This window comes from Neolamprologus multifasciatus, chromosome 6, assembly GCF_963576455.1.
Source record: "Neolamprologus multifasciatus chromosome 6, fNeoMul1.2, whole genome shotgun sequence".
In the NCBI taxonomy this organism is placed as follows: domain Eukaryota; kingdom Metazoa; phylum Chordata; class Actinopteri; order Cichliformes; family Cichlidae; genus Neolamprologus; species Neolamprologus multifasciatus.
In genome coordinates, this window is record NC_140444.1 from 16,374,212 (window position 1) to 16,435,159 (window position 60,948).

At 39.8% G+C, this 60,948-nt stretch overlaps 3 protein-coding genes across 5 annotated transcripts in view; 1 reads left to right on the forward strand and 2 right to left on the reverse strand.

Annotated features, from left to right (window-relative positions):
- utp6 (UTP6 small subunit processome component) overlaps nucleotides 1–21,728 on the forward strand; it is a 75,514-nt gene extending 53,786 nt beyond the window's left edge. For both annotated transcript variants that reach the window (XR_014874559.1, XR_014874562.1), the window contains one exon: nucleotides 1,024–21,728. The gene's annotated coding sequence lies outside the window, so the exon portion shown is untranslated. The remainder of the gene's footprint in view (nucleotides 1–1,023) is intronic.
- Nucleotides 21,729–24,245: 2,517 nt separating this feature from the next.
- On the reverse strand, nucleotides 24,246–29,798 carry LOC146516727 (uncharacterized). The gene is made up of 4 exons (XM_085162915.1): nucleotides 29,705–29,798; nucleotides 27,846–28,308; nucleotides 26,158–26,288; nucleotides 24,246–25,657 (listed from the first exon to the last, which is right to left on the reverse strand). The coding sequence occupies exons 2-4, from the start codon at nucleotides 28,298–28,300 to the stop codon at nucleotides 25,485–25,487; spliced, it is 759 nt and encodes a 252-aa protein (XP_085019041.1). The 5' UTR covers nucleotides 28,301–28,308; nucleotides 29,705–29,798; the 3' UTR covers nucleotides 24,246–25,484.
- Nucleotides 29,799–31,990: 2,192 nt separating this feature from the next.
- On the reverse strand, nucleotides 31,991–60,265 carry rab11fip4b (RAB11 family interacting protein 4 (class II) b). 2 transcript variants are annotated; one of them, XM_085162874.1, is made up of 14 exons: nucleotides 59,774–60,265; nucleotides 47,010–47,260; nucleotides 46,321–46,506; nucleotides 43,875–44,009; nucleotides 40,962–40,997; nucleotides 39,955–40,054; nucleotides 39,421–39,524; nucleotides 38,842–38,982; nucleotides 38,419–38,500; nucleotides 37,516–37,653; nucleotides 37,171–37,329; nucleotides 35,578–35,658; nucleotides 34,985–35,128; nucleotides 31,991–34,314 (listed from the first exon to the last, which is right to left on the reverse strand). In XM_085162874.1, the coding sequence occupies exons 1-14, from the start codon at nucleotides 59,849–59,851 to the stop codon at nucleotides 34,198–34,200; spliced, it is 1,752 nt and encodes a 583-aa protein (XP_085019000.1). In that variant the 5' UTR covers nucleotides 59,852–60,265; the 3' UTR covers nucleotides 31,991–34,197. The 2 variants fall into 2 exon arrangements, with proteins under 2 accessions (XP_085019000.1, XP_085019001.1); XM_085162875.1 differs by lacking the exon at nucleotides 35,578–35,658 and having other exon boundaries at nucleotides 59,774–60,261.
- Between the last annotated feature and the right edge of the window lie 683 nt (nucleotides 60,266–60,948).

Sequence of the window (60,948 nt, forward strand, 5' to 3'; positions counted from 1 at the left end):
AAGCAAGGATGAGTCAGTGTCATCAGCCAGACTGTATCTCAATATAAAGGGCAGGGGTGACAACCTGTCTTCCCCACACCCAAGCCCACTCTCCATCCCTCTCATCCACCCCTCCCGCCTTGCCCAGAAATCTAATACCAACTAAGGAGACCAGAGGGTGGTATTTTACCAAACCAATTTATAATAAACCGACACCAACTCGGTGTGAGTCACAAAGGAATTTCCCTGACACATATTTTAACCAAAGACAGTCTTTCTTACTTTCAACATCCTGTTTGAGATCTATGGCATCAAGTAAACTAGGTCATATGCACCAAGGCCTTCAGTTCAGACACACCTCAAACATTAGCAATCGTCTAAATATGCATGAGTCTGTTTTTACTTGTGTTTGTTTAATTATAGGATGTTTATTCAGGCAATTATTGCATTTTATTTTTACTTTGTCTAGACTAACTACTTAATGGTAGTTCTTTGGTCTTATTATACTAAATGTTTTAATCTACAGTGAGGGGAATAATTATTTAATCCCCTGCTGAGTTAAGTTTTTTTTTAACACATTACATTAAAAGTTATAAATTGAAGTACTTGATCCGCAAGCAAAACATGACTTAGTACTTGGTGGAGAAACTCTAGCTGGCAAGCACAGCGGTAAGAAGTTTCTTGTAGTTGGATACCAGGTTTGCACACATCTCAGGCGCCATTTTGGTGATTTTTTATAGGATTGAGGTCTGTAGCTTAATGTGCTTCAAGCCACTCCTTTGTTGCCTTGATTACATGTTTTGGGTCATTGTGATACTGAAAGACCCACCCCCCACCCAGAAAGGAAGTTCTTTTCCAAGATTTTATGGTCCATTGGCTCAATGTGGTGACGTTGTCCTGTACAATCTTAAATGGATCTCCAGATTGAGGGTGATTGATGGTTGTTTTATATTTCTTCCATTTCCAAATAATCGCACCAATGGCTGTCACCATCTGGCCAAGCTGCTTTCTGATGATCTTGTATCCCATTCAAACCTTGTGCAGGTCTACGGTTTTGTCCCTGACGTCCTTTGGCCACTCTTTGGCCTTGCCCATGGTGGTGGAGAAGTTGGACGGGAAGAAACTGAATCTGATCCAGAGTCTTTGTTGGTTTGTAGGAGATCAAATATATTTTCACACAATAAAATGCACATCAATTTCTAACTTTTATGTAACTGTGTGCTTCTTTGTTGATATTCTGTCTCTCTCCATTAAAATGCAAATACCTTACAAATTAGAGACTGTTCATTCTTTCTAATTGAGCAAACTTACAAATGATCAAATAATTATTGCCCAACATTGTACAACAGATTACATCAGATAACTGACAAACCACCCTCTCTCTGTGTGTGTGTGTGTGTGTGTCTCCTTTGTTGAACAGATGCATCAGACAGATGAACTGACTGCTGTGAAGAGAGAGTAAAATACCTGCAGAAGGAGTGTCGGATCTTTTTTGTTGTTGTTATTTTTATTCTTGTATTTAAAAGATCCCAGTCTAGCTCTCAGGGACGTAAAAGGGAGTCTGAGCTGTAACAGGAGTGTGTGTGTGTGTACACATGTGTGAGTTTGAGCACACTGTGTGTATGTGTGTGAGATTAGAGAAGGGCAAAGAGTTGAGGTGGTGTTTGATGCTAGTCTCAGTGGCAGGCTTCAAAAAAACCAAAAACCTGTCACTCAGCTTCTCTCCATGTAATGCATACACACACAAACACACATGTGACCACCCGCATACACTACACTCACACAATCTGGCTCTCCAGCACAGCCGTAGACTTCTAGCAGCAACACCTCTGACCATGTAAAACCTCTCTCCCTGTGCAGGCACACACATACATTAATACTTGCACACACATGCACACATACAGAACAGTTCTAAGCATACAAATAACAAATAAACCAAGTCAATTCAGCGTATAATCGGTGTATCGTAAAGGATCGATTCCTGCAGAACACCCACATGTACTGGAGTACACATTCACAGACATACAGACTTACTGTATGGATGCTGTACTCTTGTGTGTAATCGTAAAGTAAATAGGGTGCTAAGTAAACACCTAACTCAGCAACTTATTCTCTTTGTCACGTACACACATTTATCCAGCACCCTAGCTGGGAGATCTCGCTCTTTCCTTTACAGTAGGCCATTTCTTTCAACAGATTTATCACCGGTGTTGCACAACCTATTCGATAATCTGTGTCTGTGTGCCCTTCGTGAGAGAGTGACCAACTGAGCTTCTGTGATAGTGTCTCTGCGGGTGTTTGTGTGTATCAGAGGGCCGCAGGCTCAAGCTATTAAGATCAGTATAGTGGTGAGATATGTGATCTGAGGGATGCTACTTCAGAGAAGTGAACAAAGCAGATGCTGTTCCAGAGAAGAAACTGCACAAGGCCAACATACAAACCCTGGGGGACCCCTCTACAGTGCTAGCTTTGGAGCAACTATTGTATTTGGCCGAATGTATGAGCGCCAACAGTTTAATCTAACACAGTATAAAGGACTGCCAAGAAAATCTGATGTGTTATTATTGTCACGTTTAACCATCTGCCTTGGGGTTTTGGTCCAAATTTCTTATTCACAAAGTTGAATAATATCAGGCCCTCCCAACAGGGATGTTTGTGACAACGCATTGATATTCCTGACAGGAACTGTCAGGGGACTTTGGATGTGTTGTGTGAGATCTCTTCCTCACAGAGGTGAGTGACAAATAAAGAAAGAAATATTAACTATAAAGAAAAACAGACTTAAAGATAAAGAAGGACAAAGACAGCCAAAACAGAAATAATCTACAAATTACTTTTGTGAAAGGCAAATGTGTGCTGAATTTTCAAATGGAGAATAACAGCGGAGAAATTTAAGAAGGTAGGAGGAAAATAATAGAGGTCAGTGACAAATACTTCTGCAAAAAGTAAATAAAAATTAAACAAATCGAGAAAAAAGCTACGGACAGCCAAGTGTTCAATATATATACCTTCACACTAGTTTCAGCACACTGTTGTTGAGCTCCATTGGCATGGAAAGATAAATCTGGAAGGCCGACTGGACAGAAATCGCAAAGCTGCCATTTTAAGGATGCAGAACTGCAGATTAGCCATGGCATGTAAAACTTCAGTGAAGAAGCAAAGTGGTCGGACAAGAAACAACAAGAATAAAAAGTCATCCGGAAAACTATTTGTGAGTCATTCGCTGGAAAAAAAGTCTTCAAATTATTTGTTTAAATACTTACCAGCCCGACAGACACTTTTTTCTTTAACTATTATGATTTTAAATATGAATATTCTTCCTACATAATAGTCTAAGAACATACATTTATTATCTGTAGTTGTTTGTAAAAATCTTACAATATAATATACGTAATATATTTAAAACAAACACATTATTTGTTGTAAAATAGGCAGCTTAGATAAGCTAAGATTTCACATTGACGAGAACTGATGAGAAAGGGTCTGCTTTACATATGTATAAATACAATTTTTTAAATATATTAAAAAGTTGAGACTGATAATCAGCATTCTAGCTGTTACTATACATTTTATTTGTAATATAAATAATATAATAATTTTGTACAAACACACAAAAAGGAATAAGTAATAATAAATAAGTTATATTGCTAATGTGAGAATTTGATGTTGTTAGTTATGAACCTGTGATGTGAACATGTGTCAGATCAGGTTTATAAAAAACACTTTAATAATATATAAATGTATTTTACAGGAGAAAAGAAGACCCATAAAAACGTCCCTGAAATGATTTAAATGTTATTTTGCTGTCATTTTAAAATGTAATTTTACAGTAGACCTTAATATATTACAAAATGAACACAAATTTCTATTTCTATTTCAAAATCATTCCCCGAATACCAGACCGTTAATTTAACCAGTCTAAACAATCCTGCTTACAATTTTTTAGTCAGCAATTAATTTTTTTAAGAGAATAAAATGTGTGAGGGAAATTCTGCACTCTGTTATTTGGTTTCTGCAACCTTTTAATAGCTTCAAAAGAATCCTGGCTTTTAAACACACACACACACACACACACACACACACAAAGGGTGACTGTTTGAAACAGCCTTCTTCCACGTGTCCTGCAAACCACTCAAACGATAAAACTGGAAATCAAAATGATTTAAAATAAGGATAAAGTCAAGAAAGCGTACAGAAAAATAAGATAACAGCTCTTTTAAAAAATACCACCTATTTTAGTAACACTTACTATCCTATAGTCAATCATAATTGATCTGAAATCACTTTCCTCAGTGTGTTTTTTCAAGCCAAAGGTCCTTTTACAAAAGGAAAAGGAAACAGATATTTTAAAAACACCAGTGTCAGAAAGGATTTCAGTTTCGGTCTGTTACAGTAAAAACTGACAGGATACATTAGCCTGACTTAAATTATATCAGTATTTTTTTTGTCTCCTGGAGAACTCACAGGATTAAAAGTGCTATGATTTTTCTAACTGTGCTTGGCAGCAACTGGATGCCTGCAGCCGCTTCCAGCACAACAGCACAGCACACAAACATGTATGAATAAGTTATGAAACATGAATCCATTTGGTCTGCGTTCAACAGATCTTTCTCCTTTTATTGCACTTATCGAACTCGATACATCTGACAAAGCTTAAGGCCGCAGTGCAGCCAAATTCTTGTAAAGGAATCCTCTGTCGATTTCACTCCGTTTTCATCGAACCTTGGTTTGCACTCTGGCAACAGGAGCAAAGCCAAGCACATTTCTCTGAGTCATCACAGAGGGGGAGAAAGGGAGGGGAAACAGGAGGAGGAGGAGAAGAAGAAGAAGAAGGAGACGAAGAAGAAGAAGGGGGAGGAGGAGAAGCAGGAGGTGGCAAGTCTGGAGTTTCCCTCTTGCTCTTGCAGTCGAAGGCCTACACCGAGCAGCAACAAGCTGAGAAAACCGTGCTCTATTGTTTCAGGCCTGCTGGCAAAGTGAGCCTTCCTGAAACTCAGCAAACAACTATCACACAAATGGGAGACGAGCCAAAACTCTGCTCACTGAGAGACCTGCCAAAGTGGTAGAAAGCTGTTGTGTGGGAAGTTTAGAAGGACTTTTGTAGAAATTGTTGTTTTCTTTGCCTGGCAGTAAGACAAAAATACTTTCAATGTAACCTTAAAAGCGATGAGAAAACGTGGAATAAAACCCTTCATCTATGGGAAAAAAAGAGAGGTTATAATCAAGTTGCTTCAGTCTTGCAGTGAGAGGAGAGGTGATTGGGTGTGTGACAACCATTAATTATCAGTCCCTAAAATATATAGTTTTGTGTTGCGGTTATGACAGTTGTCTTTTTAAAATGCTGGACAATGTTGGTAAAGTACGTCATTTAAGTGCCGTAAATGTATTTACTGCATGCTACTTACAGCTATTGTGGGTCAGGAGTGCAGCTATTTGTAAGAAAGGAAGAGGAAATCGACAAAACTGCCACATGATTGATGGATTCTATGAAGCAAAAAGCCACGCCTCTCCTTCTAGGAATCCTTACATGCTTCATTAAAAGAAAAAAAAAAAAAACAGTTTACAACATGAGGAGTTACACTCAGCAAATGGAAATGTTGAAAAATAACGAAACCATCAGAGAGTTTTGCATCTCCGGACCAGCTGCGAGTGGAAGCTTGTCAGAGTGGCAAGCTTATTGTTATTTTTCTGGCGACAAGCAACAAGTTGAAGAAATGATAAATGAATGAAAACAGCGAGAGAAGGTCAACCGCGAGAAATGCAGCGGCGCTTCAAAAGTGTAACCCTTTATTTCTCGTCTTGGGCTCTGTTAAAATAACCGGCAGGTTCGCATGTCCCCTTGGACCTTTCAGGCAGCTCTACTGTTTGTTTTCCACTCCAACGTGGGGACAGATTTGGACAAGGGCGACTGCAGAGTCTATTTTCTCCACCTGGAAGCTTGGAACGGTGGGGAGGGAAACTCAAGACTGGTTTTACCCGCTTCCTGGAAACGGTAAAGCAAGCGGGAGGCCCCGCTGTCAGGGAAAGGGGTAGCGAAAGAGAGGGAGAGAGAGAGACTCTGTGACAGTGTGCACAGAGAGAGCGACTAAAGCCTCTGTCCAGCAGATAAGAAATATGTGTGAATGCATGAGTGGGCGTGTTTATTTGCCTGCCTGCCTTGTATGTGTTTGTGTGTATGTGAAATAGAAAATTACAGAATGGTAAAGAGCACACGCTCCAGCCAGCGGATTTGCTGATGCCCACGAAGATCTGTTTACAGTAAGTGACCCTGATGACCCCCCCAGAGGATACAGGGCTCAGTTCCAGCACACATACATATACGCACACATCATCCCAGCCTCGCATCTCACCAGACTCTGATACAAAGTGTCGAAGGCCACCTGTTAGAAACATCCGGAAGTCTCAATTCCAGACAAAGCATGCACACCTATCGTGGCACTAAAAACACAGCCTGGAGTGAGGTGTTGTGTGGATGTGTGATAGAGGGGAAAAGTCCTTGTATCCAGCAGGCGACTAAAGCCCTGCACAGACCAATTTGCAGCTGAATGAAAATGGGAAGCCGTGCATGAGGAGAGAAAACACGCAAAACACATTTAAACGGTATTGGAGGCCGTTGAGGAGTACGGGGAATTTTAAAAAGCTTATTCTAGAGACTGAAGGAACAAACACTGGAGAAAACGGTGGAAAAGGGGAATGGACGGAAGAGACACATACCTTAGCAAAGGCACAAAGACAGACAACTAAGGATTCAAATGTTAAATGAAGAAAGAATCTGGGCGGTTGGGGGGGGGGGGGGGTGTAAAGAACTCAACGCAAAAACAAAAAAACATTGTGAACAACTGCTGCTCTGTTTAAGGAAAAACTTGGGCAGATATACCAATTTGCTTTACTGCCATGGAATAAATGGTAGCTTTGATGCTACTGACGTCTTTAAACCCAATAAGAAGCTTCAACCATGAGATGATGATCACTTAGATCTAGTCTCATTTTTACAGTGAGGTTTCAGGGAAACTGGTGAAATTTAACTGCACCACAGCCGAGAATATGTTACTTTCGGACAAGTTGTTTCAGGTCTTTAAAGGGGACCTACTATGCTTCAGCACCATATTCATATTCTTGGACTCTTCTAGAAACAAGACATTTTAGCTCCACTCCCCCTTCCCCTCTAAGTCAGCATTCTTATCATTGGCTGCCCCTCGGAAACACAAGGTTGAACTGCAGGTGAATGGAGCTCTGTACACAGTAAGAGGTGTGTTCCTGATATATTAAGTTTATCCCATCCCACTCAAAAAAACTGTTCAAAAAGGAGTGTTTAGAGCAGTCTGAAGCCTAAGCTTTTGGCTCACGGCAATTACCTGTACATACTCTAACCTCAATATTTAAAACTTTGGCCATATTTAATAAGAGCACCACCATTATAACAATATATACAGAGGTGTAGCTGAGCTAATAGGCTGCAACCTGTTTCTTTATATTTACCCTACAGGTGTAGCTGTAGGGGCCAATTAGCATATCTCCTAAACTATTACTTTAAATCTCCATCTCCCACCTCCACTTCCTCTCTGCTCTAGACTTCTCAGCCCCGCTGTGCTTTCAGGTTTGCATATGACGGCCAGGTTTTAAGCCTGTCTGTTACATTTCAGTGGCAGATCCATTTGACACACACGGACGTGTGTGCATGCCCGCTGACTCACTAACCTGCTCGTCTGTCAAAGCGATTGTCAAATGATCAATGCTGTGTGCCAACCACGGCTGCGCTAATGCACAATAATATGGCTTTTATAAAAGCTGCAGTTGGCTGCATTGAATGCAGTGGCACACATAAAGAGAAAGTAACAGATTAACTTAACATAAGCTCTAAATTATAGGGCGTCGCTTCGATGCTATGCAATGAACACGGTCAAGGTCCAGTGTGTTTATATGTGGTGTGGCAGACACACCAAAGTACAACGAGCATGAACGCTGTATGTGTGAATGCCTTGAAAAGTGTGTATGGGAGAATACTCCGTTGTAGTGTGTAAATATGTAAGTGTATGGGAATAAAGAGTGTGTCTGTGTGACAACAGGGACAGAGATGGTGAGAGAAAGAGAGAGTGTGAGAGAGGGGAGGGTGAAAGTGGGACAGACAGCAGCAATACAAAATCTTAGCTCCCTCCTCTCCTCTCCTGCTTCATCCTCCCCTCATTCTCCTGTCTTCTGCCACTAAGGGGAAGCGAAGGAGGTCACCTACGCCTACAAGCACTCAATCAACCTGGCGGCGACCTTGCTTGTCCTGGATACAGTGCCCGCTCCCTCTGTTTGTCTGCCTGCTACACTGCCATCCTGCTGCCATCTCTCTGCAGCTGGTGCCAGGTTACAATGCCACAGGCACAGAGGTGTTGTTCCACAAGATGCCCACTTTTCTGCTCACGCTGTGCCAAAAATTCCGAGGCAGACAGCTCTGTTTTCCATCAGTGTTAAGAGAGATCTTTGACAGGGGTTTATGTCAAACCATATCCACATTAATTACTATGTGGGGGATCCTATTCCTCTTTGTATACTCTGCTGACAGACGGCTACAAAGTGATTTATACAGCACATAATGAAAGAATGGTTTTGATTAACCAAAGTGAGCCTTTAGAGAGTTGTGCATGTATGTTAACCCTTTAAGACCTGGTACTTTTAGAGCCGGATATAATGCAAGCACTTTTTAATGTGCCTCAGAACTGGAAAATGATGACATCATGCATCTGGAGCTAAAGGAAGAAACATGGAAACTTTGGGGCTTGTCTTAAGGAGATATATAAACGTCATACATAAGCCTCACTTGACAACGTTAATGGACACCAAGCCGAAACTACAAGTAATTTCTTGAGAGCGCACAATAATATATGTTGCTAAAATGACATATGAATCCATATTAGGACTTTAACTTCAAAATTACTTTCCTGATTGCTTCATAAAGAGACATAAGTGACAGACTTGATAAACCATAAAACCGCGATCACATCTTTACACTCCTATGTGTATGATCCTGAAAGAAGTGACCAAGTCAGACTTAAAACTTGCATGCATGGCGTGCCAACAGCCACTGTTTTAATTCAAAGTAGTAGCAAAAGTAGCAAGCGCTATACATCTGTCCACCCATTTTTCTACTGCTTATCCAGAGCTGGGTCACAAGGGCAGCAGCCTAAGCAGAGAAGCCCACTCCTCCCTTCCCCGGCCACCTCCTCCACCTCCCCAGGCAGGCCGAGAGAGAGACGTGCTCAGAACACTTCGCCCAGGAGGCATCCTAATCAGATGCCCAGACCACCTCAACAACCGGCTGCTTTCAATATGTGCTATATACTTTTTTCAAAAATTAAATCTAATCATTTAAAGACTAAAACTAAGAACAACTATTACTTTACAACAGACAAACAATTTCAGACCTAATGCATTGTCTTTTAGCTCTGTCACAGGGAAAGTCTTACATGTTCTAAGGCAGGAAACATTGCCTTGAAAAGTGTGTGAAGGATGCCCGTTGACTTGTGCAGACTTCTCATTTGCAGAACCCCCAATACTTCAGTCCTCAGTGTAGCAGTCAGTGAAAAGCCCACGTTCTTTTGGCACATCTTGGAAGTTGTCTCGAGCTGTTCCTGGTATATTACATCTTGGAGTCATGTGCCATTAGGTTTGTATTTCCCATTCTTGCAAGCTTCCTTTGCTCTCTTTTGTTTATGACAGTGTACATAACATGCTATGTGAAATCAAATGTAACCCAAAATCCATAAAGTAACATATACTATTTAAGACGATTGATTCGCTTCAGTTGGGCCACTAAAGACAAAAAACATGATTAATTTGCAGATATTTGAGGAGTCTCTCACACCTTTCCATATTTTCATGTGGATACATGGATTGGCAGAGGCAGAGAGCACAGCAGCAAGACCCCAGCAAAGAATTCAGATAGCAAATCATCCGATAGCAAAGAGAGGAGGAGCTGGGGTGGAGGTGGGCCTCAAAGCAGCTTGCAGATGGAGAGCAATTGCCGGCAGGCTGAAGCATGTTAAATAGTGTGCACTGCATAATATTTGCCAAATGGGTGTATAAAAGGGCATCAGCTGATCCATCACCTGGCACTAAGATAGTTGATTTTAAGGGACTGAGACTGACTTTACAGCCTGCCTGCACTAAAGTTATACTCAATTTTAGTTTTGTTTTTTCTAAAGAAATAAACTTTAATACTTCTTAAAACTTCAAAGGGATCCATGGGAATCCTGTAGCTCCTGCACAAATGAAGGATGTGGCCTCTCATATCAATATAAAAGCATTTTCGTAGCCATCATGACACTGCCACACAGTATTTGACTTTAGCCCAAGAGTAAAGAAATATATTACACTGTAGCTCATGGGGAGGGATCAATGTGAGAACCTCCACAGTATACCAAGCTTGTATTGAAAGACTACCTGAAATCTAATAAAGTCGCAAACAGCTGAAATTCACCACCAGCCACTGCAACACACAAGGCCACAGATAACTCTATCAGCTGTGACAGTGAGGTCACATTCCTTTGTTATGTGCTGTCTGATGGGCCTTCCCCTTCGGAAAGTTGGTTATGACTGTGGATACAGCTGCAAAGATGGCTCCAATAACCACAGCTACAAAAGGCATGGAAAGAGAACACATGGCCTGAGACAGACGAGGGAGTAAGATGGGTGAAACTAAAAAAAAAGGGGTTATTTTTCTGAATGGATGGCAGAAAAGTTGAAGAACCTTGGCCCTGATCATGTATTAGCCTGTTCCTGTGAGTGTGTGCATTAGAAGAAGGGAGAGGCAGAAACAGGAAAGTGCATGTAATTCATCTTTAAAAGGGCAGATTCCTGTGTGATGTATGATGCACAGAGTCTGTGTATTGTAGAAATGGGTGTGGGAGGTGCAAGCTAGCTAGTTGCAACTCCTCTTACTGCTTCACAGAGCAATGTAGAAAATGAAGACTTTGGGTTCTTCCCTGATGATCAAAGACACGTAGACGGTGATACAAAATCCCCCTGCTGCTCCCCTCCTTTCCAGTTCTCTCATCGATGCACGCACACACACACATAAAATTACAAGCTCAGCAAATAGCATGTAGGCTAAGACTTTGAGTGATCACTCCACTGAAAGGCAGAGGGAGTTCAGTTTAAATATCTGTGAGAAATTTCAATGAAAAACACCACCTGTTTTTGTACATACATCTACTGTACACTCAGAAATAAAAGACTCTGATTTTTAAATTAATTAGGCAAATTCACTGGCATAACATGCTAAATAAAATAACATAATTTAACATCATGAAATTACTAGCTTAGGGCCCAGTCCCACAGGTCTAGACATCAGCTGGTGACCACCAAGCAACAGTCAGCAACTCATGAGAAATGAGTAATCCCTGACTAGTAGAGGAAAATTGCTGGCAGTCATTGTGCAACTGATCCGAAAGACCGGTCAGTGACCCGCAGCTAACCTCTTTTCCTTAGTCATAAGCAAAACCTGACCGATATAGAATTTTAAAGGCCAACACCGATATTTGGTGAAGTAAAAAGCTTCTGTATCAGTGGATCTGTATTTTTCAAATCACAAAAGATAAAAACATATGCCACACATTTTTTGTGTGCTCTGAAAGTCTAAAAATAATAATTTTTCTGTTGTCGTGCATTACTCGTTTATTTTCTGGCAAAATCTGTTTTGGACCACGTTTTCATGTTTGGGGCATTCCAAATACGCTGCCAACACAAAAGTTGTAGAGTGCTTTCTAGTGGACAAAGTATTTAACATTAACACTCATAAGATGGTTGAAGGGTGTTTCCTCACAAATGAAATTTAATTTTTAAGAGTTTCAGTCAGGTTTCAGAGCTCATCACAGCACAGACGCAGCTTTAGTGAAGGTTACAAATGATCTTCTTATGGCCTCTGACAGTGGACTCATCTCTGTGCTTGCCCTGATAGACCTCAGTGCAGCGTTTGATACTGACTGTTGACCATAATATTCTATTAGAATGATTAGAGCATGCTGTGTGCATTACAGGTACTGTGCTGCAGTGGTTTGTATCATATCCATCTAATAGAGTCCAATTTGTCCAGTTTGTAAATGGAGAGTCTTCTTCACATGCTGAAGTTAATTATGGAGTTCCACAGGGTTCCGTGCTTGGACCAATTTGGTTTACATTATACATGCTTCCCTTAGGCAGTATCATCAGAAGACATAGTATACATTTTCACTGCTATGCAGATGACACCCAACTCTATCCATGAAACCAGATAACACACACCAAATAGTTAAACTGCAGGAATGTCTTAAAACCATAAATACCTGGATGACCTCTAACCTTGTGCTTCTAAATTCAGATAAAAATGAGGTTATTGTACTTGGCCCAGAAAATCTTAGAAATATGGTATCTAACCAGACTCTTACTCTGGATGGCTTTACCTTTGCCTCCGGTAACACTGTGAGGAACCTTGGAGTCATTTTTGACCTGGATGTGTCCTTCAATGCACATATTAAGCAAATATGTAGAACTGCCACTGCGAAATCTCTCTAAAATTAGAAGCATCCTGCCCCAGAGTGATGCTGAAATACTAGTTGATGTATTATTTATTACTTCTAGGCTGGACTACTGTAATTCATTATTATCAGGATGTCCTAAAACCTCCCTGAAAAGCCTTCAGTTAATCCAAAATGCTACAGCAAGAGTACTGACAGGGACTAGAAAGAGAGAGCATATTTCTCCTATATTGGCTTCTCTTCATCAGCTCCCTGTTAAATCCAGAATTGGGTTGCATCCAAAATCCTGCTCCTCCTACTCGTTTTATCCTATCTTCCTTCACCCCAACCGGTCGCAGCAGATGGCTGCCCTTCCCTGAGCCTGGTTCTGCCTGAGGTTTCTTCCTGTTAAAAGGGAGTTTTTCTTTCCCACTTTCGCCAAAGTGCTTGCACATAGGGGGTCATGTGATTGTTGGGTTTTTCTCTGTATGTACTATTGTAGGATCTATTGTACAGTACAAAGCACCTTGAGGCGACAGTTGTTGTGATTTGGCGCTGTATAAATAAAATTGAATTGAATTGTCTCTTCTCTACTTTATTTTTTAAATAGTAATTTATAGAATAGAATAGAATAGAATTCACTTTATTGTCATTGCACATGTCACAGTATCAAGGCAACAAAATGCAGTTTGCATTTCCATCCAGAAGTACTTTAGCCATGATATAGCTATATTACAAATATATCTATATGTTATGAATATGAATAAGCTATAACTATGAGTATGTACAGGCTGTAGTGAGTACAAGCTATGTACAGGATATAAATATGAAAAACTATACAGAATATGAAATAAAAAAAACTATACAGAAATCTGAGATATACAGCTATACAGAAATGTGAACTTTGCAGGTTATAAACAGCTGTAGATTTAAAAATTATCGTATTGTACAGAATGATTATTTACACAGAATTATACAGTAGTGCAGTTAAGATAAGTGAGATATGTGGATAATTTCTACAGAGGCTATATAAAGTACTAGTGGTTGTGAGTGGTGGTTCAGTCCGTGTTATTATTGTGTGTATGAGGGTACAGTTGTCCATTGTGTGTGTAGGTGGCTGTGGGTTTGTGTGGGTCAGATGTCAGGAGGCAGAGTTCAGGAGTCTGACAGCTGTGGGGAAGAAGCTGTTCCGGTACCTGGTGGTCTTAGTCCGCAGGCTCCTGCAGCGCCTCCCAGAGGGCAGGAGGGTGAAGAGTCCATGTGATGGGTGACTAGGGTCTTTGATGATTTTCCCAGCCCTTTTCAGACACTGCTTCCTGTAGATGTCCTTTATGGCAGGAAGTGGTGCTCTGGCGATGCGTTGGGCAGTTTTCACAACCCTCTGCAACGCCTTCTGGTCCGAGGCAGAGCAGTTCCCGTACCAGACTGTTATAGAGTTGGTCAGGATGCTCTCGATGGTGCAGCAATAGAAGTTCACCAGGATGTCTGAGGACAGGTGGTTCTTCCTCAGTCCTCAAGAACAAGAGGCGCTGGTGAGCCTTCTTGACCAGCTTGGAGCAGTTGGTCGTCCAGATGAGATCCCTGGAGATGTGAACTTCCAGGAACTTGAAGCTGCTCACACGCTCCACAGCCGTCCCCTTAATGTAGATGGGTGGATGTGGGTCAGCATTCCTCCTGTAGTCCACAATGAGCTACTTGGTCTTCTCGGTGTTAAGCAGCAGGCTGTTTGTGTCGCACCACTCAGCCAGATGATCCACCTCCTCTCTGTAGGCAGCCTCATCGTTGTCACTGATGAGGCCATTCACCGTGGTGTAATCTGCAAACGTAATGATGGTGTTAGAACCACCAGCAGGTCTGCAGTCGTGGGTGAAGAGGGAGTAGAGGAAAGGGCTCATCACACAGCCTTGTGGTACACCAGTGTTCATTGTGATTGTAGATGAGCAGTGGTTATCCAGCCGGACATGTTGGGGGCAGTTGGTCAGGAAGTCCAGTAACCATTTGCATATGAGGGAACTGATGCACAGGTCTGTCTGTTTCCTGATGAGTTGTGAGGGGTTGATTGTATTGAATGCTGAACTGAAGTCTATAAACAGCATTCTGACGTAGGTGTTGTTGTTGTCCAGGTGTGAGAGGACAGAGTACAGTGCGATGGAGACTGCATCCTCTGTGCTCCTGTTCTGGCGGTATGCGAATTGGTGGGGGTCCAGGGTGGGGGGGGAGACAGGATTTGAAGTGTGCTAGGACCAGCTGCTCTAAGTACTTTGTGATGATGGGGGTGAGTGCTACTGGGCGGTAGTCATTTATCTGCCAAAAAACAAAATAACCAAAAAAAGGTGTTTTTTTTTTTTTTTTATAAACAACCAGAATGTCAATGAAGCAGTAGCGCATCTGGGTCAAGACTTAACGCAATTTGCAGGTTATTGTAAGACAGGGGGGTCGAACATAAGACAAAGTTGACAGAATAGGCCCAGCAAGGCTCTAATCTGCCCCACTGTTGGAGTTTTAGCTGTAAGTTTTTCAACTTTTTCTACTGATAAAGACTTCCCCCATGGCCATTGAGACTACACCAAAGTAATTAAGTAATCGGTAAACAATTAAATGGAGAAAAAGAGGAACCTATCAACTAGAGAGATGTCTGTTTTTTTTTTTAAAGGGGATGTTCAGTGAATTAATTTTTTTTTAAACTACAGGACAGTGTGGGCTTCTTTACATTGACAGACAAGGAAAATTTCACTGGTCCAACGCACTTAAGATTAAGGACAAGCAATTCTTGTAAACTGTATAGGAACAGATGGATGGAGGAATGGACAATGGACACCCTGCTATTGCATAAGCTCACTGGTCCTTTGGCCAGATGGTCTGAAGTAAATGAAACCTCAGTAAACAAAAACTGAGGACCTTCATTGAAGACGGTCCAAAAATTCCTCTATAAAAGGTATATTTCTATAAAATGTAGGAAAGCAGAATATTTTGATTATTTTTGCTTGTTGAATACATTTTCTTGACAGAAAAAATGTTATTGATTAATTGAATCCTACACAGATGATGCCCTGTATCCCTGTTTATTTGTTCAGAGGTTTTAAGCAGGGCATTTGACCACAGCATTATATAGAAAGACAATCCCATCAAGACACCCTGGGCCTAACTACAGTCAAAGTTATGTATACAAATGAGTCTCTGACTACAGCACTTTACATTAGATGGTCTCATCTGTAATTCAGATGCAAGCCTCATCACAACGCCTGTGTGCAGAGGCACAGGAGTCTGACACTAGATAACTGCCTGTGTGGGTGTGCATGTGTAAAAGAGAGTGTGAGAGAAAATGTGAGAGACATGGAGTGCTAGGATGTGTGTTTTTGTGCATGTAAAATCCCCATAGAGTCACAGTTCTGCTCTTCAGACTAACAGTACATCTCGCACACTAATTCAATAACAGAACTGCCGTGGTGTGTAAGCCTCTTAATAAGCAGCATGCCTTGTCTGTCTTTCTCCCGATCCCTCGACTCACTACTGCTTTCACTCACTGCGCTCTGCTTTCCCACCTTCCATCTGCTTCACCCTGCCTTCGTCATCTACCTCTGTTCCTCCTTAACGCTTGTCTATCTTCATGTGCTCACTCATTCTCTGCCTCTCAGGATTGCTCTCCACACTCTCTTTAACTCTATGTGCTCCCTCCCGACTCATCTCCTCCTTTTTCTCCATTTATCTCTCCTTTCATCTGTCACAGCCACCTCCTACCCCTTCTCTTTCTCTCACCCTCCCTCCACGCCTCTGTTCTAGTGAGTGGTCGGTCTGCAGGGTGCTTGTTATCCAGCACCTTTCCAGACATCCCTCGGTTGGGAAGCCAGACAACCAGACAGGCGGCAGGGCAGATAGACAGACAAAAGAAGAGCAGCAAGGAGGAAAGAGTGACAGCCGGGCAGCCTCTGCAGCAATACTGACAGGCAGGAGGAAAGGCAAAAAAATTGCAACTGGACGGCAGACGTCCATGGAGACAGCTAAGAGAGTAGTCTGTCAAAAAGACAAGACGGGCTGTCAGTAAGAGGTTACCAAACCGGTAAGAAGACAGATAACGGCAGACAAGTAGGAGAGAAACAGGTAGGCAGAGTAGCCAGACAGGTCGCCACAGGCCGGTGTGTAGCAGCCAGCCAAACTACGAGCCCAGCATCCCAACATGCCAGAGGGCCAGTGGGTGCACGGCTGACAAACACTGCCGCTGTCTGGGCCTGGCACGGTACTGCAGGCGATCACTGATGCCCGCATAGTGATGAATAACAGTCTAATTACAGGCTGTTCAGTTACCTCATCCTAAAACCGGTAGTAAGGGTCAGAGGAATGGAGTGAACATTAAGGTCAGCGTCATTTGGCGTTTAAATAAAACTTCAGCTTTCCAGCACCTTGAAAGCAAAGCTCCACTAGCTGCTGAAGAGATAATTAACGTGCACGTTTTCATCCACAGTTTGCGTAGACTGTTACTCAAACAACAGTATTCACTTATTTTTACAGTTTTAGTATTGGTGACTATTGAAGCAACAGCTACACTGCGGTGAATTTAAGATTAAATACTGCTATGTAGCAGAGCAGGCCATGACAAGAATACGAATAGTGTATTATAAGCAGAGACCATTTCAAAGCACAAAGCTAATATTGTTTGTAAATGGCACTGACAAATTTTCCTTTTGTCCTACGAATTCTTTGTGGAAAAGTGTTGCCGTGTGATGTTAAACAGACTTTTTTGATAACGCTGAAGCAAACTGGACCTCATCATAACCATCAAATGCTGCCTTAATTCATGTCAGGAGGGATTAATGTTAAAACATACGTATTTCCTCAACTGTACTCCAATAAAAGTCATCATGTTACCACAAGAATGGACTACAAAAGCATTACTTTCACACTCAGGAAGTGATTTTACCAGACGCAGGCTTGCAGCACTTGTGCAGTGCTCCAGTTTCACCATATGGTGAAGATTTCAGTCCAGGCAAATTCCAATCACTCTGACTCAGCAAAATCCATTAGCCTTTCCTCTGCTCACCAGATGTGGCAATGGCTCCTTTCAGAGCAATCCACCAAAAAAATAAACATTAACATGCTAAGACTTTAATTGCAGAGCCCGTGTTCTGAAATATAAACATCAATAACCTGGCTCAGAGTTAAAGCTTTGAAATTATTTAGTGTGTAATAAGCTCACCTAGTTGGAAGGACTGCCTGGAGCATTGCAGAACCTTTTTATTTCATCACAAAGTTAAGAAACAGAGTGCTTTGTCATCAGGCTATTGCAACCTTTACAGTCATTACTGCCAGCTATTTCCACAGGCTGTGTGTGGGGTTTTTTCTTGATGGTCTGTCACCCAGATCTCTGCACTCTGGCTGTCTTCCTACTGGGTCAAGTCACAATGACAGGAAATTATGAGCCTTCTTCTTTGGGAGCGATACAAGTGGCTTTGCAGAAACTAACAACAGGGAAACTCAACAGTCTTCTCATCCTCACAGTCAAAAACAAGCCATAAAAGCCATCCACCATTTCCTTAAAGTTGAGGTTTAAAAATGCCAACAAGTCATTATATTTAATCCTGCCAAAATAATAAAAATCCCAAATTAAATTCAACTGGCACAGATCACAAGTAACTGAGGATATTTTTCCAACAGGTCTTGAAATTTCCATCTTTAAGCAATTTTAACTAGTTGACTGCTGGTAACTGTTCAAATTTACTGGAATTTCTGCACCCCGAATACTGCCGATTTATGTTTTTGTAGTGGTTAGTTCTGGCGGTACTACATCGTTCTTTACTTGCCAACACATCATTACAAGATCAGTCAAGAGAAGGCACAGAAAATGACCGGACACACTGAAGCGAGATGAAAAAGCAATGACTGGAGGTGAGTCACAAAGGAAGAATACAGCCTTAGATGCCTTTCTGAACTGGCTGTACAATTTATCATGCATGGTGGGAGGTCATTTAGAGGTAGAGGAAGGCGGGTCTGCATCCTATTGATAGAACAAATAGTACAGATTGTTTATATGGAAGCATATATACGGGAACAGAATAATTTGTGCCAGCTGGTGGAACAACAGTATTTGGATTAGGAAGAAAGATGTGCAAGCTGAAAAACGTATTCTAATGTTGTTATAAAATGCTGCACATTTAATATTTGGTTCCATTTCTTAGTTAAAAGTGCCTCCGTCTAGGAATAAAACTTTTCAGTGAAATTTCTTTCTATTCTGTAGACTAATGTTTAAAAAAGTTTTAAGGGTCAAGCTCATTTGTGGTGATACAATGTTTTCCATCACTTTGATTCAACTATAAAAAATTCAGGGTTAACAAACAAATTTTAACTTACCTCACAAATACAATGCAATATACTGTAAAATATTGATACTCCATTTTCATCCTGCAGAAAAAGCCTAAATTAACAAACATTAGTACATCCATGACTATTTTTGACTGGCAGATTTGTTGCTTAAATTGATTCGATATGCTCTTCCTTATTTTCTGTCATTTACAGATGTTGCTAATGTGCTGGATGCTTGCATTAACATGGACAATAATTGAGTACAATTAGGTTAGATGATGTGCAAATAAATAATGTCCGTTAGCCAAAATCAGCATGTTTCAGACACACACATGAAAATGTTACTTACAAACAGGAATACATCTGTATTTGTTAGTGACTATTTAAAAAAAACAAAAAAACAAAAAAATCAACTTACTTATTCAAACACTCTTTAGATAAGTGAGCTCTACACAATAATGTGTGCAAGGTTTTGTACTAGAAAATGTGTACACATGTATTTGATGAAATCTGAATGCTCCTTTGTATTCAGCTGAAATTCTAGTTTAAGACATTTAACTGTGAACATCAGTTAAAGAGGCAGATTATATCTGATTATTGGTATATAAAAAAAAAAGACAGCATATAAAACTTTTATGAGATGGAAGAAGGAATAAATGTACTTTTGAGAATTTTTAATCAAATTATTATATATTATTATGATGATATGTCTATAGCCATCTTATGATATAATTAAAAAAAATATTTATGAAAATATTATTATTTTATTTCTTTGATTGATTATAATTACATTGGGAAGACCATATAGTAAATAACTGAAAAATATAAATACACAAGGTTATCAAAGTCAGACCCCTGACTTAGTATTATGGTCAGTACTGTGACAAACATCCATCCACTACCGCAGTGTGTTTGCTTTAGTTAGCTGCAGGGGATTGAACTGACCACATTCTTGCTTCCTGTCTCCTCCTGGGTCTCTTCATGTGCCAGCCTAACAAACCATTATGTTGCCAGATCAATAAAGACGATGAATGCTAAATTACTGGTCACACCGGATCCAGATGAAATAACTGGGGGGTGATTCACATCTGAGAAATGTAGCTGTTAAGACCTCAGGCTGATTTCCCAGAGTCATGTCAGCATGAGAACATTTTTACAACAATTAGAGGATATCTGGCAAGAATTCATCATTATCCCATATCGTGAGCTGGCTAGTGAACTGCGAGTGCAGTGTTTGAACGTCAATCTAATTTGTTTCAATTGAAAGATGAACTCTAGGAAGGAAAACAATGAAAACAGATGAATTATGAACAACAATGAGGACGTAGGAGGGCAAGCAGGGCAGGGCTATTTCTTTGTATCTACTTATTTGTCCAAATACAGGATGTGGTAAAGGGTCCACTGGGACATATAGAAGTATTAAACCCTCATAGAGATTACAACATGTTATCAGACATGCCATTTCTTAACATTAGAGCTCCCATCGCCACCCCCTCAAAATGGTAATGCAAAACTATTACAGCTTACTTCAGCATTCAGGGAAATCCCTTGAAAGCCAAATGGTGGTTACAAATGTGAAGCAGCACCTCAGAGCTAAAAGTGAGCACCACGACTATGAGTAACAGATGTCTTAGGGTACAGACCCAGCACGTTTAGGGTGACTTTGAATGTAGAAACACATTTTTAGAAAAGAAGATCATATGTAAAGTCAGTGAAAGTGACATATTTCTTGTCAAAAGGAGCATCTTGTCAAAGTGACACCAAGTTCGTTTTGGGATTTTTGGATTCTTTTCGCAGAAGGCAGCTATTCGTGACCACAAGTGTTTATCAACTGTCTATGATCAAACAAATAACATATGTGAATTCTGCTTCGCAGGGGATTTTCACTGTAGGGTTAGCCAAGTTTACAAAGAGTGATGATCGCTACAGTAAATTAAAAATGACTTTCATAATGGGTCAGCTTCCTGGAAACGAATGCTTCAAACAGATGGAGACGAGCACAGATTAAAATGAACAATCAGGAAATCATCCATCCAGTTTCTATCGCTTAATCCTGTTCAGGTGTGTGCAGGCTACAAGCTATTTGAGCAGTTTGTAGGGCTATTATGAGGCCATCATAGGGACGCGGTGACAAAAACATCTGCATTAGCTCACAGATTTACAAAATAAAATAAAAAATATATCTATAATAAAAACTAAAAAAACCTAAAACTAAAAATATCTATGATAAAACTAAATAATTTAAAGTAAATAATCTAACCTATGCCACAAACCCTGGGTAGCAAACAAACAGTCCCCAGTAGACCTACACAGACACGGAGACAACATGCAAATTTTTCCATTCTGTTGGGACATGGAACACAATAACCTTTGAAACAGTGACACATCCAGACTGAATCCTCTCTATATTTTTGAAGAACTTAAGGCCACCTTTCTCCCATTTTCGACACTGTCTGAAACTTTTATGACCATTTCATTGGTATTTAGGTTGTGCTCAATGACTGGTCAGTCTCCGTCAGCAATAAAATGCTGTAAAGTATTGAAATGTTTGGGCAGAACTTGGCATGATGTTACTGAACTACGGACTTTGAGATTTAATTCAAGGGGTTAAAAAAGATTATATTATTATATTTCTTTAATATTTACTTTATTAGTGTTCTATTTTAAGTGGTCAAATGTAAATGGACTATTTATTCAAAAGCTGTTTATGAACAGGCAAGGAGATTTTTGTTGTATTTTTTAATCAATTAGGCAGGTAAAAGGCAAGTGGAATAGCCATCCTCAGAATGTAAAAAAATTAAAAGAAAAACAAAAGAACTCAAAACCACCAAAAAGATAATGGAGAAAATGTGGAGAAACAACATAAATAATTCAGGTACAAAAATTAAGAGCTCACATGAGCTTCGCAACATAATAAAGTCTGATTGTTTATGGAAGACAACAATGAGGATGATCGCAGGATCCTTTCCATGGGAATTTTTTTTTTACAAGTTTCATCCTCTGCTGAACAACATGTTCAAGAATGTAAACATAACACACACAAAGAGATAAAGGGAAGGCTTCAAACACTACAAGATTTAAACCACTCCTCAGGTTTTTGAACAGCAATGCTAGATCTGCAATTTTGCAGAACAAACAACCAAAAAATGAAAAGCGATTTATCCAACAATATCTGTAAGAGAGGAAGCTAAGATCTGCCCGTACCAGAGTAAAGTATGGAGTATGCTTTTAACACCTCATGATCTGACACATACTCTGTAACACACACTAGAGGCAGTGTGATGCATGGTCATGTATGCCTTTCACTGGGTCACTAAAACACAGAAGACACAAGATGAATTCTGTGTTTAGGGATATAACTGCTGGTAAAATTCAGACAAATGTAGCAAAGTTTACTAGAAAGACAATGTACAATGAAACTAAATACAGTATACAGTGAAAGCAACCCAGGACATTTTAAATTTCAGGAAGTGGATTATTCTGCAATCAATTACCTGATCTGTACCTGACAGAATGCTTTGAGTGGAAACATAAAGAGCCTAAAGCTCCTCAAACAACATCTGAACACAGTCACTGTATAGGTCTGGCAAAGCATCACAAAGGAGGAAACCTGTTATTTGGTCTGATCTGAACCTGACAGAACAGCATTCCACTCGCTTAAAGCAAACATAATGGCCTAAAATCCTTCAAACAAACACTGAAGACAGCCTCAGTATAGGTTTGGCAAAGGATCACAAAGGAGGAAACCTATTAGTTGGTCATGTTTATGAATTCCAAATTTCAGGCAGTCACTGCTTGTGAAGAATCCTCAACAAAGAAATCTAAAATATTTGTTAAGTTAATATGTCTACATTTGAGTCCCTGAAAATAGGGGACAGGGTATACAGTGGGGCAAAAAAGTATTTAGTCAGCCACCGATTGTGCAAGTTCCCCCACTTAAAATGATGACAGAGGTCAGTAATTTGCACCAGAGGTACACTTCAACTGTGAGAGACAGAATGTGAAAAAAAAAAATCCATGAATTCACATGGTAGGATTTGTAAAGAATTTATTCGTAAATCAGGTTGGAAAATAAGTATTTGGTCAATAACAAAAATACAACTCAATACTTTGTAACATAACCTTTGTTGGCAATAACAGAGGTCAAACGTTTACTATAGGTCTTTACCAGGTTTGCACACACAGTAGCTGGTATTTTGGCCCATTCCTCCATGCAGATCTTCTCAAGAGCAGTGATGTTTTGGGGCTGTCGCCGAGCAACACGGACTTTCAACTCCCGCCACAGATTTTCTATGGGGTTGATGTCTGGAGACTGGCTAGGCCACTCCAGGACTTTCAAATGCTTCTTACGGAGCCACTCCTTTGTTGCCCGGGCGGTGTGTTTTGGATCATTGTCATGTTGGAAGACCCAGCCTCGTTTCATCTTCAAAGTTCTCACTGATGGAAGGAGGTTTTGGCTCAAAATCTCACGATACTTGGCCCAATTCATTCTGTCCTTAACACGGATCAGTCGTCCTGTCCCCTTGGCAGAAAAACAGCCCCTAGCATGATGTTTCCACCCCCCATGCTTCACAGTAGGTATGGTGTTCTTGGATGCAACTCAGTATTCTTCTTCCTCCAAACACGACGAGTTGAGTTTATACCAAAAAGTTCTACTTTGGTTTCATCTGACCACATGACATTCTCCCAATCCTCTGCTGTATCATCCATGTGCTCTCTGGCAAACTTCAGACGGGCCTGGACATGCACTGGCTTCAGCAGCGGAACACGTCTGGCACTGCGGGATTTGATTCCCTGCCATTGTAGTGTGTTACTGATGTGACCTTTGTTACTTTGGTCCCAGCTCTCTGCAGGTCATTCACCAGGTCCCCCCGTGTGGTTCTGGGATCTTTGCTCACCGTTCTCATGATCATTTTGACCCACGGGATGAGATCTTGCGTGGAGCCCCAGATCGAGGGAGATTATCAGTGGTCTTGTATGTCTTCCATTTTCTGATGATTGCTCCCACAGTTGATTTTTTTCACACCAAGCTGCTTGCCTATTGTAGATTCACTCTTCCCAGTCTGGTGCAGGTCTACAATTCTTTTCCTGGTGTCCTTCAAAAGCTCTTTGGTCTTGGCCATGGCGGAGTTTGGAGTCTGACTGGTTGAGGCTGTGGACAGGTGTCTTTTATACAGATGATGAGGTCAAACAGGTGCCATTCATACAGGTAACGAGTGGGGACAGAAAAGCTTCTTACAGAAGACGTTACAGGTCTGTGAGAGCCAGGGATTTTCCTTGTTTGAGGTGACCAAATACTTATTTTCCACCCTGATTTACGAATAAATACTTTACAAATCCTACCATGTGAATTCATGGATTTTTTTTTCACATTCTGTCTCTCACAGTTGAAGTGTACCTCTGGTGCAAATTACTGACCTCTGTCATCATTTTAAGTGGGGGAACTTGCACAATCGGTGGCTGACTAAATACTTTTTTGCCCCACTGTAGATGGTGGTAATTCCCCAACAGCTGAGGCAGTATTTCTGTTCAGCTGCTTGAATTAGAGCTGAAAATCTGCACTTGAACAGGTTTTGATTGATTCATTTCAGAGCTACTATTGTGCTTAAAGAAAAAAAATGAAAATTGCTACTTGTTACCAATTGCTACTTCATATTAAAACATTTTAAATGGACCCATTTGATTATAAAAATATTGCCAACATTGCGTCTGTAAACATATTTAGTACAACTAAATGGCATTAATCAGCTCAGTGTCTTATTGCATTCTGAATTCAACACCAGGGAGAAATGGGCTGAGCACTATGCAAGTAAATGCCTCTGTCTCTCAAGTCCTTGGGAATGAACCCATTGAACTCCCCGAGGTGTATGGAAATAACTAGCAGATCTTATATCCACTCTGCCATCTAGTGGCCAGAAGCCATTATTGCTTCTAAAGATACGTTAAGTAGCAACAGATGGTAAGATTTCAAATCCATTTGTTTGTGGTTAAATGGTGAAAAGAAGGTGGGCCTTCTTGTTTAATAACATTTTTTGACAGTGGCGATGAAAACATGCAGGGTTTAAGCACAAGTTAGAAGAAAATGTGATTTATTATGGTAATAAAAATGACATGAACAACCAGAAAATCACTTTGTTATTACATAATCAAACCATACTTTCTTGGTTAAATCGACTATCCCATGAGTGTCAAATTAAAATAGTTACTTCATGTACTTGCTGTGAACAGGTGGTGTTTATAAACAGATTAAACAGATCTTTCAGCTCAAATGAGCAACTCATAACAACATGGTATTAACTTCAGGCATTTTAAAACACAAAGAAACAGTTAAAACTAGTATTTTTGCTCTTTTAGCACAGACAAGAAAAAGAATGGAAATATAAGATAAAAACGAAACAGGAAATGCATGACCTGTGTGAGAAACAGCACTAACTGCAGCAATGAAACTAAAAGTAGTAGTTGAAATAAAACCAACCTTTAAGATCACAAAATCCAAAGTATTTTGTTGTAATATAAAACAAATATAAAACCTGAATTTTAAATATAAAATAGAACCTACAATAAAAAACAACCAGATGGTAACCTAGACTCCACCGCACAATCTTTTACCAATAAAGTTAAATTTAATGTTTTCCACTAAACCAAATGAGAATGAAACAAATATTTTAGAAACAGATGTTGTTAATTCTCATATCAACCATTATTTTAACATATAGGCATACGCCCAGCTTACTAGTCAGCGTCTGCGAATTGGTCTGGCTCAGTGGGAATGATGTGACGGGACCATATCAAGGGGTGTGGGTGGTGCACCGCTGGGTTGTAACTGGCTGACACTGGCAGGGCTGCTGTGTCCCTTTGCTTCAGTGTCAGGTCTTGCAAAGCAAAACGGAGGACGTCTTCTGGACCTGAAACAGGCAGCAACACACGTCATGGCCTGAATCCTAAAAGTAGTACTGACACCTACAGTAACATCAGCTTCAATGAAAACAGGATGCTGAAGGACTGAAATTTGCTGTTTCTAATATTGATTTTTAATTTAGTATATATCCTGGCACTTTTATGCACAGTTGACCATTTAAATGAAAGGAAATGTAGATAACACTTTATAACTGCAATGAGCCATTTCAAAAGTGGCTCTGTGTGGCAAGACTCACTTTTCTAAGGACTTTGGTTTCAGCAGTTTTCCTTTATGACAGAAAAAGTAATGACTACTACTACTATTAATACACATCAGGTAAACTTTAAAATTCCCTTGTTTGACCTCAGTGGTAAAGATATATTCAGTAATCAACCTTACAACAACACTAATTTATAAACTTATTACTTATGCATGTATATAATAACTAAGACATTTAAATTCAGTACTGTAAAGAGAGTAGATGTCATGAAAATGTTTTTTCTTTACCATAAGGTCTGGCCCCAAAACACATGTTTTTCCAGTCAGAGCGTGTGCCCTCCTGGATCTCTTTTTCCCAGTCTTCCTCCGCTTCTGTGTGTGTGGGTGAAAGAATTTCCGGGTAGACGACTTCTTTGTCTCTGCAAGAGGGCTCATGTTAATTAAAGTGTTCCATAATCAGAGGGAAGGGAAATTAATTACATATCTGAAATACATTTCAGGTTGTTAAGAGGCAGTATTTTTGGCCACAGTTTACATCTGATGTGTGCATAAAACCATTAATGTTGGAATTAATGTAACTGTGTGCTTTAAAAAGTGCTCTACAAATAAAGGTATATTTATGAGTATTATAGAGTATTTGTATGCTTTAATTCATGCTGTCATTATGTGAATGAGATGAAAAAAATAATTTACCATTCCCATACGTTTTCACTGAATATAATAATTCAGTATGATATGCACAACTCATTCTTCACATCCATACTTGGTGCTGGAAGAAGCTTTGATGCATCTCTCCACTCAGTCTCAAGCATTAAAGAGCTATGGGAAGATGGGCTGTTTATACAAGAGCAGCTGGTCAGGGTGATAGAAGGGCAGCAGGACGGTTATCTGCTCTTTTGTGCAAAGAATTAACCTCCAGCGGGCTGCTCATGTACATGTTTATGTCGCTCTGATGCACCTGTTATCACTTTAATTTGCACCGAAACGAGTGAAATGGATTCACAATGATTTATGCTTTTTACCTGGACAGAATGATATCCCTTAAGTCTCTGTGTGTAAATCTACAGACAGATTTGAGCCTAACTATTATGTTTTTAGTGTTCATACTGTGCTGGCTGGAGATTTAAGAGACAGATATGCACAAGAATATTGATATCACTCTCATATGTTACTCACAGCAAGATAAGCCGTTATCTAAAATAATAACTAAAGCATTCAATATTCTGTCGTCTCAGCTGAAACTTCACTCAAGTTGGGACTGAAAGCATTTATTCTTCTACTTCATGAGTATAATTTTTGTACAGAAATAGTTTTAATGACTGTTTCCAATACAAAATTATAGTGTGAAATTGTCTGGACTACAGAAGCTTTTATAATTTCACATATTCAATCTATGGACACATCTGAATCCCCCTCGCTCTGTGCACAGTCCCACTGGAATGGCATTCCCTAGGCTGTTCCCATAAAGCTGGAAGCATAGAATTGAGAACTGCCCTTGCTTGAAGTAAAGGACCCTGGCTAACCCTAAAAAACAACCCCATAGCACTATCCCTCCTCCATCAAACTTTACAGTTGACTTTTATGCACCTTGTTCTGTACTTCAGGGCTGAGTTTCAATGGTTTGTAATTTATGAGGGAAGAACTTCACAAACTTAACCGATTTATTACAAAAGTGGCATCCTATTACAGTACCCCACTCAGATTTAGTGAGGTCTTTAGAACAACCCATTCTTTCACAAATGTTTGTATTTGTTTTTATGCAGAAGGGAGTAAACTTGACTCATCTCCATCATCTGAGCATTAAGTATTACTTATCTGTCTCAGGGCCTCTGCAGTAGTAAATCTTGCTACTCTAGGGCTGTTATTAATGGTCCACTGCAAAACCATTAAAAACATGTTGATTTGAAGTAGAATCAACACATATAGGTATATATAGGCTGGACTTGAGAACTTTAAGATTAAGATAAGTGATGCACCTCGTCTTGTGTCTCGATCTCCTCCATCTTTTCTTCTTCCCTGACGCTGATAGGCTGGGATCTGGTACCTTTTGGTCAATGTTACTGGGCGGAGCACTAACTTTGGCTGAGTTACCACTCAGAAGATCTTTACTGCCATTTCCATCAGATGCTGGGGCATCACAGAGAGCTGGAATTTTGCATGCTTGTTTCTTGAGGGTCCCTGAGGGTGCTGCTTTTGTACTCTTGCCTTTGTAGCCATAGTTAAAATAATCGTTAATCCTGTATGTGGGTTTAGGACCATGCTGTGTGCCAGCTGGTGTGCTCCTACTGATTCTGCTGGCAGAAGCTGAGCATCCATTGTAAACAACTGCTCCATTAACCAAACCTGTGTTGTTGATCAGATCATTGGTTTTACAGCTGTTGCGATAGGTTCCCCTTCTGTTAGGCTCAAAGTTCATACAAGCCTGAGGCATCGCTTCACCTGTGAAACAGATGGAAGAGATTGGCTGAATTTCTTAGATGATTTGTGTGAGTCGAGTGTGATTAGACCAAAAGTGACACAAATGTTATACTTGGACTTCTTTAGAGACTTTAGTTAATAATGAAAACATGTCATTAACGGCACCAACAGACCTCAGGTTATTTACATATCAAAGAGATTGCCTAATTCTTACAGTGACTGACACTGAGAACATAATACTTTCAAATGTAAATTACTGACAAGTCTCCTTCCCTTTATACTAAGGAATGTTGGTTTTAGTGACGTTTCTAAACATATTTCCTGTATTAAAGTCTGATTCACAAACATTTACTTTTAGTGTGAATAGGCAGCTTTGAGCTGACAAATCTGGATATCGTCTGATTAGCAGTAGCTTCATTTTTTTTCAGCATGACAATAATCCCAACCACACTGCCAATGAAGTAAACGCCACATGGAACTAAAAATCCCCCCCACCCACAGTGAAACAGTATCTGTAATGGATTGGTCTTCCCAGAGCTCTGACCTCATCAGTATTGAAACAGTGTGCGATCAATTTGTCAGAAGAGGGAACAAAAGCCAGCCAACATCCAAAAGCTTTTGGGTGTCCTTTAGGATGCCTGGAAAACTACTCCTGAAGACTACTTAAAGAAATTACAAGAAAATCTGTCTAAAAGAGGCATCCATACCATTATTGACTTTCATTAATTGTAAAAAACCTGTTTTTGCCTCTTATACTGTTTTTTCCATTTATGTTTGCAAATGCTTAATAAATCTCTGCACCCATCTCATTCTTTTTCCTTTTACAATACCAAAAAAAGATGGGGTGGCTCAAAACTTTTGCACAGGACTATATAAAAAGTCTAAACTTGGGGAATGGTTTTAATGAGGACTTAAAACTGTGCAATTCATTTTTTGTCTAGTGCATATACTGACTGATGATTGTTTTTGGTGAAATTTAGTTGGTGTGTAGAAAGCAATGGCGGTCCATTAAGCTAAACTTTCAGCCTAAACCTTTTCAGTCAACACCTTTCTTACTTTTTTCTGTCAAATAGTTATTTTCATTGGTATTAATAAAAAAATATACACAATAAATAATTTAAATCGTAAACAATGTTTCCTTAACAATAACCAAACATACTAACTGACACTTAGCTAGCTTTGTGCTCTTTTAACCCCAGTGAATGTAGGCGCCCTGTTTTCTGTTAGCGGGCTAACAACTTTAGCGCCGTTATCAACAGCTATCGTCATGCCGGCTGCTAAAAGTTTGTGAGCTTCCTGTGGGAAGAAAACAATAGGGAGCAGATAACATACACGGAAAGCACTAAGTTATGCGTTCACATGCAAGTTTACCTTAAAACATCACTCACATTATGCTTAACTTTAATTTAACTCTTACCTGCACCACACCAGCCGCGTGCAGCACCCAGGTGATCAAATGAAGCTGCGCAGTTCGCCGATAGGAGGCGCCAGAGTACACAAATACTGCTCCGAGAGCAGGTACAAATAAATATAAATGAAAGAAGATAAAGAATAAAATATAAAAATTAAACTAATGTATAAAAATAAATAAATGAATAAATAAATAAAACAATAACTGGCATTTATAATCCGCATTTATAAATTAACTGTAATGTAATTAGTCAAATTCAGTAAAACTACATGTATAAAAGCACCAGTCACAATCAAATCAGATAAAAATATTTTTACTGTCGTTGCTCCAAAATAATGTCGCAAGGAAGATTTATTTAATTATTGTTTTTGGTTTGTTTTTTCCCCTCAATGCCTGGCCCTACATGGGTATTGACCATACATATCTAAACAGCGCAGGGCAGCACGGTGGTGCTAATAGCACTGCTGCCTCACAGCAAGAACTCAGGTAAGGAGACCCTGGGTTTGAATCCATCATCTGGCCAGAGCCTTCCTCTGTGTTCTGTCTGCATGGGTTTGAATGTCCCCAGTAACTACAGTCCAAAGACATGTAGTTAGTGGAGTTAGGTTAGATGGTGATTCTAAATGTGAGCGTGAATAGTCGTCCAGAGTGAACTCTGCCCCTGACCCTATGGCAGATGGGTACTGGTGGTACAAGTAATGTATGACAGACCCCAAGTGATCTTGGTCAGGGTTTGAGTTCTGTGTGTAAAGAATTTGACATGTCGATTGCTTAAACATAGAAAAGAGTTTGAAGTTTCCATTTTCCATTAGAACCACCATGTGCTTCTTCTTTCAGCTGCTCCTTTTATGGGTCACCACAGCAGATTACCGCCTTTGCCACACCAACCTTCTGCATGTTTTTTTCAGCAATGATCCATGAAGCTTCTCAGTGGTCTTCCTCTTTTTTGTGTCTGACAGTTCCATCGTCTTCCCTTTGCATGTCCAGAGCATTTCAGCCTTGCCTTTCTTACTTTGTTTCCCAACCATTCATGTGCTGCTGAACTCAAAACTCTAAAAGTAAAACAAAAGGTAACGTGGGAAGCTTGATTATTTAAGTATTTAGTAGTGAACTCATTTCACAAACTTGATTTTCATAAGATTGGATTGATTTGGAAACAACAGCCTATTTTTTACATTGAGATCATGAGAAGATTCTTCGAGAGATACTTTAAGTGTGACTAAAGTATAAATGGTTTGAAACTACACTTAGACTTGAAGAAATGCCTGAAAATTGTACCTTAAATGGAAAAAGGTGATCCCTATGAAGAGGATTGATTTAGACAAGGAAGTTGAAAAGTTTTCAAAGCAACTAGTCAAAAGCAAAAGTCATTACAATATTTATCATTTGCATATGATTTGTCTGTTAAAATAATGTTTTCTTTTAAGGATAATTAAAAAACAAAATGACAAAAAAACTAAAAAACATGTGATGCTTCCCTTTTCCTCTGGGAGTCAAAATGAATGGTTTGCCACCTTGATCAAATTAAGAGAAATCTTACTTGATATGCTATGTGGTATTTCACACAGTTGTACTTTCACAACTCTGTGACAACAATTTAAACAAAGTCATTTCCTGTCCGAGCACAGCAGTCACATGCAAAAAAACAAGATCCACAAAGAAAAGGTCTTAGTCGGGTGTGAAAGAGCTCTATTGTTTTCCACAGTGTCCTCACATCAACCTACCAAACACGTTTGAAACCAATGATTAGCATCGAACCTCTTCAGGAAAGCTTTGCACTGTAGAGAAGGGGGGAGGGAAAGCAATTTTAAAGGGCACCTATAACACATTCAGCTTCAAACCAATCTAAAAGGTTTGCATTTGGTTTTTCTAGCCTGGGCTACACAACTCCAGCTGTGAGCACAGAAGCACCACCCACTGCTGTTCAGACCCTCTGATTTGTGAGGTGCAGCCTATACTTGATAATCCCGTAGCTGTAAAATTAAATTAAACATAGATTTATGCACACATATACGCAAAGGAGTTATCCCTAAATCTTAAAAGGTTAAAAATCTTTAAGATTTCCCATATGAGAATACACAATACACACAAACACATAAAATAAAACTTTTAAGTTAAAACATTCTCATTTGGCGACATGACTATTTTCATGCCAGCGCAAACACTTTTATTTACAGCAAAGTACATAATGGCAGCTAAGACAGCAGCAGCATACACTTTAGGCACAATGTTGATGTTTTAGAAACTATAGCTGAATTCAAATGAAAATAACAGAAATTTCATGAGGCAACATCACTGCCAAAGCCATTTTTTATTGCTATTTAAGATGACTGCATCCAATCGGATCGTCCTAATAACAGAAAGCTAAAAGCCATGAGTTTGTGACAGTTTTTACAGCTCGGTGTGTCTTGAATTTTTGTTTTTTTACTTGAAGAATGGCATAACTGGATTAAAAGTGAAAAGATTTAAGATGCAAAACAGGACACAGATCAGCAGGTACTGGTAATAAGTTAATATTGCTCATAATAGTCACCGTTTAAGTTAGGAAGACAGTAAACAACCATATATAAAAACCCACTTTGAAGCTGATTGAAAATCAGTGGACTTACTGAATCTAACAAAAACCTTGAAAAAAAACTCAAAAATCATTGCTCACTGTGTTTATATAAAAAAAGGAAAGAAAAGAAGATAAACTGGCTTGCATACATCACAAAGTCTTGTGCTATACTGCAAACAGGACAGCTAAGCAACAACAATTAGTTTCTTGATTAATCTGTATAAAAGTGTTTTCTCAGTATCAATCTGAAAAAAGATTGGTGAGTGGCACATAAAATACAAATTATCATTAGATAATTACAACATTTACAAGTCATGAAAATGTCATACATAGACAGAAAACGCACTTTCCAAAAAACATTGTAAATCTATAGCGAGATTTTCTCGAAAAATGTCCTCAAAAGGCACAGACAGAAGTAAATGTGACCATGCAAAAGGAAACAAAACTTTTTTTTGTGCAAGGAAGCAAAACTCAAGTTTAGAATAATTACATAATACAAGAGATTGTAATTGTTTCCCCTCTGAAAACAATGCCCTCCATATAACAGTACTAAATACTGTACACATGTTGCCAAATGTATTAACCAGTTTCAATCGAAAACTGCTTTTTTGGCCACACGGAAAGTTAATAAGGAATCGTACATTCGTGATATTTACAATTTAAGAGGGCTTCAGAGTCATTGGGGCTTAAACTACAATCTGCAACCTGCTGTAGGTGCAAATGTGACAAATCAAGTCTTTTGTACCAAAAAGTGAGTCTCCTGTGCACGCTCACATCCGGTATCCAAGTCACTGAACATGAAAAGACAACTCTGTAAACCACGTTACAATGGCTACCAGTCACTCCACCTCATGCTGTACATTCACATCTTTATATTTCTGTGCAACATCATTTGGGGTCTATTGCCAGCAACAGTGACTTTTTATCAAGCTCAAGTTTAGCTAGCAAATAACAGCCATGGAAGTTACAGTTTGAAGACACTCCTTGGTTGCAGCTTCCGCGCCATAACGCGACACTCAGTGACTCATCTGTACCAACTAAGGGCCACTTCTCAGTGAAAACTGTTCACGGCTTTAGGACTGATTGACGTACAAAGTGTGGTTTCGTGGAAGACGTGCGCAAGAGTGACCGAAAAACGAAATTTCACTTTCAGTGTACCTTCATCGACTTCACAAAAAGCCTCTTTTGGTAGCTTACCTGGCCCATCATGTAACATCCCCACCTCTTTAGGGTCAACGCTCTTCCTTAATTCATCGTCTTCAATTTATAATGTGGGCATCACTCTTTTTCTCTCTCTGACCTCTTGTGCCTCGCTTCTCAACCTTCTTTCAGCACATACTTATCCAAATATGTCATCACACACACTCAGAGACTGGCAACAGTGGCCTGGCCTGTCTTGGTGCCTGTCTCACTCTGGATTTAAAGTCTGCTTGTCATGTTGCTCTACTGTCTTTTTGTGCCTCTCTACGCCATGCCAAACAGCTTTAGATCAGGATAAAGCTGTTTACATTTTCTTTTTTTTTCTTCAGTTTTCATGTCCAGTGTACTAAATCAAGTGAATCTTCAAAGCACGTTGGACACTGAATATTCCTGGAGTTTTCACAAGAGATCAATCTTGTGACTTTAACTCCAGCTCACAGCATAGACAGAATAAAAATGTGATCAAATGAGTAGAACAGTCACAGTAGCATAACCAGCCAGTGAACAATCACTGGCTGAGAAAACTCCCTTTTGTTCAACACAGAATCCCCTTCTACCATCCGGAAGAGACGCTCTTCTTGGCACAAACAGCAGGGGGCGATGCATGTCTGTTTACGTAAGACTGGCTCTGTTTTTCTGTACACTTTCCCCCCGATTCAGGTCACCCTGCTCTGATCAGACAACTGGAATGATCCTCACTCTCCCAAGATCAGGAACGCTGCTCATTCCAGTTGAGTCGCTGCTAGTTCTTTATCTCTAGAATGGAGGGGTTGTGGTCCAGGATGTTCAGGATGATTTTGTCCATGTACTGCCGCAGACGTAAATTGATCTCCTCTTGCTCCTTCAGGGCTTCCATTAACTAGGGAGAAATATGTACAATAAAAGTTATTCATTAGGAAAAAAAAATGTTACTATGATTCAGTTACATGACAATTAGCTCACTGTACTCAAATGGCCACCACAGTTACCACATCTGCATCCATTAGAGCAACTTTTTGATGTAACGAAAAACCTGCATCAGCTTTGTGATGCTATCATTTCAACATGGACCAAAATCTGAGGAATGTTTCTGTCACCTTGTTGAATCTGTGCCACGAAGAATCAAGGCAATTTCAATGTCACTAGCAAGGTGTACCTAATAAAGTGGCTGTTGACTGTATTATAATTTTAGAAAAAATAAAACTTTTAACCAACCAACCAAAAAAGTAATGCCAATGTTGAAAAAAATCTAACTAATGCACTGAACTCCTCTAACTGCACAGAAATATGATAACTCCTAGTAATGCTCTCCTCATTATGCAGATATAGATTTAATTGTAAAACAGAGGTAGATGCGTAACATCGTACTGCTGTGATATGGCCTGAAAAACAGCTGTTTCTCACTGTAACTAAGGAACCTGTGAGCACTGAGATAAAACCCTGTCTGGAAGCTGTCAGTAAGACGCAGAATATTCAAAAAAAAAAAAAATCACATTGTAACCGCAGGGGTGTTCATGTTCTTTGTTACAAGTCTGCATAACTGATTTTACCTGGTCTCTGGAGGCATTATCGATCTCAGCAGCTAGAGACTGAGCCTTGGTCTGTGTGGCAAACAGATTCTTGGCTTCATGCAGGCTGAGGCTGATGATCTGACCGTTCAGGTCCTCGTTCTGCTCTCTAAGTTTCTGGTTCTCCTAAAATGAAAAATCAGGGGAGGAGGTGGAGGACAGAGAGCGAGAAAGGACAAGATAAGTTCCTAGGCCATAAAAGTGCACTAAAATGACTTTAAAAAAAAGAAAAGAAAGGACCACTACTCAAGCCACACTCAACCCATTTGACAAAGCACTGCGGTTGGTAGCAGCAAACTCAGCAATGCACGTCTATGTTTGCAGCACCTACGAGATGTAACATGGGTTATGCGTGTTACAGAACAAACTCTTCCCTGCTTTTTCTGGTGTGTTATGAAAGCTCCACGATCACGTTGCCTTAAACTGCTGACGAGAGGTCAGTTTGCGTTTCCCTTAAGTCTATCCTTAAAAATTAGTGAGGGAACTGCAGCGCCCGGTCAGCATGGACAACTTCACTCTACAATGTCGTGATTAGTGGTTAATCGGTAGGTCAGAGGTCACGGAAGCAATTTTACCATCAGACCGGGACGGAGCCGAGCCCCAGTCAACACCAGGTGCTGGTATTCAGGGGGAAGAAAGTCCTGGGACACAAATCGCTGGACACACACACAGACATTTACAAAAAGGTGCACAGGCAAGCATAAGAGAGTGAATTCATCCTTCTCGTGGGTGAACAGAGGCCATGATCCATCACATATAAAACACAGACAGTTTTATTACTTGTCCGAATTCAAAAGACATGCTGGTAACTCTGCTGGGAGGAGCAGATTTAGAGAAAGACAGGACACGAAGGCAGAATGAAACTACTGCTATTACTCCTTTACTTGCTTGCTTGCAAGGTGTGACAAGTTTGGCTCGAAGCCAGGAGAACATGGACCGTATCATGTTAAGTCACCGATAAAACGGACACTGAATGAATCAGCAGTTCTGGCCGGCTGTGCCATTTAAGTTACCTCAAGGCCATGTGGGTTTGATAACTCCAGATTTTTATGGTGCCTTTGTCTGGCTTAGGAACATCAAAGCGACATTTCTAATGCATATGACCTCGTGATAAAAAGTCACACAAAAGCTTCTGCACAACTGCTTTTATGCATCTTATCTGAGAGGACATCTGAAAAACACTTTCATCTATTTGCTTATCTCTAATGTTTGCTTTACACCAGGTCTGGCCACTTAACAGGACTGCAACAATAAGATCTGCCTTGTAACTGTAGCAGGCAAAATGTCAGACAAACAGATCTAAGAAAAGATAAAGATCACATGTCCTCTGCAGCTGGCACTGCATTTAGCAATGCTGAACTTCTCTTTAATGGTTAAAAGATCGGCACAGTACATCGGGGATCACAGCAGTTATAATGCACAACAATGTATTCTGGCTGAATGTAGTCTGTGACACTATATGCTCAATTTTCATCTTTTGGTTGTAGCCACAAAAAACAGCTTCATTTACACAAGCAGAAAGGTTTATGTTCCTCTGGCAGCCAGTTAGCTGTGTTAAATGTTGTGGAGGTGTGCTTCAGAAAAAGTTAAAATACAAAAGGTGCTCATGAAAAGTTGTAAAACCGTATGTGATAACAGTGTAGTTTTTTGAGCTCAATTTCTATTTCTAGGGGCGATTACTGTACTGAATGCATCATTCAGCGTGACAGACAGTGGAAACATATACATATGAGCTAATAACTTATAAAATCAGTCAAAAATATTCACATTCAACACTGAATCAATCAAGTCTAAGAAGCCAGGGTACATGAAACATGAATAATCTGTTAAATATTCATACATTACGTTACATTCAGTCTGTGACAGCTTAATTTGTACTTCTCACTTCTGTGTATCTACCACCTCCACATGTATGAAAAGCTCCACGTAAACACATTTCAAAAAGCAGAAACTCCTCATTTCTGTCATACGATCAAATCAAAACAGCATTTAGATATTTTTGAAAATCCTTTGACTGCTTACATACATTGAATGAAGGATTGTAGAAAGTTTTAAACGCTGTTTCATATTCTTATTGTTCATTATTCACAACAAACAGTCTTAAAGCACATTCATTAGCAACAATACTCGCTGAACTGCCCATGCCCAACAGAGCATTTCATCAGTACCTGTTTGAGCCTCTTGACTTCATGCTCTAGCTCCACCTCCCTGCTCCTGTTGTTGAAGTCTGAGAGCCCTGTGGAGGAGCTCGGCCTCCGGCCTGACCTCTCTGCATCCAGCTTGAAGACCTGCAAGTGTTCCAGCTCTCGACGCAGGTCCTCTATCAGCTACGCAGCACAGAAAGAACGAATGAAAAACGTTATATAATGTGCAGAGGCAGCATATTGTAGGTGTAAGTGTATCAGCTGACATAAATGCTGCGAGAGACTGGTTACAGAGAAACTGAATGAGCAACATAACAAACAATCACACCTTGCTGTGTGTGTCTGGTTACATAAAATACTTCCTCCTACCTCCTGCATAGCATCCTTTTCTTTCTGGAACTGATGTCTATTTTGTTTCAGTTTGTCCATCATTTTCTTGTAAAGATCCATCTCATCCTTCAGGCGCAGGCTGGTATCCTCCAGCTTATCTGTCATCCTTTGCTTCTCCTAAGGATAGACATATATACACACAGCTATAGCTTGAACTTTCCTTTATTTATCTGTGTGTTTGGTATTCAGAGTCATGGGAGTGCATTTCTTTTGAGCAAACAAGTTTTAACACCAAGATAAAGTTTGCATTTATATTCTGTGATAAATTGCTTGCGCAACATTTTGTAAGCTTGAGTCGGGTTTGGTGTCATTTGCATTTGCATAAATGAGGTGTGGTTCAAAACTAAGACGCTATCTCCACAGATATAATTACTGGCGTCTCTCTTTGGCTTTGTGAAAGTTGAAGGAGTTGTCGCTGTGCTCACAGGCGTGGATAGAAATGCGAAAACCCGGAGCGTTTGCAAGAGAAACAGACACCAAACTGCAGAGATTCACACACACAACCGATGACAGACAACTACTTACCCTTTAAAGCCTAAGCCATGAAATAAATGGCAGAATTTCTTTTTTTTTTTTGGGAAAATAGAGTGTTTACTGCACCTTCTGACAAAATGTTTTAAAAATTAAATTACATAATAATTTGCAAATATGAGTTCTAACATGTATCATATTTTCCACATAAGGTGTTTTTTTTTTTGCAATTTGTTCATTAAAAATGCATTGTGCAATTTCTTTTGGTTTTTCAGAAGAAAAAAAAGTATACTGATGGTGTAAAAGTCTCAAAAACTCACAAAAACCCATGTATTAACTATACTACATCTGGCTTTAAAAGGTTAAATGACCAACACAGGAAATACAGCCGGAAATGTAAGTAACACTTACTTCATCCAGCTTCTCTGTCTGCGACTTGAGTCGGTTCATGTTAAGGGACATCTCACTATTCTCCTCCTCTAGCTGCTTAACTCTGCAGACACAAAATCCCTTATGTCAGCGTGCATTTCTATAGTGTGGCACACAGTCAGCTAAGGCACTGTTTTGGGTAAAATACATGCTCTAGCTGTCCAGAGGCAGATGACTAAAACCCCGGGAGGACTCTCAGAGCTGTTAAGCATTTAGTTCTCCATTTTGCATTTATTTTCTTAAGCGAGCAGGGACATAAACATCATTATCCAGGAAATGGTCGGTGTCTAATTCTCTCCGATTATTATCGAACTATAATGAGTTTCACATATTTACATAAAAAAAGATAATGCACAAATAATTGGGAAATGTGCTCAGTAAATTGTGCAACTGTGTGTTTCTCACCGGTTTGTCAGCAGCTCTATCTGTGTGTTCTTGTCTCTCTCCAGCTTGCTGTAAGCCTCTCTGTGGCGTCTCAGGCCCTCCTGCACACTTTGCTCTGCCCGGGTCTCTTGGTCTTTCAGCTGCTCCTCCAGCTCATGAACCCTGATGATGAGGATGATGAACGCATCAGACAACTTGATTTATTTTTTTGTTACAAAGCATAAAAACCGAGCTTACTTTGGAAATGACTAAATCACTGCTGCAATTTTACATGAGTAATTTCAGTAAAATTATCTGCCCTTCATTTTCTTTTGTGCTGCTATAAATTAGACTAGATTCAACTTTAATGTGACTGTGCTGAGGATTGTACAAAGCCAGTGAAATGCAGTTAGCTGGAAGAGAATAGTCTATATACAGAAGTGCAAATGCAAATATACAGCAGCACTTTAAGTATGTTAGCATGTACAGCGAGTATAGCATATATGAGCATAAATAGTGTTGTCAGTGAAGAGATGTGTATGTATAAATTACATGCATGTTACATAATTTTATGCTTATGTTAAGATAAGACTAGTGCAAAGGGGAAACAAAGTCCTCTACCTGTGCACTAGCTGAGTGTTCTCCTGCTTCAGTTTGGACTTGAGGTCACTGTTCAGCAGGATCTCATTCTCCAGTTCTGCCACCTTCTTCTCAAGAGAAGTGACCTGAGAGAAAAACAAACTGTGAAATTACACCAGAAACTAAATTAAATGTTACAATCCTATGCAAAAATTCAGGTTTTGCATAGCTGGCCATCGGAAAAACATAAAAATATCCTTCATCAAATTAAACAATCTAAATTAGGTAATAAAGTTAACAGGGCAAGTTTGTAATTGAAAACAGATTCATAATGTTTTCTTTTTAACTTAAGTTTTCAAATGTAAGAACTGACAGAAATGAGTAAATGTATCATATTAAGCTGTAGCATTTTTAACATGCTGGAGGTGAGTGTTTAGTATCTCAGTTTTTCACTTCCACTGAAAATACTAGATCTGACATGATCCCATCCAATGAGGAATCTACTTTTGTTTAAAAAAAGCGCAGTCATACAAATCAACACATGGAGCAAACTAACAGAAGGAAACAAAGTCATACCTTCTCATTGATGTCGGTGTCGCAGGAGTCGATGCTGTCTCGGAAAAGGTCTTCTGTGCTGCCGTTACTGCTGCTCAAGTTGCTGTTGTGGAGCAGCTGCCTGCTCGAACAAACAGATACACAGTTTAGAGAATATGCTCGGAATAGATCCAGGCAATGACCAGTTCTGGGTGTTTATGTTTCTGCAGGCTGCTGCAAGGTAACCCAGATATAGGACACTACAGTGCCAAAGAAAAGAAGCTGCTGCAAACAGGATTAACACGAGCATTCTCACACTCACACCCACACAGGTGTGTGTACATCTGGTTGTGATATTTATGTCATAATGTAGTTTTTAGCTTCCCCATTGTAAACTGACGGAATAACGTGGGAAAAACAAGCTGCTGGCCTATTACTGAGATTAGCCACAGAGAGGAGAGGAGAGGAAACAAAAAGGAGAAAGGGCAGAAGAACAGTTAAAGAGAGCCATAAAGTGAAAGCAGCCATCAAACCAGACAGAGGAGAAAGTAAGAAGAACAGGGAGACAGCCAAGCCTTATATTGAATACATAGATCAGGCCTGACAGGCCATTTTCACTCTGTCACTATAACTCAATTTCTGTGGGTGAAAATAGGACAAAAGCCTAGATACAAAATATCTCACCCACTACAGACCAACAGTCCATGTAGTGGGCCACTCCTGCCACTAAAAAAAGATGATGTCAAACTCGTTTCCTCAGCTCTGAGACAAAAACCAGTGTGTTTTACAGTGTGCTTGGCTCTATAATTCTTTGAATAACTAGTTAGTAATTAACCTATTTAGTGTGTGCAATGATAGGACAGCTGAGAGATCAGGAAGCACTAGTTGATCATCTTGCTCTGTGTACGTCACTATGTCAACAAGATCAAACAAGCACGTGTAGGGCGGGCTGTATAATGCATAAACACGCAGAGGACAACTGAGTGACCTTGCCTGTAACGCACAGAAGCACATGCATGTGGACACAAATGCAAAGGTAAAAAGCCTACCTTCCAAAAGCAGTGCTGGAGATTTTCCTGTTGGGGCTACAAGGAGAAGAACAAGATTTCAGATTCTTTTCAGTCAATCATCATCATCTGTCCAGACACATAGCTCAACAATACAGTGGATGTAACCACTAATTTTAGCTATTTAGTGCGAGAGAGAGTAGGAAGCATAGGAAAAATGATCACTGAAGGTCACTATTAATATTATTTTAGTCCTTGGTGAACAGGGCTTTCTGTCAGCTCTAGAGGGATTCACATTAGATTAATAAAAATGAGCAAACACACTGCAGGGTTACCCAGTTGACAGCTGACACTGATATAAAGCGAACATCATCATTAAGTCCTGGCACAAAACACTAGGCTTTCAAGGCTGGAGGATAAACAAAGTTAACGCAGCAGAATACAGTGCAATTCAACAATTTTTTATAAAAACAGCCTATTCTGTGCAAAAAATGATCACTGTTGTCTGTACAGTATGACTATGGGGCTTATGTGTGATGATGTTATGTGGCTGCTCCTTGCTAACAGTTTAAGAACAAGATGTACAATATAAAAGCTTTCTCAAAGAAAAAAAGCTACAAATAGGTCTTAAAGGTATAAAAGCTTCAGGAGGATTATCTTCACATTCAGATGAAGCAAAGTTTCATAGACTCTGTAATCCTGAATGACAAAACGATTTCCTTACAGCTAATGTTTCAGTTAAACTCACATCAACTCATGACTCCAAGGTGCCCAGGTCTTAAAAGAAAAACAATCCCAATTCATTATCCCTCTACCTCTGTGCTTGGCAGTTGTTACGAGGCGTTTGTGTTAGTTCAGAGTCTGAGATGTAGCTCTAAGGGTTTTTTATTTTTTTTGCAATTCCTCTTATTTTGAGGTGAATTTATCCCTCCTGGGAAGAATGGCAGCTGTTTTGAATGCTTCTTCTTTCAGAATAATGGACTTGACAGGATTTGGAAATGGCTTTGAAATCCTTCTCAGATTGATGGGCAGCAAAAACTGTGTCACTAAGATGCATCACTGCCACAGACCTGAATGCACCAGCCTAGCAAAGTGCCAAAGCCTCTGCTTTTACAGTGGTGCTCACACTTCCTGGTGATCAGTTAATCAGGTGCATTTGATAAGCAGCGCTTGGCAGTTACTTTGCCTCTTAGGTGCTGTGGTATGAGGGTAAGTTTTTCACAGGACTGTACAGAGTGGTTTGAAGATGTTTTCCCCCCATGATACACCAGTGTGTGAATGTGTGTGTGAATGGGTGAATGACTGAATGTAGTGTAAAGCACTTTGGGGTCCATAGGGACTAAGTAAAGCGCTATACAAATACAGGCCATTTACCATTTACCATGACTTTACATTTAGTAGAAACAAATGTAAATACATGTTAAAGGTTTGAAATGTATTCCCTATATATTTTTTATCTACACAAATTGCAAACATATATTACAGCACAAGACTTTATCTAAAAGCTCATTCAGTCTGTAATTTACCAGCATTCTTACGTACAAAATTGAAAAATAAACAACAATCATCTGTAGCATTGTTTATAAAACAGAATCCCAAATTAGCATTATACGCAGGTAATAGATGAACGCATTCACCAATTCAAGCATATTTTTTACAGCCTTAAATTACTTGAATGTATTTGCTATTAAATATAATAAGAGCTCAGACAAAAATCTGAAGGTTTGGATAACCTGTTCAATTCTTTACCATTCTGAACCTCATCAAACTCAGTCTCTAAATTAATACCCCTTTATTAACACAGCCCTTCTGTGAAGACCTAACACTACTCTGCCTGCGACTGGCTTGTGCTTGTCAGGGTCGGATACACGAAAACACGAAAAATAACTGTATGTGGATGTGGGTGTGTTTTTCAAACGCTGACACAGACGACAGAGAACAGAAGCAGCACGTCTCACAATGCATTCGAGAATTTCAGCTTTGGATTTTATTACATTTCTATTTTGGTAAAAACATTTACCCGCCAGCGTGGCAGCTAAACTTCGGTGATTGACACACCAAATGAAAAAACTATCCGGGTGACAATTTAAGAGCCTGTTTACAAAACATAAAACATTGTCTAAGCAACTTTATGTTGTGCTCAAATGGTTAACCCTTAATGAACTCTGACCATAGGTGAAGAATATAAACAAGTATTTATTTAAATCTTTTAAGCCTTCTCTATTGCAAAACCTATGAGGGACTAACCCCCATAGAGTCCAACATCCATGTTTCAAATTGTACTCTAAGACATTTTTCTTAGTTTAATTTTCTAAAAAGTGTGCGTCTGCATGCCTGTGCATGTGTGTATTTGTGTTTCCAGGTGGACTGTACAGTTATTAATGGTCACTGTGGATTATGTTTCTAATAATAGTTTCCCTATTACAATGGGCGGTGAGGTAAGCTCAGGAGTGACAGCCTTACATAACGATCAATTAGAGTTTGTGTGTGAGCATGTGGAGAGATGATGTGTTCAGTCATGTGTGAAACCAGGTGAGGAATCATTTAAGACTCTGTAACAATGTGAGATCATTCACATTAAATTACAGTTTAAGAAAAAGAGCCACAGATAACAGTGTCTCCTGGGTCAGTACAATGTGAGTGGATGAATAAACTTTAAATTCGGGATAGTTCACTTACGAGCTGACAGCATCTGTTTCTTCTCACGTAACAGTAGGGTGGATCCTTCCTGTCTCTTGTATAAATGACTTATTGTCTTCTATGTTTAGACAAATTACCTGCCAGAATAAATAACTCTAATTTCCAAAGAAATAAGGCATGTGTGCTTTTGTTTTGAAGCTTCTGCTAGTGGGAAATGTGTACTCTGCCTGGGAAAATTGCAGACTACGAAGGATTTTTGGAAATTATTAAATTATGAGATGACATCGCTGTGTGTATGCATTATGCGTGTCCTACCTGTTTGCTTTCAGGTTTTTGAGGCGAGCATCCAGGTCATTTAGCAGGTTGACCTTTTTACTGCACTGAGAACAGTAGACATCCGTCATTTCTCCGGTGTAATGGTGACGCACCTTGCGAGGAGTCTGACCCGCACTATCAACACAAAGACACACAGAAACATAGACACAGTTACTGAAACCAATCAGACCATTTATCAAGAAATAGTGAATGATGCACTCTGGACCTTATTTACATTTAATCATTAGTTATTATTTGGATTATTGCAGGTTATTTACCTTACAATATAAAGCATTTTGACAACTGTTGTTGTTATTTGGAGGTATATATGTAAAACTGAATTAAATTGAACCTCTCACAAAAACAAAAAATAACAACATAGTTGCCCATCTATTGCTGGATTATCACTTTTAAGGTCTGATCTGAACATAAACCGCACAATCTTCATGTAGTTCGGAATAACTTTGTGAAATCATGTTTGTTACTCCTAAAAAAGTCAAAACAGTTCAACATTAAGTTTTAAGCATTCCTCTAATCTTCATCTTTTTTTTAACTTTAAGATCAATATCTTGACTAGAAACTACAAATTGTACTTTTTGCAGACGGTTATTCAAATGTCTTTGCTGTGCTGAGCTGTCTAAAAGTTCTTGTGAATCTGGGCCTCATTTTGAATTTAAATCTCCCTGCCAACTCCATTTGATAAGTTTTATCTGCTTGGTATGTGTGAAAGGAGCATGGTGCTGTAAAGCCAGTCTTTCAGCTGGGAGACGTAATCCCATTAAACACAGGCTTTTGATGAATATTAATGTGGCCTCAAGGGCAAGAACTCCTAAACTACAGTGCTACAGTCAAAACTCTGAATAATATGAAGTTGGTACTATTCTAGGACAGAGACTGCACCCTCCCAGTCTGTGGTTCCTTTTGCCCCAAGTGATTTAGTAGGAATACTGAATCATAGCAATAATGAGACACTTACAGAGGGTTAATTCTTTCGAATCACTCTACGTCAAACACATCAGGACATAAAATTATCAATTTGTCATCACCGTTTTAGTAAACCCTTTAGTTTGTGCAGCAATTAGTATAAGAAAGCTCCAATAAAATGACTTAATTCAATGTTTGCAGATCTAGAGAGTTTCTTTTGATGATGCAGGCAGGAGCACGTGTTTGTGATGTTTTAATGTTCAAGCATTCGACTGATGCAGGATTTCTGGTTCCACATTTGTTCCCATTTCCACAGATTTTAGGCAAAGCAGAGATTATAGGAATTCAACCAACCCCAAGTCTGCAAACAGTTCTCAAACAAAGCAAGATCAAGTTGCCAACGAGCCACATGCTACGCGCAAGCTGAATTTTGTTGGTTAAAAAGATGGCTAGAACAGGAAAGAGGAAACCACTGCAGGTTTCACTACGAAGAAAAAGACGAGTGGAAACCCCCCCCCCCCCCCATCAAAAATAGAAAATAAAACACAAAAAGAAAAGAAAGAATGCTTCTTTCTCTGCTGCCTCACTTTTACTGTTGTCTTTCCACAACAGGGTCTAAGATAAAAAGCCAGCAACAGCACAAACATGGACAAAAGTGAGCCAAATTACTGTTTCCTGGCTGCATACCTTTGACACTGCATCATAGAAGAGTGCGCTGTCATATCTGGGGCTGCAAAGATCTGTGCAGCATCCGCAGTACCAATACTGTAACATGTCGGGTATTTTAGCAGACAACTCCACCACAATGAATGTCCAAAACAACACTGTCCATATAAAAGCAGTCAATTGTTGAAATAAGAGTCAACTGGGACCTGATGAATAATAGACTGTAATGAATAAAAGAAATGGGTCACCTACACGTTACACCTACAGGAACTGCTCTGTCATGAAAACTAATGCCGTGAAGCTCCCAGCACACAGTATTTGTGCTGATGTTAATGCCAGAGGAGGTTTGGAACTCTTAATCTATTGATCCAGCACAGCGTTGGCGACTTTTAAACACCGCACCTCAGCACTCGGCGACCTTGCTCTGTAACTTTATGTGGTCTCCCAGTTTGTGGCCGAGTTGCTGTGGTTCCTAAATGTGTCAGCTTTGAATAAATATCTCTTACAAGTGATTGTGGAATATGTATAAGGGAGGAAATTTCACAAACCAACTTTTAGCAATGGTGGATTCCTGTTACAGCAAAATGCTTCAGAGAGCTCTTTAGAAAGACCCATTCTTTCACAAATGCTTGCAAAGACAGACTCCACGGTCAGGTGCTTGATCTCATATACCTGTCCCAGTGGGACTGAAAACACCCGAATCCACAAAATAGCTACAAGTATGTTTTTTAATGTCACGATTTTCACTATATTGAGGATCACCATTAACACTGAATATAGTTATGAATGTAGAACGTAGTCTTATAGTTGAGTACCCCAACATGAAAAACAATGTTTTTCTTTAGCTCGCTCCCACCTCGAGGGCACAGATGAGCCAAGGTCGGAATAACCGTTGGTACGAGCCTCGTCGTCCGGACAAGGGCTGCTGGGAGTGTAGTCCGGCTCCTCCCCTTCTCCGTAGTCTTCAAACTGCTCCTCGTACAGAGAAGCCGACGAACGTGTTGACAGGTCAGAGGTCACAGAGATACTGGTCTGACCGCACCTGAAGAAAGAGAGGGAGATGTTGGCTCTATAACCTGAAGTTATCTTTATTTTCGATATAAATTGAAATGGAGAAGTTTCCACTTCCACAAGAGATTATAGTCTGAAGATGGTAAAGCTTCAGTCGGGTCAAGTAATAAAGTCGTTCTGTATATACTACAAGTGCTGCCGGAGCTCTAACTGCATCCAAATAAACAAAACTGCTTCATATGCAAGTAATGCAAATAATGGCACTTTTATGGTAACAGATCCTACTTTACTTTGACTCTAGAACTTATATTTCTCATGAGAATAAATGCATTAAATAGAGGAACTGGCAGTGGCTGTCAGACTTAGGAATTTTAGAGAACATAACAAAACAGGAGCATCAAGCTCAAAGAAACAACACAGAGCAAAGTCTGTGAAACAAACTAAAAGACATCTGAATGAACCTGAAAGTGAAGTGATCACTAATCAGTGACAAAAACAGAAGGCGCAAGTTAAAATTGACCCAAGACTGCTTACTTCTCCCCGGGAAAAAAGAGATCCCCTAGCGTGTCTTCCTTGTCTCCCAGTCTGGTGAGCCCGTCTGAGGTTTCCGAACCCTGAGTGCTTTCCACAGCGCTGTCTCTGTCCGATTCCCTCTCCTTGCCTTCGTCTGCCACCTCCTCCTCAGGCTCCTCCACCTCTTCTGGGAACAGCTGGCACTCACGGACGGGGTCAGGATAGGCCCGCGTGCACATGATGACCGGACAAACCTGATCCTCCTCAGCACCCTGCAAAAGCCAGAAGGGGACAAGCACAGATTAGCATCAGTTTGAACAAGGCCACACAATTATTAGTAGCGAAAGACAAGATAAACATAATATTTGCCCTGAATGATATCCCAAATGTCTTAAGTTTAAAACATCAAAGTATGATCTTTAGAGTTTGTACCAGAGAATCTAAAGCATTTTTGGACCTCAACTGAACCACCTCCAGGCCTCAGTATCAGAGACTTTTGTGTTTTTAAGCTATCAGAAGTAGAAAATGCATGCATACACACTGGCATAATTTCCGTAAGCTTATCTAATGTCAAAACATATATTTCTACATTCCCAAAACTGTCAGTGGAGTTAAAATCTAGACTTTGTTGTGGCCAAGCCATCTGTGAATACCATATTCAGGTATTCTGACCTCAGTTTATTTGTGCCCATAACATTAGACTTTAGATTATGATCTGAACAATGCCAGATCATAATCCTGCCCCTACAGGCTTGTAGGACAGGCACAAGGCATTATCTGCTTCTCGTCATACTCTAATGTGCCCATCACTCTGGAAAAGAGTAAATCTGGACTCATCTGCCCATGTGACCTTTTTCCATCCCTTCAGAGTAGAATCTTAATGTGCCCTGACAAACTGAAGCCTTTTTCTGATTAATTTGACTGTTAAGTGCTTTTCTTAAGGCTAAACAGCTGTTTATTCCCTTTGTACGTGTGAAAATGCTCACACTCAAACACAGTTGTGACTTTACTGCTGATATTTTCTGATTTAATCTCACAAAATTTTCTCCAATTGCGATCATTAAAAAAATACAATTGGACAGTTCTTAACCTATATTCATGCAGTTTCAGCAACATCTTTAAGTTGTTTTTTTAAAATCTGATGCAGGCCACTAACGTGACCCGTCTAAACCACAGTAAAAGGCTTTCCATGACAATGTTCATGTCCATGTCTTCTTACAATGAGAAACTACTCACTGCATCACTGAAGGTTAAATAACCTGTTTCTAGTCAAAACATAAGAATCACTGCAGTGATTATCCAGTGGAGGGCTCTCACCTATTTGCTTAGTAGCCACAATGCCCAAGGGGGCAAAACTGTAAAAGAACAATTTAACAGATGAATGATGGAATTGAATGCTTTTATGGGTCGTCTGACATTTCAGGACTTCTAAAGCTGTAACTCTCACGAATACCACCACTGTCACAGTTATTTTCACCTTCAGGCATAAAGAGGTCAAACAATTTAACTGACTATATTATGGCAAATCATGGAAATATTTTTACTCCTTTACAGGGCAGAGCATGATAGTGTATATAGATAATATACCATAAACCTGCAAGTAGGAAGAATCAAAAATGAGCAAATGCAACCAGAGGCATTCAATGTTTTGCAGTTGTTTATATCTGAATAATGTTTTAAATATTAGTAATATATTATTCGTGTTGAGTTCACTGTTTTTAGCAGGGCTGTTCAGTCATTTGATTTCCCACTTAGTAAATTCCTTCACTGTGGGAATCATCCTAAGTTCACACCAGGGGGGTCTGGAGATCTACGGGGGTGAAAGGGTGATGGGCCAGAGGTCATGGGTCTCACTCCTTCTTGTTTCACCCTCCAAAAATCTGGTCTAATGCAACAGAGAACAAAGCCTTATCTCAGCATGACCGAACAGCTGAAACATGGAGGAGCAGGATAAAGAATGAGGGGCAGGTGAAGAGGTGGATAACGAGAAGAGAGAGCAGGGTAAGTAATATGTTATAGAAAGTCAGGAAAATGGAAAAGTGGGCGGGAGAGTGAATAACGAGCTAACGAGGGAGGAGAAGGAATAATGCAACAATGCAATGAGAGACTGGAAAGGAGCTAGCAGTACAGTGTGTATGAGGATGAGATTAGTCAAAGAATGAGCCATGGGAATAAAAGAGATGCAAGACAGGAGGAGAGGCAACACAGCAGAGGATAGTCAGGTTAGTTTGTAACAACACTGCAAACAAAGGATTAAAGAATCGCTGCACCTCTCTCGCTCTCAAAAACTCTATGTGCTTATTGGGATTTAAACCAGAAATAATGAGGAGCTATACCCAAAGTTTCCACAGAATATCTCCATTGCTTCATTTGATGAAGTGTGATGTAGTGGTGATAACACGTCACAAAGCATTCTGCAGGTTCAAACAAAAGCCTTTCTGTGTAGTGCTTCAATGATGCTTTGGCTTTCTTCCACAGTCCAAAGGCACGCATATTATGTTAATGTATAAATTAGGCCTGTGATGGACTGTTGACCCTGACTCAATAACCGTTATGGATGGACGGACTGTGCAAGAGCAGCTTAACGGTTTTATTTTGATGGTCAAAGGGTTTAACAGCTGAAAAATAGTTTAAATCACACTGCATACTGTATAACTTTCCTTTAAATGCTGTAAATAAATTCTATAACAGAAGATAAATGCTGTTTGTACTTAAAAGGTCTTGTGAAAATTACAATGCTGTTATAAAGCATTAATAAACAAAGACTAATTATGCATCCAGTCCATTAAGTCCACTGGAAAACAAAGTTTCAGATGTTTATAAAATTATGAGGAAGGATTTTGCATGTATGCTTATGGAGAAGTAAATAAAAAAAAGTAGCCGATCCATTTCCAACACAAACTGAGGCACTGCATCGTCACAAAGAGCCAACATGGGGTGTGAGTCACAGAGAATAAAACAAAGGATAAAGGTCTCTTTAGCATTCCTTCCCTGCCGTAGAGAAAGAAACACAGTGTGCGGCAAAGAAGCAGGCAGCCCCACTCTCGGTACTCTGTTCTGCAACAATTCAGAAAACTGAACAAGCTAACACAGTGGGCGACGTGACACCTGCTGTGAAGAGACAAGAGAAGGTTTTTCAAATGCTCCTCAGCAGAGGCTGGAAATGTCAGAAATCACGCCCATGCAAAGAATATACCATCAACACTACAGCGTTATACTGACATTAACTGGAAAGCTTTACTTCACTCGGAACACCATGCATTGTTGTGGTAATAAAGGCGTAATAATAAACTTTGTCCAAAGTAAACATTTTGACACGCTGCCTTTTTGTGTCATTTACATTCATTTTGGTACCGAAATGTGAGACAATATGGGTTATACGCTGAATACAAACCTAAAGATAAGACCAGAGGAAATGAAAGTAACTTGGAGACATACAAGCTGCCAAAATGACAAAGAGAAACCACATGACTTGCCCTTTTAATTAGGTAATATGGTGCATGAAGACGGCATATAACCGACACCAGATCTCCATACAGACATGTACAAAAATAATTTCACTTCATCGCCACAGTTGTGGATACATTTGGGAGATTTAACTGTAATTGATTAATGTGCAGAAAGGTCCAATCAGAACAGTCAAATTAAATATGAAATAATGAAATATTGGTTTGTGGGGCGGGAAACGTAAACTTGCCAAGAGATCATCTTTCGGGGGTCACCAAAACAGTGGATCATCTGTCTTCATGTCCTCCTTCACCACAGCCATGAAAGTCATCTGCAATCTTCCACCTTTCCCCATGTTTGGCATCTCCATATTCAACATGCCCCCACCATCTCAGCCTCGCCTCTCTAACCATGTCTCCAACCTGCTCAACCCAAGCTCTTCCTCTGATGTATTACTACTAAAGAGTGTATTCATAATATTCACAATGAAATTAATTTGGTGCCAACGCATCCTCGGCATTCAGTTCATCCAGGAAGATCACGTGGTATCATTTAGGCTGCAAACTCTTCTAACAGCCCTCGTTTGAGGCAAAGACGCTGCTGGACAGTTACATCCTACAGTGTTTGTTTCTTCAACCAGAAACACTTTGTACTCTACATGTCACTTTGAGCTACCCTGATGAGACTGCTAAAAAAGTGATGATTAAGGAAGGAGCTTTGCCTATGAGTGCATGTTTGTATGCGTTTACTGAACACTTCTGTTTATACCCGCCTGCTCCAGAACAGCCAGGGGGCTTCAACTGCCAAAACATGAGCCTACCAAGCATTTTGAGTTGCTCGAATCCCTGAAGCAAAAAGAAAAAAAATAAAACTGGCCTGCCAAACAGCATCTGAACTGCCACTGGCTTTGAACTGACGAACTGAGGATGCCAAGATCTGCTGTACTTTTAACTGTAGCTGTTCGATCTGAAGGCTGGCATGCCTTCACATCTCATTTGATACATTTGGCCAAAAGAAGATTTTTTAAAATCCAGATATTAAATGTTTGACTTGACCAAATCAGTCATATTATTCATAAATTATCAACACCTCCCCCCAAAAAATAAACATTAAAAACAATTTAAACAATGTTGTACGCATCCAGCTTCTGCTGTAATACTGCACAGCACGAACGTTGTTATACACAGATCTCAATATTTAAATCAAATAGGAAAAATACTTTCTGATCTCTCTGTGAGCCTGTTGCTGCAGGGTCTGACCCAGTTAAAATACAGACGTCCTATCGTTCCTTTCCTGCTCTTCTCCCAAGCGAGGCCAACATCAGCAACAGAGCAAGATGGAGAGATGAAGGCGAGAGAACAATCAGTACCTTCCTGCAAGGCCTTTTGTTAGTTAAGGTTTCTGTTCACTGCAGACTATACAGTAAGTGTATTTGTTTGCAAGCTAAAGATAGTTTCATGTGTGTTACAGTATTTGTGTGTATGCTCATCATCCAGCCTTAGTAAAGCCATGTCTAGTAACCATACAGGGTTTGAAAACAAACTACCCAACTACAAATCACTGTAGATATGCTAACATGAAGCCGATTGATTGTCATTTATTTATAATAAATCGTGTCTTTAAGTATGCCATTAAATGCTACTAAACATTTTGAAATACAGACAGAATTGTGCAGAATCAGTCATGTATAAGAAAAAGAGAATGCACTAATATCAGATATTATTTATATTCACTGCGACAATCTAAGCAGCGAGGAGTAAAGAAATAAGAAGATAGAAAATGAACAGCAGAGAGAAACTGAGAGAAACAAAAGGTAAAAAAATAGAAAGCAACCAAATGTAAATTAAACCAACTAGAATAAGCACTGCTATTTAAATAAACATATAATAATTTTACAATCATAAACTTTCAGCTGAGCTTGGTAGTGACATTAGTTTTTCAGCTGAGACTGCATGACATAATGCCAGTGCGCAGCCCTGAAACTCACAACACTGAGTCATGTGCTTTTCGTGCTAGAGTTGTTGAGCAACATTTGGGAAGATTAAGCAATAAAAAAACACAGTGACATACAAATGATATTACTGCACAGCCATTACCCTTGTATTAGTATTAGTTACCAGGGAGGCAAACAGTACACAGTAATCTCTCATTACAAAATGAGGGTGTGTAACAGATTATAAGAAAGGAGAGAAACATCCAGATGTGTTCTTGTTATACAATTACACAAAGTGTTGCTACAAATATTCACACCCAGCATTTTCCCAGTGTTGTGACCTGAAGTCAAAAGACCCATCCACATACAAGATGCAAAAGCAACGCAATCAGGTAAAATGGGAATAAAGGCAATAAAACAACATAAAAACAGAGTGAGTACAGCACAAAAAGATCAACTCTATTAATTATAACTATAGTAAATCATCATGATTAAAGTACACAATCAAATGGTGTTAAAAAAAAACATAAACCCAGTCCTCAGAGAGGCTGGGTCTGAGGTCTGAGGCGGTCTGTTCACCGCCGAATCAATGATTTGGCGGTGAACCAAATCATTGATTCACCGCCCAGCGTGTTGAGGTTTTCAAAGGTAAACTTAAACTTTTACTTGAGAGCTGAGTAAAAGTTTAAGTTTACCTTTGAAAACCTCAACACGCTGGGCGGTGAATCAATGATTTGGTTTCAGTTATCGAGAAAACAATGTACTCACAGCTCTAAGTCTTGGATCCCAGTACAAACGGAAGCTTTATGATCAAAAGAGTTCAGGTTTGTTAAACATACATTTAACCTATGAACTTGAAATGATTTTAAAGACGTGCAGGAGAGATTGGTATCTCGATTGCATAAAGAACATAGGGATATCTGAACATTCTTGATTTTACAGAATCTGGGTGTTGTCCTAGAAAAGAAGGAAGGAGGAATCCGGTGGTGGTAAACCTATCTTGGGGTATGCTACAAGTACTGTATTTGCTTTGCCTGGGCAGCAAAGCCTAGCAGAAGAAAGATGCCTGCTGTAGCTGAAGAGGACCCCAGAGTGTTGTTATGTTGGACCCTGAGGCAACAACAACAAGCAGGCAGATCATGAGCAGAGGTGCGGCTCTCTGAGGAGGTATCGACTAAATTAATCGGCGCTTGGTGATAGCAAGTTTTTGCAAAGATCCAGACTGCTTAGTGACCACTCAGTCCAGGTACCTTATTATGAATTATGAATTGATGACTCCCACAGAATGGTCTCTACATCTTTTTAACCCGAGGAGTGTCAGCGTCAGTGAAGGCGAATGATAGATTTCCCTTCTTTTCAGAATTTGTGTACAGCCTAGTAACATTTCTTTAAACCTCAGAAAGAGCTGTCACAGTGCAACTTTTTCCATTTCAGTTGCTTTCAAGGATGGTTTGTGCTAACAAGATGGCAAAATGGAGATGTTTTTTCTAAAGCAATTTCAGGACTATTTTGCCTGTAATGTTAAAAGAAAACAAACCGTTAGCGCATTCACACTTTGCCTTAGGCAACAATATTCTCCAAAATCAAGCGTGTCCACTCTGCATCTGCAGCTGTGCACTCTCATACACATCTTCTTAAAAAAAGTTTGCTATAAGCACACTGAATGAAAATGAGTCTTTTTCAGTATAATTAACACATGGCTACAATACATCCTTGTGCATAATAAAAGCTCACAATGCACATATGCAAAACACTCACACAAATAGCAACTTGAGTCTCTCATTCAGCAGGTTGGAAAACAACTACAACGTTATTATGACCACAATTAAAGAGATTCACATCTTCTCGCGCCAATTTAGTCTATGCTGAGTGCTGAAGGTCGATACCATTTTAGTGCTGAACAAATCATTAATCTGCTCTTCTGGTAAAGAGGAGAATTATGTGGACAGCCATGCATTTCAAGAATTAAGTGATGTGAAAAGAAGGTAACGACTGGTTTAAACATAAGTCTTGATTCAAGCCGACTGCTTTACATATTTCAATCATTTGAAGTTTAATTTTATTCAGGAGACATTGCAGTTTGTAATGACTGTAAGAGAGTGGGATCTTTTTCTAACCACCCTTTAAGGATATTTAAAGAACATATTTGTGGGATGTCATATGAGCAAAGCCAGATTAAAGGAATTATACGTCTCAATAAGGCTTTAAAAAGGTGTTGTTCCAGCTGCAGGTTTGTGGAATAACTAGTTAGACAGTAACCAACTTTTTGTTGTCTTATTGAGCAAAACAAGTGTCATGCGGTACAAAGAGAAGGCTTAACAAAGATGGAGTGCTACGCCACTTTGAAGAGGGTTTGGATGAGCAGACGCACGAACTGCTGTCGAGTGGATCGATCCAAACCGATGAAGCTTTGATTTAGAGTGAGTCAGCAGTAAAAGGACCGGAGGATAAGTAGAAGAGTGAGAGGCAGAATGAAAGGGGGCAAGATGGAAGAGAAAATGGAAAATGGGATTGAAGAGAAGAGCAGGATAGGAAATCCAGACTGAGAGCTGCAGTGTCTCCCTGCTTGCATTTGTCAGACTGAGCCACAGAGATAAGAGGCGTTTCTCTGCAGAGGCTTCCCCCCCGTTTCTCGCTCTTTGTTCATTTTACTCTCTCCAAACATCTATTTGCTCCTCGTTTGTTAGCGCCACAAAAGTATTCACCTAAAACCTGAAAAGTTAAGCTTCCGCTTTGATATGCAGCATTTTGACTGTTGCCGCCTGGTGCTTTGATTACCTTGAGCCTCTGATCTTGTCAGAGAAGCAGCTCTGGTACAGATGGAGTGCAAAAGAGGCTTTATAAGAACTTAAAAGGCTACAGTTACAAATAAATAAATGGTGAAATAACTTGTTAGCAACTAATAAAATGATCTTTTTTGTCATTTTTTTTTAACCTTTGTTCGATGATCATCTTTGTAGCCTCATTTTTTTTGGGGGGGGGGGGGGCACAAAATTATCACTAGGTTAATCTATGAAGCAAATAACCATTCGGTATTCCTTGAGTTGATGAGAGACAGTTGCAGCCACACCTACATGTATTCCTTAAACATCTGCTCTTTGTGTTTAATGTGCATGTTTCTGCCTGTGTAACTGCCTTACTCAGATTCAACAGTAAGCATTATTCTTCCTGAATCATATCTGATTCATGTTTAAACTCCATTTGTTTAGGTCAACGTTGTTTGAAATGCTGTGTGAATTAAACACACAAATACACACACGTCTAACTGAAATGCTGAAACATGAGGAAACCATGAGACTCTTTACAGCCTCACTGTCTTCTTGCTCATTCATCACTAGGCCATAACCATAACTGAAACATGGGGGAAAAAAAGACATTTGTTTCAGGTAGCTACTTGAGTTACAAGAAATGCCACACTGGACAAAGGACACTGTAGGGAGGGACTGCAGACGCACACTGGAGACTCTGTGGAGGTACGTTCAGTGAAACGCGAACGGCCCTAGAGTTAAAACACTGTGCACGTGTCAGTATTTGCTTTTGTATTTCTGAATTGACTGAATGAAGATGAAATCAGATTCAGTTTAGACGGTTCAAGGTAGTGGTTAATAAAAACAGGGAGAACCTGAAATACATCCCATGATTAATGTGCCAGAGTTCATTGTGTTCATAAATTTGAGAACTGCATGTCTGTAAAGAGACAAAACAGTGAGGACAAGCAGCTTGTAAAAACAACTGCTATATGATTCTGATCAGAGTTATATTTGTCATTAGTTTTAATTTTGAATTGTTAGTTTTGATTCAGTTGAGTTTGAAGTGTTTTAGAGTGACTTGGCTTATCTCAGTGTATTTATTTATTTGGTTGAAAATGTTTAGTTTTGGTTTAGTTTTTGTTGAAGATGCACTGATCTGATATTTGGATTAAATAACGATTTGACTTGAAAGACTAAATGACATGAAGGAAGCTAAGAGCAAGGGAGGAGCAGTTTGGTGACGTTTCAAGTGACTCAATTTTATTTTTATGTTGGCAGATGCTCTCATTTTAACTTCAAGCTTCAGTCAGATGATTCAACATGACTGAAAAGTACTATAGCCATGTAACACAGTTTTTATTCTACATATAGTAGGGTTGTCAAACATAAGGCCCGGGGGCCAGATTAAGCCTGGCAAAGACTCCAGTCTGGTCCACTGGATGGCTTTAGAAAATGTGAAGGAGGGCACAAATATTGAACTTCAATGTATTTTCATAAGTTTTACAACTTTTAAAAGGCCTTCCTGATTGCCATTCACTCTGCACCAAAACTATAGATAAACAATAAAAATTAACACACTGAAAAGTTCCTGTTTTTTCACTATTTTCTATAGAAATTTCTTTTTTTTAACAATTGGTCCACTGGGGCAAAAAATGGACATTACTTAATGTGACACTTGTGACTGTGATACATTGAGAAAACAGCCACAGGCTTAAATGTTTGCAGTGGCAACAGTATATAAACTCTTATGGAAACTTAATTAATGTTATACCTTGTAGTAACATCAGCAGGCTACTCGGCAACCATCCTAACATTTGACTCGGTGTCAACTCAACAAAATACAACGTCAACAATTTAAATAAACATCTGCCATCACCATGTCAACACGTTCAAAATTAATAAATGAGTTTATGTTTAAATACATGGAATGATTATTTGGTTTCGGTATTTAATTGGGTATCAAAAATCGATCGTGCAGTTTTAATTGGTATTGGTGCAAACTACTACTTTCCTGGTATCCTGACATCCCTTTTTTATCATCAGGCTGGGGGTTTTTTATGGACAGGAAGACTAAAATTAAGGATATCAGTTTAGTTTTAGTTAAATGTTGCTTCTCACTGTTGCTGGTGACACTGATATTTACCAATAAAGCATGTGTGTTGGTTTTCAAACACTTCATAATGATAAATAATAATAAAAATATACCTTATATATAATGACAATGGTATAAAAAGCAGGCCCAATTTGAGCAATGATTAAAGCCCAGTGACCGTCTGTTTCATCTTGAAAAATGAAACTGTTAAAATGAAAATAGTTGTGTAAGCATCTGTCACAATAATTTAAGTTTAACCCAAGGTGTATGTTATGAGGAAGTGCATTTATAAGAAGCTGTCACACAAAGCGGGTAGGTGTGAATTAGCTCATTTGCCCTCGGTCTCGTTTGACATGTGCTATGTGCTCCTGCCAAACAAAACAAAGAAGTTGGCATTAGCTGGCAGAAGTCATATCAAAATCATGTATGCTTTCCTGTAAGTACTGCAGTCAATGACTGTAAGAGATGCGGCAACTTCAAATGACTGCTTTATCAGTCTAAAACCCAGAGATATAAAACAACAAGGAGAAAATAATTACTCTCAATCATATTTTTATCCATTATAAACTTAAATAATTAATAAACCATCAAATCTGATGACTGTTTCATCTTTTTGTCCTCAGCGTTGCAATCCACTGATTAACGATTCCCTTGAATTATCATCGTCACCAACAAAAAGAGAAGTTAGTTATCTTTCCCGAAAAGAGGAAACACTGACTCATTTGGAGTTTTACAAGCACTTAACACTCGCTGTCCAATTTACTGTTCAGGTTCGTTATTTCACAGCTTGAGAGTGTTGTGTCTAGAGTGTTTTATGAGTCATCAAACTCGTGTCCAAAGAAAAGAAGGAGGGGAAAAGGACACCATCCTTCTTCAACATAGTGCATTGTCTTTCTCTTAACTGACAGCTTGTGAGCCCACTTGCTGTCGGCTATTGAACGGAGGCATTTCAGCGTGCTGTTTGGCAGACACTCAGCAGGTGGTCTAGCCCCTGTCTGCCATAGACGGTTGCATTAAAACCCTATTATCTGTTTTTAAAAAGTAACTTTAAAACACTGGTAAATGGTGAGAGCCAGGGGAGCTTCAGCAGCATTCGATTAATATTTATTTTTAAACCTAGAGTACATGATCTCAGTGACGAAGAAGCTACAGTATGAATGGTCCTGTTTAGATAATTGCTTGTTTTGTCTGTCGATTGTTGTGTCTTTTCTCCCAGTAGCAGTGTGTTAGAAGGCCCGGAAGAAATTGTGTAAGAGGAGTGACTGTGACTCCTGGAGATTAGCTTTCATTCACTGAGTACAGCTCAGAACTGCATGTTAATCTAGTTATTCTAGTCCCTGAGAAATACAGGTGCACTGGTACAAATACTTGGCTATGAGACGGTTTTGGTGATGGAAACAAACATCATATTACTGTAAAAAGCAATTGTGTTAAAGTGTATGCCCTTAAACACATTTGTCTTTTCAGTAGAAAGATCTTCGGAGAATGTTTTCGTTTCTTTTGGTCCGGGGGAATCGACAGCCACTTGTCTGCTCAACTAAGAGAGGGCAAATCTCATTATGTAACGTCCAGTCACAGAGCAGCAGGTGTATTCAAAGTGACTACAGAGTCTGACGTCATGTATATGTTGCCACTGACAATAGAAATAAAACTCCCCTTGCCTTTCTATTTTTGGAGAGTTGAATAAATACGCTCAAAAGTTACAGCAAACACGAACGTGTGCAAAAAAATATCAGGAAGGATTCTCCATGTATTTTAAGTGTGCGTGCTTAAATAAATCATAGCATTTGCAAACAATTTAAATGTATAAAAAGAAAAGTTTGTATATGTGCAGTGGTCATGTGACAGGAAATCTGTAGTTTTGTGGGATGTTATTAATGAACTTTGGCTCATATCAGCTGATGGGAATTTTTAAGTATGAAATGCCGCAAAATGATGATGATAATGATGATGATTAGATAGATACATTTATTTGACATTTATAAACACAACTGTAGAAAACAACTTTGTCACATTTATCTGCTGTTCTTTCCGTTTCTTTCTTTCTTTTTTAAATAAACTACACCTGGACATTCACTTCACATGTCTTTTCATCCCTCTCTCTGTCATTCTCCGTGTCTCCATCCAGCTACCCTAGTTTCCAATTAATCCCATTACCCTCAGGGAGAGATGCTGGAATGCAAAGGAAGCAGAGGGAATATGACAGGAGGAGGGGGGAGACAGGAAAGCAAAGAGAGGAAAAAGAAGAGAGGAGACAGGAGTGTGCAGGCATGACACCAACAGCTGAGCAACACAGACAGGCAAGCTGTGAGGCAGGGTCAACTGCGTGCAACACTCACATTCAAACACACAAACCGGGGGACAATGGACCGCCGCTGAAGCATCACCCCCCTTAACTCCCCTTTAACTCAGCTGTCTTTCCCCCAACGCTTAAACTGCTTTTCTTTCACTAAACCCCAGCTTCTCCCTGCGGACCTCTTTCTGTGTTTTGTTCTCATTCTGTCAAGTCATCTTTTATCACCCTCACATTTCAGCAGGCTTGCTGCACTCCCTGGTCTCTTACCCCGTTAACTAGTGCGGGGAGTCCATGATCGGCAGTCTCCCTCTTTCCACCAGCCAAACCGTGTTCCACTGAAGTCATCCAGTCGCCCTGTTTACCAGGGCTAAGTCCGTTGTCTTGGCTTTCACGCGCACAGGTGTTCCCTTCAAAGGCAAGTGTGAGGGCAGGAGGGGGGGAGGCGGAAACGACGGAATAGTCCAAAGGGTGAGTCCCCGGTAGTGGTATAGTCCACGGAGAGGCAGAGGAGCGAGGCAGGCTGTGTCTTTCTCTTTAAAAACACTGCACTGGCTTTTCCCGCACCAGCGCAGACTCTCTTTTGACAAACGCGTGCACGCGCAAACACACACACACACACACACTCTCTCTCTCTCTCTCTGCACCTCACACACTTTCTCTCGCTCACTTGTTCGCCGGCTGACTCGCATTCACACAGCGAGAGCTCGGATCGGGCAACAGTTGTTGAATTCATGGCCCCTCCTCCTTCTCCTCCTCGCTCCCTCCTCCTTGCAGGTGGTCGCTTAGCAACTGGCTGCTGTGGGCGGGGCTTGTGAGAGTTCTCACATTGCTGCACACTCGGCTCTCAGCTGCCGCCCACTCAGGCTATATTTGCATATGAAGCCCGGCCTGCCTAGAAGTCGGACTCCCGGTGAAGAAGAGGCCAGTGCATGTGTGGGCTGTGAAGAGGGGGAGGAAGGTGACGGTTGTCACTAAAACTGAAACAGTTTGCATTCGGTGATGCAGCAGGTTGCATGAGATAGGTCAAAAATACAAGATGTGCTGGTTAGTCATAGCGGAAAAGAAGATCAAATTTAACACAGGAAGCATGAGTGAGAAGGAGAGAGGGGATAGAAAAGAAGCTGCAGGCACTGGTTGTTCATTTCACTTAATGAGGTCAGGAAATATCTTGGCTGTAATGTAATTTTCGAGCAGAGGAGCAGACAGCAGATACAATAAAGTGATTATATGATAGAAAATTAATTTTTAAGAAAAAAAACCCTCACTGAGTTACTCAGTTCTATGTTGTTAAACAGAATGTTTGGGGGGCTGGTCAGACAAAACAGCCATTGTAGGCAACATACCTCATATGGCTTGGGCTTCAGAAAAATCATTGTAGGTGACTGACATGTTTGCATTTCATTTATGGGATGTAAAGAGATAAAGCTTGGCGGCACAGAAAA

Excerpts from the sequence above, each read along its gene's own strand:
- LOC146516727 (XM_085162915.1), bottom strand. The coding sequence starts at position 28,300 with ATGCCTCAGGCTTGTATGAACTTTGAGCCTAACAGAAGGGGAACCTAT. Across the intron at positions 26,289-27,845 it reads AGATCGAGACACAAGACGAG|AGACAAAGAAGTCGTCTACC; the intron begins GTGCATCACTTA and ends GCCCTCTTGCAG. Across the intron at positions 25,658-26,157 it reads TTTTGGGGCCAGACCTTATG|GTCCAGAAGACGTCCTCCGT; the intron begins GTAAAGAAAAAA and ends TGCCTGTTTCAG.
- rab11fip4b (XM_085162874.1), bottom strand. The coding sequence starts at position 59,851 with ATGACTTCAGTGGAACACGGTTTGGCTGGTGGAAAGAGGGAGACTGCC. Across the intron at positions 37,654-38,418 it reads AGACAGAGAAGCTGGATGAA|GAGAAGCAAAGGATGACAGA; the intron begins GTAAGTGTTACT and ends GTCTATCCTTAG. Across the intron at positions 35,659-37,170 it reads AAGTCAAGAGGCTCAAACAG|CGATTTGTGTCCCAGGACTT; the intron begins GTACTGATGAAA and ends GTGTGTGTCCAG.